This window comes from Eucyclogobius newberryi, unplaced genomic scaffold (genome assembly GCF_026437365.1).
Source record: "Eucyclogobius newberryi isolate DKJ021-1_F unplaced genomic scaffold, fEucNew1.0.hap1 SCAF_20, whole genome shotgun sequence".
Classification (NCBI taxonomy): domain Eukaryota; kingdom Metazoa; phylum Chordata; class Actinopteri; order Gobiiformes; family Gobiidae; genus Eucyclogobius; species Eucyclogobius newberryi.
Window position 1 is genome coordinate 5779303 of NW_027315835.1, and position 71276 is coordinate 5850578.

Sequence of the window (71276 nt, forward strand, 5' to 3'; positions counted from 1 at the left end):
ATACGTCATCCACACGTCATCCATATATCATCCATACATCATCCACACGTCATCCATACATCATCCATACATCATCCATACATCATCCACACGTCATCCATACGTCATCCACACGTCATCCATATATCATCCATACATCATCCACACGTCATCCATACATCATCCATACATCATCCACACGTCATCCATACATCATCCACACATCATCCATACATCATCCATACATTATCCACACATCATCCATACATCATCCATACATTATCCATACATCATCCATACATCATCCACACATCATCCATACATCATCCACACATCATCCATACATCATCCATACATCATCCACACATCATCCACACATCATCCACACATCATCCATACATCATCCACACATCATCCATACATCATCCACACATCATCCATACATCATCCATACATCATCCAAACATCATCCATACATCATCCACACATTATCCACACATCATCCATACATCATCTATACATCATCCACACATCATCCACACATCATCCATACATCATCCACACATCATCCACACATCATCCATACATCATCCACACATCATCCACACATCATCCATACATCATCCACACATCATCCATACATCATCCATACATCATCCATACATCATCCACACATCATCTACACATCATCCATACATCATCCATACATCATCCACACATCATCCACACATCATCCATACATCATCCAAACATCATCCATACATCATTCAAACATCATCCAAACATCATCCATACATCATCCATACATCATCCATACATCATTCAAACATCATCCAAACATCATCCATACATCATCCATACATCATCCACACATCATCCATACATCATCCAAACATCATCCAAACATCATCCATACATCATCCACACATCATCCATACATCATCCAAACATCATCCATACATCATCCATACATCATCCAAACATCATCCATACATCATCCACACATCATCCATACATCATCCATACATCATCCAAACATCAGCCATACATCATCCACACATCATCCACACATCATCCAAACATCATCCATACATCATCCAAACATCATCCATACATCATCCACACATCATCCAAACATCATCCATACATCATCCAAACATCATCCATACATCATCCATACATCATCCACACATCATCCAAACATCATCCATACATCATCCACATATCATCCAAACATCATCCACACATCATCCACACATGATCCACACATCATCCATACATCATCCAAACATCATCCATACATCATCCATACATCATCCATACATCATCCACACATCATCCGTACATCATCCAAACATCATCCATACATCATCCATACATCATCCATACATCATCCACACATCATCCATACATCATCCATACATCATCCATACATCATCCACACATCATCCACACATCATCCATACATCATCCACACATCATCCACACGTCATCCATACATCATCCATACATCATCCACACATCATCCATACATCATCCATACATCATCCATACATCATCCACACATCATCCATACATCATCCACACATCATCCATACATCATCCATACATCACCCATACATCATCCAAACATCATCCATACATCATCCACACATCATCCATACATCATCCACACATCATCCATACATCATCCATACATCATCCATACATCATCCATACATCATCCACACATCATCCATACATCATCCACACATCATCCATACATCATCCATACATCATCCAAACATCATCCATACATCAAATCAAATCAAATCAAATCAAATCAATTTATTTTTGTAAGGCCCAAAATCACAACAACAGTTGCCTCTGAGGGCCACAGGGAGAAATGAATCAACAATGTCTGTGGTGGCGATGAAGTCAGACAATGTCTGTGGTGGCGAGGGACGATGTCCCAGGGTCCTCTGTCCTTAGACTCTCCTTCTCGGCCAGGAAAAACTACAAAAAAAACCTCTTTGGGAAAAAAGCGTAGAAACCTGGAAGAGTTCCAGTGAAGGAGAGATCCGACTCTCACAGACGGACAGACGGACACGAGGAGACTGGAGCTGGACCCACTCTTCAGGCAGATGAGGCACCGTCTGAGTCGAGCTGGACCCACTCTTCAGGCAGATGAGGGACCGTCTGAGTCGAGCTGGACCCACTCTTCAGGCAGAAGAGGGACCGTCTGAGTCGAGCTGGACCCACTCTTCAGGCAGAAGAGGGACCGTCTGAGTCGAGCTGGACCCACTCTTCAGGCAGAAGAGGGACCGTCTGAGTCGAGCTGGACCCACTCTTCAGGCAGAAGAGGGACCGTCTGAGTCGAGCTGGACCCACTCTTCAGGCAGAAGAGGGACCGTCTGAGTCGAGCTGGACCCACTCTTCAGGCAGATGAGGGACCGTCGGAGGCGAGCTGGACCCACTCTTCAGGCAGAAGAGGGACCGACTGAGGCGAACTGGACCCACTCTTCAGGCAGATGAGGGACCGTCGGGGGCGAGCTGGACCCACTCTTCAGGCAGATGAGGGACCGTCCACACAGGGCAGGGACCACTTCACCAGGGGAGGGGCATCTGGGTCCACAGGTCCTCAGGAGTGAGAGAAAGAAAAGAAGGCGGTGAACAGTTTGCAAGTGGAATCAAAAAATAAATATTGTTTGATAGCATAAGTAGTCAGGAGAAGAAGAGGATAGTGCTCAAGCTGTCATACTTCCCCCAGCATAGTTACTCCTAGGGCAGCGTAGCTGAAGCTGTGGGTTTATGTTTCTGTTCCTAACTAGTCTGACCATAAGAGATTTCGAAGAGGAACGTTTTAAGCCTGGACTTAAATGAAGAGACTGTGTCAGCATATTTAACATGGGTCGGGAGCTGATTCCACAACACAGGAGCTTGGTAGCTAAACGCTCTACCTCCTACAGTACTTTTAGAGACTCTTGGCACCACCAGAAGGCCGGCATTCTGAGAGCGAAGAGCTCTGTTTGGATGATATGGTTCTATAGCATCTTTGAGGTAGGATGGGGCCATGTCATTTATGGCTTTGTAGGTCAAGAGTAGAATTTTGAATTTGATTCTGGACTCGACGGGGAGCCAGTGAAGAGACTTCATGGGATGAGCACCAACACCGGAGTAACATGACCGGGTTGTGCGTCTTTGGCCTGTCGCAGTTGGAATTTTCCCGTTTTGTGGTGGAACAGGTGGAATCTGCGCTTCACTGACCTCGTTAAACGCTGTATAATCCGCCTTCCACAGTTTAATCCCAAATTTCAGCACCTGGACAGAGAATATTATTTTCTCTCCGAAAAGAAGGCGCTGTCCAGGTGCTGAAACGGCGCGGGGCAGTGGGGTAAGTCATTGCACAGTTTATGGCTGTGGTCGACCTGAAAGTGGGAACCTGAAGCGTTTGTGTTTATAGGTAAAAATGTAGATTACATTAATTTTCGATTTTTTTTTATCATACAAATCCTTTTAATATGAATACAATAATTTGCTGTTAATTAGGCCCAGTTTAGTCCCAGTTTAGTCCCACTAGGTCCAGGTTTAATCCATGGTGTTTATGTCAGTGTGTGTAGTGTTTATGTCAGTGTGTGTAGTGTTTATGTCAGTGTGTGTAGTGTTTATGTCAGTGTGTGTAGTGTTTGTGTCAGTGTGTGTAGTGTTTATGTCAGTGTGTGTAGTGTTTATGTCAGCGTGTGTAGTGTTTATGTCAGTGTGTGTAGTGTTTATGTCAGTGTGTGTAGTGTTTATGTCAGTGTGTGTAGTGTTTATGTCAGCGTGTGTAGTGTTTATGTCAGCGTGTGTAGTGTTTATGTCAGTGTGTGTAGTGTTTGTGTCAGTGTGTGTAGTGTTTATGTCAGTGTGTGTAGTGTTTGTGTCAGTGTGTGTAGTGTTTATGTCAGTGTGTGTAGTGTTTGTGTCAGTGTGTGTAGTGTTTATGTCAGTGTGTGTAGTGTTTATGTCAGCGTGTGTAGTGTTTATGTCAGTGTGTGTAGTGTTTATGTCAGTGTGTGTAGTGTTTATGTCAGTGTGTGTAGTGTTTATGTCAGCGTGTGTAGTGTTTATGTCAGCGTGTGTAGTGTTTATGTCAGTGTGTGTAGTGTTTATGTCAGTGTGTGTAGTGTTTATGTCAGTGTGTGTAGTGTTTATGTCAGTGTGTGTAGTGTTTATGTCAGCGTGTGTAGTGTTTATGTCAGCGTGTGTAGTGTTTATGTCAGTGTGTGTAGTGTTTATGTCAGTGTGTGTAGTGTTTATGTCAGCGTGTGTAGTGTTTATGTCAGCGTGTGTAGTGTTTATGTCAGTGTGTGTAGTGTTTATGTCAGTGTGTGTAGTGTTCTTGTCAGTGTGTGTAGTGTTTATGTCAGTGTGTGTAGTGTTTGTGTCAGTGTGTGTAGTGTTTATGTCAGTGTGTGAAGTGTTTATGTCAGTGTGTGTAGTGTTTATGTCAGTGTGTGTAGTGTTTATGTCTGTGTGTGTAGTGTTTATGTCAGTGTGTGTAGTGTTTATGTCAGTGTGTGTAGTGTTTGTGTCAGTGTGTGTAGTGTTTATGTCAGTGTGTGTAGTGTTTATGTCAGTGTGTGTAGTGTTTGTGTCAGTGTGTGTAGTGTTTATGTCAGCGTGTGTAGTGTTTATGTCAGTGTGTGTAGTGTTTATGTCAGTGTGTGTAGTGTTTATGTCAGTGTGTGTAGTGTTTGTGTCAGTGTGTGTAGTGTTTATGTCAGCGTGTGTAGTGTTTATGTCAGTGTGTGTAGTGTTTATGTCAGTGTGTGTATTGTTTATGTCAGTGTGTGTAGTGTTTATGTCAGCGTGTGTAGTGTTTATGTCAGTGTGTGTAGTGTTTATGTCAGTGTGTGTAGTGTTCTTGTCAGTGTGTGTAGTGTTTATGTCAGTGTGTGTAGTGTTTGTGTCAGTGTGTGTAGTGTTTGTGTCAGTGTGTGAAGTGTTTATGTCAGTGTGTGTAGTGTTTATGTCAGTGTGTGTAGTGTTTATGTCTGTGTGTGTAGTGTTTATGTCAGTGTGTGTAGTGTTTATGTCAGTGTGTGTAGTGTTTATGTCAGTGTGTGTAGTGTTTGTGTCAGTGTGTGTAGTGTTTATGTCAGTGTGTGTAGTGTTTATGTCAGTGTGTGTAGTGTTTATGTCAGTGTGTGAAGTGTTTATGTCAGTGTGTGTAGTGTTTATGTCAGTGTGTGTAGTGTTTATGTCAGTGTGTGTAGTGTTTATGTCAGTGTGTGTAGTGTTTGTGTCAGTGTGTGTAGTGTTTATGTCAGTGTGTGTAGTGTTTATGTCAGTGTGTGTAGTGTTCTTGTCAGTGTGTGTAGTGTTTATGTCAGTGTGTGTAGTGTTTATGTCAGTGTGTGTAGTGTTTATGTCAGTGTGTGTAGTGTTTGTGTCAGTGTGTGTAGTGTTTATGTCAGTGTGTGTAGTGTTTATGTCAGTGTGTGTAGTGTTTATGTCAGTGTGTGTAGTGTTTGTGTCAGTGTGTGTAGTGTTTATGTCAGTGTGTGTAGTGTTTATGTCAGTGTGTGTAGTGTTTATGTCAGTGTGTGTAGTGTTTGTGTCAGTGTGTGTAGTGTTTATGTCAGTGTGTGTAGTGTTTATGTCAGTGTGTGTAGTGTTTATGTCAGTGTGTGTAGTGTTTATGTCAGTGTGTGTAGTGTTTGTGTCAGTGTGTGTGTGTAGTGTTTATGTCAGTGTGTGAAGTGTTTATGTCAGTGTGTGTAGCGTTTATGTCAATGTGTGTAGTGTTTATGTCAGTGTGTGTAGTGTTTATGTCAGCGTGTGTAGTGTTTATGTCAGTGTGTGTAGTGTTTATGTCAGTGTGTGTAGTGTTCTTGTCAGTGTGTGTAGTGTTTATGTCAGTGTGTGTAGTGTTTATGTCAGTGTGTGTAGTGTTTGTGTCAGTGTGTGTAGTGTTTATGTCAGTGTGTGTAGTGTTTGTGTCAGTGTGTGTAGTGTTTATGTCTGTGTGTGTAGTGTTTATGTCAGTGTGTGTAGTGTTTATGTCAGTGTGTGTAGTGTTTATGTCAATGTGTGTAGTGTTTATGTCAAGTGTGTGTCGTGTTTATGTCAATGTTTGTAGTGTTTGTGTAGTATTTATGTCAGTGTGTGTAGTGTTTATGTCAGTCTGTGTAGTGTTTATGTCAATGTGTGTAGTGTTTATGTCAGTGTGTGTAGTGTTTTTCTCAGTGTGTGTAGTGTTTATGTCAGTGTGTGTAGTGTTTATGTCAGTGTGTGTAGTGTTTATGTCAGTGTGTGTAGTGTTTGTGTCAGTGTGTAGTGTTTATGTCAGTGTGTGTAGTGTTTATGTCAGTGTGTGTAGTGTTTATGTCAATGTGTGTAGTGTTTATGTCAAGTGTGTGTCGTGTTTATGTCAATGTGTGTAGTGTTTGTGTAGTATTTATGTCAGTGTGTGTAGTGTTTATGTCAGTCTGTGTAGTGTTTATGTCAATGTGTGTAGTGTTTGTGTAGTATTTATGTCAGTGTGTGTAGTGTTTATGTCAGTGTGTGTAGTGTTTATGTCAGTGTGTGTAGTGTTTTTCTCAGTGTGTGTAGTGTTTATGTCAGTGTGTGTAGTGTTTATGTCAGTGTGTGTAGTGTTTTTGTCAGTGTGTAGTGTTTATGTCAGTGTGTGTAGTGTTTTTCTCAGTATGTGTAGTGTTTATGTCAGTGTGTGTAGTGTTTATGTCAGTGTGTATAGTGTTTTTCTCAGTATGTGTAGTGTTTATGTCAGTGTGTGTAGTGTTTATGTCAGTGTGTATAGTGTTTATGTCAGTGTGTGTAGTGTTTATGTCAATGTGTGTAGTGTTTGTTTGGTATTTATGTCAGTGTGTGTAGTGTTTATGTCAGTGTGTGTAGTGTTTTTCTCAGTGTGTGTAGTGTTTATGTCAGTGTGTGTAGTGTTTATGTCAGTGTGTGTAGTGTTTGTGTCAGTGTGTAGTGTTTATGTCAGTGTGTGTAGTGTTTATGTCAGTGTGTGTAGTGTTTGTGTCAGTGTGTGTAGTGTTTATGTCAGTGTGTGTAGTGTTTATGTCAGTGTGTGAAGTGTTTATGTCAGTGTGTGTAGTGTTTATGTCAGTGTGTGTAGTGTTTATGTCAGTGTGTGAAGTGTTTATGTCAGTGTGTGTAGCGTTTATGTCAATGTGTGTAGTGTTTATGTCAGTGTGTGTAGTGTTTATGTCAGCGTGTGTAGTGTTTATGTCAGTGTGTGTAGTGTTTATGTCAGTGTGTGTAGTGTTCTTGTCAGTGTGTGTAGTGTTTATGTCAGTGTGTGTAGTGTTTATGTCAGTGTGTGTAGTGTTTGTGTCAGTGTGTGTAGTGTTTATGTCAGTGTGTGTAGTGTTTGTGTCAGTGTGTGTAGTGTTTATGTCTGTGTGTGTAGTGTTTATGTCAGTGTGTGTAGTGTTTATGTCAGTGTGTGTAGTGTTTATGTCAATGTGTGTAGTGTTTATGTCAAGTGTGTGTCGTGTTTATGTCAATGATTGTAGTGTTTGTGTAGTATTTATGTCAGTGTGTGTAGTGTTTATGTCAATGTTTGTAGTGTTTGTGTAGTATTTATGTCAGTGTGTGTAGTGTTTATGTCAGTGTGTGTAGTGTTTATGTCAGTGTGTAGTGTTTATGTCAGTGTGTGTAGTGTTTATGTCAGTGTGTGTAGTGTTTATGTCAGTGTGTGTAGTGTTTATGTCAGCGTGTGTAGTGTTTATGTCAGTGTGTGTAGTGTTTATGTCAGTGTGTGTAGTGTTTATGTCAGTGTGTGTAGTGTTTATGTCAGTGTGTGTAGTGTTTTTCTCAGTGTGTGTAGTGTTTATGTCAGTGTGTGTAGTGTTTCTGTCAGTGTGTGTAGTGTTTATGTCAGTGTGTGTAGTGTTTATGTCAGTGTGTGTAGTGTTTATGTCAGTGTGTGTAGTGTTTATGTCAGTGTGTGTAGTGTTTTTCTCAGTGTGTGTAGTGTTTATGTCAGTGTGTGTAGTGTTTCTGTCAGTGTGTGTAGTGTTTATGTCAGTGTGTGTAGTGTTTATGTCAGTGTGTGTAGTGTTCTTGTCAGTGTGTGTAGTGTTTATGTCAGTGTGTGTAGTGTTTGTGTCAGTGTGTGTAGTGTTTATGTCAGTGTGTGTAGTATTTATGTCAGTGTGTGTAGTGTTTATGTCAGTGTGTGTAGTGTTTATGTCAGTGTGTGTAGTATTTATGTCAGTGTGTGTAGTATTTATGTCAGTGTGTGTAGTGTTTATGTCAGTGTGTGTAGTGTTTTGTGTGTCATCTATATCAAACGTCACAGATCATATTTTTAAAGGTGTGAGTTCATGAGCTGCACATGTCACGGGAAAATCTCACGAGCTCAAATATAGACCTGACCGTCAAGTACCACTGTTCTAACTGCTGCTTTTTAAACTACTACTACTACTACTACTACTACTACTACTTCTACTACTACTACTACTACTACTACTACTACTAATACTACTACTACTACTACTACTACTACTACTTCTACTACTACCACTACAACTAATACTACTATGACTACTACTACTACTACTACTACTACTATTACTACTACTACTACTACTACTGCTTCTTAGAGGTGTATAATGTATGATGTCACAGTTGTTGTTGTTGTTGTATCGTCTCTTATTATAAAATGTAAGAATGAGCTCAAATTGATACAGAAAACCATGTTATAAAGTTATTTTTCTGTCTTTCACGTTTTGTGCAACACTTAAACCTAAACTGAACCAGGACTAAACCAGGCCTAAACAGGACTAAACCAGGACAAAACCAGGTCTAAACTGGGACTAAACCAGAACTAAACCAGGCCTAAACCAGGACTAAACCAGGTCTAAACTGGGACTAACCCAGCGCTAATCCAGGACTAAACTTAATTGTGGTTGATATTTATTTATTGTATTTTATTTATTTAAATTTATTTCATTTATTATTTTTGCTCGATCTCTGGTTGTTTTTTCTTGTGTTCTGAAAGAAAACAAAGGTGTGATCTTCTCTCCTCCTCTCCCTCCTCCTCTTCCTCCTCTTCCTCCTCCCCCTCCCCCTCTTCCTCCCATCTCCCCCTCCTCCTCTTCCTCCTCCCCCTCACACTCTTCTCCACATCTCCTCCTCCTCTTCCTCCTCCCCCTAACACTCTTCCTCCCATCTCCTCCTGCTCCTCCTCTTCCTCCTCCCCCTCACACTCTTCCTCACATCTCCTCCTCCTCTTCCTCCTCCCCCTCACACTCTTCCTCACATCTCCTCCTCCTCTTCCTCCTCCCCCTAACACTCTTCCTCCCATCTCCTCCCCCTCCTCCTCTTCCTCCTCCCCCTCACACTCTTCTCCACATCTCCTCCTGCTCCTCCTCTTCCTCCTCCCCCTCACACTCTTCCTCACATCTCCTCCTCCTCTTCCTCCTCCCCCTCACACTCTTCCTCACATCTCCTCCTCCTCTTCCTGCTCCCCCTTACACTCTTCCTCACATCTCCTCCTCCTCTTCCTCCTCCCCCTCACACTCTTCCTCACATCTCCTCCTGCTCCTCCTCTTCCTCCTCCCCCTTACACTCTTCCTCACATCTCCTCCTCCTCTTCCTCCTCCCCCTCACACTCTTCCTCACATCTCCTCCTCCTCTTCCTCCTCCCCCTCACACTCTTCCTCACATCTCCTCCTCCTCTTCCTCCTCCCCCTCGCACTCTTCCTCACATCTCCTCCTCCTCTTCCTCCTCCCCCTCGCACTCTTCCTCACATCTCCTCCTCCTCTTCCTCCTCCCCCTCACACTCTTCCTCACATCTCCTCCTCCTCTTCCTCCTCCCCCTTACACTCTTCCTCACATCTCCTCCTCCTCTTCCTCCTCCCCCTCACACTCTTCCTCACATCTCCTCCTCCTCTTCCTCCTCCCCCTCGCACTCTTCCTCACATCTCCTCCTCCTCTTCCTCCTCCCCCTCGCACTCTTCCTCACATCTCCTCCTCCTCTTCCTCCTCCCCCTCGCACTCTTCCTCACATCTCCTCCTGCTCCTCCTCTTCCTCCTCCCCCTCACACTCTTCCTCACATCTCCTCCTCCTCTTCCTCCTCCCCCTTACACTCTTCCTCACATCTCCTCCTCCTCTTCCTCCTCCCCCTTACACTCTTCCTCACATCTCCTCCTCCTCTTCCTCCTCCCCCTCGCACTCTTCTCCACATCTCCTCCTGCTCCTCCTCTTCCTCCTCCCCCTCACACTCTTCCTCACATCTCCTCCTCCTCTTCCTCCTCCTCCCCCTCACACTCTTCCTCACATCTCCTCCTCCTCTTCCTCCTCCCCCTTACACTCTTCCTCACATCTCCTCCTCCTCTTCCTCCTCCCCCTCGCACTCTTCTCCACATCTCCTCCTGCTCCTCCTCTTCCTCCTCCCCCTCACACTCTTCCTCACATCTCCTCCTCCTCTTCCTCCTCCTCCCCCTCACACTCTTCCTCACATCTCCTCCTGCTCCTCCTCCTCCTCCTCCTCCTCTTCCTCCTCCCCCTCGCACTCTTCCTCACATCTCCTCCTCCTCTTCCTCCTCCCCCTCACACTCTTCCTCACATCTCCTCCTCCTCTTCCTCCTCCCCCTCACACTCTTCCTCACATCTCCTCCTCCTCTTCCTCCTCCCCCTCACACTCTTCCTCACATCTCCTCCTGCTCCTCCTCCTCCTCCTCCTCCTCCTCTTCCTCCTCCCCCTCGCACTCTTCCTCACATCTCCTCCTCCTCCTCCCCCTCGCACTCTTCCTCACATCTCCTCCTCCTCCTCCCCCTCGCACTCTTCCTCACATCTCCTCCTGCTCCTCCTTTTCCTCCTCCCCCTCACACTCTTCCTCACATCTCCTCCTCCTCTTCCTCCTCCCCCTCGCACTCTTCCTCACATCTCCTCCGCTCCTTGAACACGCCACACCCGTCGCTCTCTCCTCGGCGCCTGCGTCACGGGATTAGCCCCGAGGATCTCGACCTTCGTCCACGTCGTTATTCCCCCCGTTTTTTTTCTCCCTCCTCGCAGTTTTCCACAACTTTCTCGATGGTCCTCCTCGCCCTCCCGCCAGGATGAAGAAAGAGAGGAAAACGCGAGCTCTCCTCCTCATTTTGCTGCTGCACTTGGCTTCAGGTGAGACGGCTCCGGGTTTATTGTCGTGCGGGATTTAACGAGCTAATCCCCGGCGTGCCCGAGGGCGTCCAGCTCCTACGACGTGTCTCTTAAACCGTTTTTTCTCCCTCGTTCATGCCGCTCGTGATGTTTTGTACGATAGCACGTAAGTTTTCCCGGTCACTTCTGTCCCCGGTTCACGCAGAAAACACCTTCTAAGTTACAGACTCAAGCGGAACGTGATGTGATTTCACTGGACGAACCGGGATTAAGATCAGAATATGAGAAAATAAAGTTGGAAAACCTCTAAAACACACCATATTTAGCATATTTACGACCGTCTTTTGTGTTTGTTTATTCAAAACGAGATTGCGATTGACACTGTGCGATTTTTCGATTTGACTGGGCAAATACTTGTAGTTTTTCGATGTATCTCGGAACGATTTCAGGCGCTCGACAGATGATTCAAAGGGAAAAACTGGATATTGACAATAGACACTTCAAACACAGTGGTAAATGCAGATTATTGTTTGTTTGTTTGTTTGTTTAGCCAATCGAAGTCATTTATCTCGGTCTAAATCTTACATAAACACGAGGCTCCATTATCACTCCACGAACGCCAAGGGTTGTTTATTTCTGAAAAAGGTTGAGAATCGCCGATTAATCGATGAGAAAAAAATCGTGGTCGTCACATGTTGATGATCGTAATTGTCAGACTCCAAAACACACACGAAAAGACCGTTTTATAACAAAGACAGAGACATAATGAAATAAAAATGTTAAAAGACCTAACGATTTCAGATTTTCTCTTTTTTTTCTCTTCTTTTTAATTTTTTTCTCTTTTTCCTTTTTATATATACAATTTCAGATTATTCTTTTTTTCTTTTTTGTATAAACCATTTCAGATTTTCATGGATAAAACACTAATCGAAAATACTCTCCATCCAGAAGCCGTCTTTCGCCACGTTTCAATCATTATTTGGTTAATTATGTGTTTTTAAAGGCCAAACAATGGACATAATCGTCAAATGATCGAAAAAATTTTATCGCTGACAAGTCGATAACTTGAATAATCGTTAGTTGCAGCTTTAACAGATGCATCACATATTTTGCCAAGCTGGAAAAAGTAATTCTTTGTCATAGAGACGCAAACTGTACCATTCTTCAAACTCATAACAGTCTCTTTTTATGGATAAAGTCGTTATATTAGCTTTGAGATCAGATGTCGATTAATCTTTGAAAACGCGTGTTACGTTCGGACATTTTAACGGCTCAATAAACCACAATCAAAGCAACAGTCTTAATTTAAACTCAAAAGTGGTTCACAAACGTCGCCTGAGAGCTGTCCGTTCTTGCTAGCTAACATCTCACGGTTAGCGCAGATATCGGGGCTTTGGAGCGACTTTACGCCGACGTTTAACTGGCAAAGACCTTCATCAACGTCGGCACTAAAAGCTCAAAATCACACAAAAACGTCATTAATATTCAGATGCTGTAAATGAGAAAGAGTCCGTTACTGCACGTTTGACCTGTGTGATAATCGCCAATGCTAATCGCCAATGCTAATCGCGTGCTAACATTCTCTACATAACTTGCTACAACATCAAAGCCGACTGGGCAAAGATGATTGACATTTGAGCAGTTTCTGTTGTTGACATTAGCGACCGGAATCAAAGATGGCCGCCGGTGGCACAGCTCACGGCGAGTATCGATATCAATTCGATACCAGTTTGACCGTGAGCGTGATCATAATCTTTGCTCCGCTTCAGCGTAATATATATCCAAATAAACCAAAATGTAAATAATGAAATAGATATGATGAATAAAACAAAATAAATAAAATAAATAAAATAAATAAAATAAATAAAATAAATAAAATAAATAAAATAAATAAAATAAATAAAATAAATAAAATAGAATGAATTAAATGAATTAATTGAATGAATACATGAATACAATAAATACAATAAATACAATAAAATAAATATGTTTAAAAAGCATTTCCCCCCCACCTCTGTTGGCGTTAATACATGTTTGGTATCAAATCGTTCCGCTCATCATAGCTTTCCTGCTCGTCTCCATGGAGATGTCACTGCCTCGCCTGGAATGTTCCGCAGTGTGGCATGTATTCCGTCGCCACTGCTGAAAACACACCCTGACAGACGTGCGAGTCCAGGTAAACAAAGTCATCTCCGTGGAGACGAGCGGGCGGTGGCAGAAAGGTTACGCGGTGCACCTTGATTTGAACTGTGTCACGTTTTTCGATTGTAAGTCAAACCGTTCTGTTTTTCCCCGAAGGACAAACCGATTACGCTCCGTATTTTTACGACAACGGGCGAAGCAGCAACAACGGAAACATGGCCTGGTTCAGTATCTCCGAGGACACGCCCGTCGGTGAGCACAACATCCTGCGTATTTCATTACATTTAAAGTGTTTGTTCGTCATGTTTATGTGTCTGTGGTCACGAAGAGAAAATGCCGCTCGTGACTGTGTTCAGAAGCAAATTTGATGTTATTTTTAACTTTACGGGAAAGATAATGGAAGTAAATTGGACTTAATTGATGAGCTTGATTGAACAATGGCTAATGGCTTCACATTTAAAGTCTGGAGAAAGAGATTTGGTCCTTTCTTATCCTCGATGATCAGTTCTGGCACGTTTAAAGCAGAAGTCCACGATCAGTTTTCTGACCGTAAAAAGAAAATTTCAGACTTTAAAAGAAGAAATTTGACTTTTTTGTGTGAAATTGCAAAATTCTGTCTCGATTTTTTCAAGAAATTATCACAGAATTTTTTAGATTTTACTTGATTTTACACAAAAAACTCACAATTATTAGTTATTTTGAACTTTTTACTGCATAAACGCCCCTATTGTTATTATTATTTTATTTGTATTTATTTTTTACAGTGTAATAGCATAAAATAAATAAAAATGGATCAATTCGAGTAAAAAAACAAATCATATTGTGCCGACGTAACGTTCTGGTGAAAGGTGCGTTTGGTTTAATGTCATGCTGTGGAACGTTCCAGGAGCATTCACGTCTCCATGGTGACGAGCGGGCGGCGGCGTTTACTTGCGCCTGTCGTGATGTTTTTGTCTTTGTATTTATTTCACTTTATTTTGCTTTTAATCTGCACGTGAACAACATTATGAAGGAACGATAACACGTATAAGATATTAAAGTCACAATATGTTGAATTATGAGTGATTTATTGTTTTATTGCAGACAGAAAGAACTACATAGACCATGATGCTTTGCTCCGTTTCAGTGCTTTGCCAGGCCCCGTGTACAAAAATGATCTGATACTAGCCCTAACTCACAACATTTATAAAAAAATACTCGTTCTTACAATTACAGCGCGATTTCAGCAAATTTCAGCAAAATACACGATAAAATGTCACATTTTCAAAAATATCACAGTTTCCTAAAATAGCAGTTTTTGCACTTTCTGTCTTGATGTGTGAATGGAACCGACGGCCGAAGCATCTGACAATACTTTAAAATACTTCAAAATGTTACTGTAGTACTTCATAAAACCACCATTTTAATGTATGTTTCTATTTTTATATTGAAAAAAAGGTTTTATTTGACAAACATCATAATTGCTTTTTATGGACTAAAGGAGATCCAAATAAATAAAAATAAATAAATAAAAATAAATGAATAAGAATAAATGAATTGAAATAAATAGATCCAAATAAATACATTTAAATAAATAAATCTAAATAAATAAATCCAAATAAATACATCCAAATAAATAAATAAATCAAAATAAATACATCCAAATAAATAAATCAAAAATAAATAAACACGTTTCAGTCTCATGAACTCAGTGATGATATTTTTTGTTCCCATATTTGTCCAAACAATCAACATTTTCCCGCCACATCCATCGGCAACGACATTTGAAAGCCTAATATATGAAAAGTAAACATGATACTTAAAGCGCCACCTACAGGTCGGACGACTCAGTCAACTAAAATGCAGTTCAGATAAATATATTTAGAATTTTTCAATTTTTTTTTAAATATGTTATCCCAGAGTAGTACATTTTTAAGGTTTATAATTTTACTTCCCGTTTGTAATTGATGACATCACACTTACTAATTACCCAGCAAACACTGGGCCAAAACTCATCTAATGTCACTATTTATTTTATTTGACAAATTTGACAAAAAGCACGTTGTTGTTTTTTTGGTTGAATTCACATTTAGAGTCAAAATAGTTGTTTCTTTTGTGTAAAATCTGCATAAACTTTGACTGGAATGAGTGTCCCTGGTGTGATGTCACTTCCTGTCATTTTCCACAAATGTTTCAACGTTTTCAACACAAATACTGCTCGATTGATGTAAAACTATCATTTAGATCATTAGAACATCATAAAAACCCTTCATCGGTCACTTTAAACACATTTTGAAGCGTGATCTTTTACTCCCAGCACATTATCATAAAAAATATCGATATCGCGATCATGGTGACGGGATTATTGACCTTGTGCGATCGGCGTGTGTTGCTAGGCGCCCTGGTCTACGTGTTGAACGGCACGGACCCGGAGGACGACCCGGTCAGATACGGACTCTGGTTCGACAAAGGCGCCGTCGAGTTCTTCAGGGTTGAGCCCAAGTCGGGGAACGTGACGCTGATCGAGGAGCTGGACAGAGAGGTTCGTGTTTCGGGCGGAATGTACGACGTTTGGAACGGTCGGAGAGTGGGCGGCGACGAGTGGGCGGCGGCGAGTTACTTTTGCGCCTGGAGTCAAAATTGAACTTTACTTTATCTGAATTAGAGCTGCGTAGTGTTGGGCAGGTCCCGTTTTTGGGCAAAGGTGTTACGCTGTAACAGTTTATTGCTCTTATTGTGTTGTTTCTCAGAATGTACCGTATTTTCAGAACTATACATCGCACCTTTTTTCATAGTTCTGGCCGGGGTGCGACTTATACTCCAGAGCGACTTATATGTGATATTATTTGTTATTTTCACACTGGCAACCACAAGAGGGCGCTCTAGGCTCTAAGCGACGCAGAAGAAGAATCTGAACTTCCTCTTCCTCTGGAGTTTGTGGAGTTGTTTAGAAGTGACACAGAGGAAGAAGAATTCAGTGGATTTAGTGATTTGGGGTAAAACTGATGCTTTGCTAAACTTGTTAGCATGTTCTTTATGCTATAGTTATCTGAATAACTGTTCATATGTTACGTTAACATACCAGACACTTACCACAGTTCTGTCTGTGCCTCATGTAGCTGAAGGTGTTAGCGTTAGCATACGTCATGTAGCTGAAGGTGTTAGCATTAGCATACATCATGTAGCTGAAGGTGTTAGCGTTAGCATACGTCATGTAGCTGATGGTGTTAGCGTTAGCATACGTCATGTAGCTGAAGGTGTTAGCGTTAGCATACGTCACGTAGCTGAAGGTGTTAGCGTTAGCATACGTCATGTAGCTGAAGGTGTTAGCGTTAGCATATGTCATGTAGCTGAAGGTGTTAGCGTTAGCATACGTCATGTAGCTGAAGGTGTTAGCGTTAGCATACATACACCTATTCACCATGTTCTCTCATCTGTTATTATTTAAACTGCATTTACAGATGAAATGTCTGTTCTTGGTCTTGGATTTTATCAAATAAATTTCCCCCAAAAATGTGACTTATACTCCAGTGTGACTTATATATGTTTTTTTTCTTCTCTGTTATGCATTTTTTGGCTGGTGCGACTTATACTCCAGTGCGATTTATAGTCTGGAAAATACGGTATTTGATATTATTTTGAAGTGACACTGCTCAGGGTTAGGTCTGTGGGCGGAGTTACCTAAACACGCGCGAATCAATCAAAATACACTTTTTAAAACGTAGAAAGGCCAATAAGTATTGTACAATTGTGTCAAGCCAAATATTCACTGTGAAGCCAACAAAAGGCAAGAACGTTTATTAAGAAAGATACAAATCTAAACTGGTCTTTTTTGAAAACTCCTGATAGTTCTGGTGATTGAAGCTCGTGGATGTTTGTGTTTCAGAAGCTGGATGAGATCTCTGTGTCTGTGAGCATCACAGACGGACGCAACAAGGCGAGTCCTACAAACAGAAATACTCTTCATAACTGAAGCTAGTATTTATGCTTTTATCTCTGGTCTCATGAGTTCTTGTTGATGGTTTTACTTTTAGGTTGTGGAAACGGCAAGAATCTTTGTCACCGACGCCAACGACGGAGCGCCCGAGTTTCAAAACCTGCCGTTTATAATCAGCATCCCAGAGGTAAAACTAGACCTGGTTTAGTCCTGGTTTAGTCCTGGTTTAGACCTGGTTTCGACCTGGTTTAGTCCTGGTTTAGTCCTGGTTTAGACCTGGTTTAGTCCTGGTTTAGTCCTGGTTTTATTCTGTTATTCTGTGTTTTGTGAAGCACTTTGTGACCTCTGTCTGTGAAAGGTGCTATATAAATAAAATTTACTTACTTACTTACTTAGTCCCGGTTCAGTCCTGGTTTAGTCCTGGTTTAGTCCTGGTTTAGTCCTGGTTTAGTCCTGGTTTAGTCCTGGTTCAGTCCTGGTTTCGTCCTGGTTTAGTCCTGGTTTAGACCTGGTTTAGTCCTGGTTCAGTCCTGGTTTAGTCCTGGTTTAGTCCTGGTTTAGACCTGGTTTAGTCCTGGTTCAGTCCTGGTTTAGTCCTGGTTTATTCCCCGTTTGTTCCTGGTTTTGTCCTGGTTTAGACATGGTTTAGTCTCTGGTTTTGTCCTGGTTTAGTCCTGGTTTATGGTTTAGTCCTGGTTTAGTCCTGGTTTATGGTTTAGTCTCTGGTTTAGTCCTGGTTTAGTCCTGGTTTATGGTTTAGTCCTGGTTTAGTCCTGGTTTATGGTTTAGTCTCTGGTTTAGTCCTGGTTTAGTCCTGGTTTATGGTTTAGTCCTGGTTTAGTCCTGGTTTAGTCCTGGTTTATGGTTTAGTCCTGGTTTAGTCCTGGTTTATGGTTTAGTCCTGGTTTAGTCCTGGTTTAGTCCTGGTTTAGTCCTGGTTTATGGTTTAGTCCTGGTTTAGTCCTGGTTTATGGTTTAGTCCTGGTTTAGTCCTGGTTTATGGTTTAGTCCTGGTTTAGTCCTGGTTTAGTCCTGGTTTATGGTTTAGTCCTGGTTTAGTCCTGGTTTATGGTTTAGTCCTGGTTTAGTCCTGGTTTAGTCCTGGTTTATGGTTTAGTCCTGGTTTAGTCCTGGTTTATGGTTTAGTCCTGGTTTAGTCCTGGTTTAGTCCTGGTTTAGTCCTGGTTTATGGTTTAGTCCTGGTTTAGTCCTGGTTTATGGTTTAGTCCTGGTTTAGTCCTGGTTTAGTCCTGGTTTAGTCCTGGTTTATGGTTTAGTCCTGGTTTAGTCCTGGTTTATGGTTTAGTCCTGGTTTAGTCCTGGTTTAGTCCTGGTTTAGTCCTGGTTTATGGTTTAGTCCTGGTTTAGTCCTGGTTTAGTCCTGGTTTAGTCCTGGTTTATGGTTTAGTCCTGGTTTAGTCCTGGTTCTGTGGCTTCATTACAGTTCTTCTTTCAGGACACAGTTCCAGGCTCCAGCGTGTACAAAGTGGAGGCCACAGACAAAGACCTGGGCTCAGGAGGAAGTGTCTCTTATTCTCTGCAGGTGATATATTAACTTTATTTATTTATTTATCCATCGCTCGTGACAGAGGAAAACAGAAAAGTATAAACCAAAAGACAACATTTCAGCTCTTTTGGTCTTTTCATTCCATTTTTCTGTCTTAATTAAAAAATCTCAAATTAATCTGATTATTTATGATGATTTTAATGTCACTAAACACACAAATCTGCGTCTGCCCTTTGGCTGATCCCCCCAATAACTGCCGCCACTTCCAGCTTTATTTTATGATTTCTAACGCTGGAGGATTAATATTTGCTTCTGCACGTGCTCAGTCCGACCTCTGCGTTAGCCGTTAGCGGATTAGCCTCGACAGACAAACATGTGCCAAAGCTGATCCTACGAAAACACTCTGAGTTTGATGAAAATGTTGAAAGTCATTGGTGTTTCGAGGGTTTAACTGTTGTTTATTACGTTATTAAGTGTTAGCGCTGCGTTTAAATCAAACCTTGGACAATTTTACAGAGTTTCTTCTTAGAGACACGAAAAATTGTCGTTTTGACTTATTATCATGAAAGTAAATTATTTGACTTGTTTGACCCGATGGAAATGCCTCATATAATCATTCTTTTAGTCTTTTTTTTGTGTCTTTTTTCCCCTTTTTCTTCTTTTTTTCCAACTTTTTTTTCTCTCTTTGCTGTTATTGTTATAGTATTTTTTATCTATATTCATACATAAGTTTTGTGTTTTTCTTCAATTAAAAAAAAGTACATTTAAACGTAATCCTCATGTGTTGACGTAGTGCATTTGACAAAACCAATGCTATAAACGGAATTAGTTTTTTCAAGTGACAAAAAATCAACTAAATCTGAAAAACCGGCGCAAGAAACACAAATAATGTAATATTGTTGATTTAATCACAGTTGAAAGAAGAACCTAAACATTTACTCGATGTGATTAAAAAGTTACTCTGAATACAATATAATTTGAACCACTATAAAAGTTCATACGCAGTAAAAATGTTGTAGATATTGGAGCAAAGTGTAGTTTTCGATTATAGCGAACAACAATAACAGTTTGTTGTTGCGTGTTTGTTAAAAGTCCTTTGTGTCTTTTGCCAGGCCTCGTCCTCCGTCCCGTTCACCATCGACGCTCACAGTGGGATCCTCCGAGTCCGACCCGGCGAGACCCTGGACTACGAGACCACGCCCACTCACTTCGTCACCGTCGTCGCCAAGGTACGAGCCTAACGCTAACGTGACTGTAACATGACTGTAACGTGACAAAAATGTGACGGGAACGTGACAAGAGCATGATGGGAAGGTGGCGGTAACGTGACAGAAACGTGATGCAAATATGACGCTAACATGACGCTAACGTGACAGGAACGTGACGCTAACATGCCGCAAATGTGACGGGACCGTGATGCTAACGTGACGCTAACATGACACAAACATGACGGAAACGTGATGGAATTTGACGCTAACATGCCGCAAATGTGACGGTAACGTGACGCTAACATGACACAAACATGACGGAAACGTGACGTGACGCTAACATGCCGCAAATGTGACGGTAACGTGACGCTAACATGACACAAACATGACGGAAACGTGACGGGATGTGACGCTAACATGCCGCAAATGTGACAATAACGTGACGCTAACATGACATAAATATGACGGAAACGTGACGGGATGTGACGCTAACATGCCGCAAATGTGACGGTAACGTGACGCTAACATGACACAAACATGACGGAAACGTGACGGGATGTGACGCTAACATGCCGCAAATGTGACGCTAACGTGACGCTAACATGACACAAACATGACGGAACGTGACGGGATGTGACGCTAACATGCCGCAAATGTGACGCTAACGTGACGCTAACATGACACAAACATGACGGAAACGTGACGGGATGTGACGCTAACATGCCGCAAATGTGACGGTAACGTGACGCTAACATGACACAAACATGACGGAAACGTGACGGGATGTGACGCTAACATGCCGCAAATGTGACGGTAACGTGACGCTAACATGACACAAACATGACGGAAACGTGACGGGATGTGACGCTAACATGCCGCAAATGTGACGCTAACGTGACGCTAACATGACACAAACATGACGGAACGTGACGGGATGTGACGCTAACATGCCGCAAATGTGACGCTAACGTGATGCTAACATGACACAAACATGACGGAAACGTGACGAGATGTGACGCTAACATGCCGCAAATGTGACGGTAACGTGACGCTAACATGACACAAACATGACGGAAACGTGACGGGATGTGACGCTAACATGCCGCAAATGTGATGCTAACGTGACGCTAACATGACACAAACATGACGGAAACGTGACGGGATGTGACGCTAACATGCCGCAAATGTGATGCTAACGTGACGCTAACATGACACAAACATGACGGAAACGTGACAGGATGTGACGCTAACATGCCGCAAATGTGACGCTAACGTGACGCTAACATGACACAAACATGACGGAACGTGACGGGATGTGACGCTAACATGCCGCAAATGTGACGCTAACATGACACAAACATGACGGAAACGTGACGGGATGTGACGCTAACATGCCGCAAATGTGACGGTAACGTGACGCTAACATGACACAAACATGACGGAAACGTGACGGGATGTGACGCTAGCATGCCGCAAATGTGATGCTAACGTGACGCTAACATGACACAAACATGACGGAAACGTGACAGGATGTGACGCTAACATGCCGCAAATGTGACGGTAACGTGACGCTAACATGACACAAATATGACGGAAACGTGACGGAATGTGACGCTAACATGCCGCAAATGTGACGGGAACGTGACGCTAACATGACGGAACGTGACAGAAACATGGCGCAGACGTGGCGCTAACGTGACATAGACGTGATGCTAACGTGATGCAATCGCGCGTGAACTACACGTATTGTCGCTGTAGTTTCGGAGGTCCTTGTTATTCGTCTGCCTCGCCACAGCAGTCTCTCCGAACGCTTCTCAGCTGTTCAGCCGGCGGCCATTTTGAGCCCCGTTTCCATGGCAACAGTGTGTTAATTTCACAGAGGTGTAAAGTCGAGACGCGTTCACAGCACAAAGACAGACGTGAGAGTTTTTACAGTGGGATAAAAGAACGTCAAGAAGATTCAAGTGGGAAAGAACAGGCTTTGAGTCGATATTTTGTCCTTAAAGTGTCAATCAGAAGAGCTTTTTTTGTGTTGTCCCCCTGGAGGACGGAGGAGGGAAGTACAAGGGCCGACACCAGGTCCTGTCGTCCAGCGCCACCGTCACCGTGAACGTCCAGGACTCTCAGGACATGCCTCCGGTGTTCGTCGGGACGCCTTACTTTGGATACGTGTACGAAGTCTCTGTCCCGGTGAGGCCTTCTTTATGTGTGTGTGTGTGTGTGTGTATCCTGGAACTACACAACGCGTCACACAAGCGTTGATGTCGTGAAATTGGCTAACGCAAAGATCCAAGTGGCTTTCAATCTGTCAAAAATGTGCTGTTTTTTATTTATTTATTTCAAATTTAAACACACAAAACACAAAACAAAGAACAAGACAACAAGACAAACAAAAAAGTATATCACCTGTATCACAGCAAATAAGTCCCATCTTGTCTGTCTTTAAAAAAAACAATTTTTTTAACATTTTTTTGAATTATTATAATTTGGGTTCAGTCCCTGATTGTTGGTGCTGTTTGATTTGTGTGCTTCAAATGTATCGATTTATTGTGAAAATTGTCTGTTTTTTTATGACTTGTAAATGTAAAATCTAAAACAGGCTCATTTCAGTCATGATTTTACTTATTATTCCTTATTTTGGACTTTGTTTAGTTAATATGAAGTAATTTTTTTACGCACCTCTACCTGTGTCATATTTGTGTTCACGTCCAAACAGGAAATACAATCATAAACTTTATAAAAATAGTCAAACTTGGGACAAATAGGCAAAATCTGATAAAATCTGAAATATAATTGTGTTCATTGCGTTTTAGTGAAATGTGTCGTTTAAACTGACAAATGGACTTTAAATTACATATTAATTCTATTGATTAAGAAAATGTCCTCATGAACAGATCTGGTAAATTAAACCTTCATTTTATATTTCCGTGACTTTACAGGGCTCAGAAGTTTTCACCGTCTCGGCCCGAGATGGAGACCAAGGAAACCCCAACATCATGAGCTACCAGATCATCAACGGTCAGTTCGAATCATTCACATAACATTAGCTTAAGGCCAGACGCTGCAGATGAATGGGAAAAAAACTTCAACTTAAAGATATCAATTTGAAACTTCTCTTGTAGTTTTCTCACATAAATGAAAGACAAAAATGTATTACAAGTTTTTCATCATGTCATGTTTTCATCTTTAAATAAGACATTTTATGTGTAAAAATGGCCAAAATTGCACGTGTTTGGGACATATAAATCTGAAAAATAGACAGAGCCAAGTTTCAATTACTTGGTTCTTTTTGTTGACATATTAGATATTAAATAAAATAACCAGAGGGGATTTTGGACTTGTTTAGTTTTGTGTAAACTCAATCTTACTGAAAATTTGTGTAAAAATTCAAATTTCACCTCATTCTTTTTTTTATTTTTAGTAAAACTTGATTAAATCGGGCTTGGAATTAGATATGAACAAAGCCGTCAAAATGTTGTTTAGTCCAAGTTTGTACAGTTTGGTGTGCATCGGAGCTACTTTAAGGGCCAATATTTACATCTTTGAGGGAGAAAACGGCCTTTGAAGTCACAATGTCAATGAGAAATCTACAAATGAAGCGGATTTAATGAAACAACACAACGTTTTTTGGATCATATTTCACAATTTTGTTGCGGCCTATACTTCGAGAGTGCAAACTGACCAAAAAACAAACAAACAAACAAACACTATGAGTATTGCCTGCCGTGTTAAACATTTTGAACGCGTTTGGGTTGATTCCAGGCAGCGACGGCGTGTTCGACATAAACGGCACCAGCGGATGCATCACGCTGAACACTTTCCCCTCCAGTCTGAACAACGAGCTCTACGAGATTGTTGTCAAGGTACAATTATTACATTAGTACAACGATTTAGTCTCGTCCTGATCTAGTTCAGGTTCAGTTTCAGGTTTCGCCCAGATCAGTGTTTTTGAATTCACTGTTTTTGCAAGAAAGAGCCAGAAAAATAATCCTCAAATGTTGAATTTTGTCGTTGTTTGTTTGCGTTTGACGCGAATTGCTTTCTGAAGCTTTTGTGAACAAATAATGGCACGTTTGTTTGATTATGTTATGTTGAACTTTGTGCCAGTTTTTGTTTGATGTGATTAGGCCCAATAAGAACAGAGATATTAGATATAAACCAGGTCAACAAATCTGAAATCTACTGTAAAATAAACCCTATTCTGAGCTGGAAACAGGAGTCAGATTGTTTTACCTGGTTTACTGGGCTTTTTTACCTGGTTTATCTGGCCTTTTTACCTGGTTTACTGGGCTTTTTTACCTGGTTTACCGGGTCTTTTTTACCTGGTATCCTGGGCCTTTTTACCTGGTTTACTGGGCCTTTTTACCGGTTTACCGGGTCTTTTTTACTTGGTATCCTGGGCCTTTTTACCTGGTTTACTGGGCCTTTTAACCTAGTTTATCTGGCCTTTTTACCTGGTTTACTGGGCATTTTTACCTGGTTTATCTGGCCTTTTTACCTGGTTTACTGGGCCTTTTAACCTGGTTTATCTGGGCCTTTTAACCTAGTTTATCTGGCCTTTTTACCTGGTTTACTGGGCCTTTTTACCTGGTTTACTGGGCTTTTTTACCTGGTTTACTGAGCCTTTTCATCTGGTTTACTGGGCTTTTTTACCTGGTTTACTGAGCCTTTTCATCTGGTTTATCCGGCCTTTTTACCTGGTTTACTGGGCTTTTTTACCTGGTTTACCGGGCCTTTTTACCTGGTTTATCCGGCCTTTTTACCTGGTTTACTGGGCCTTTTACCCTGGTTTATCTGTCCGTTTTACCTGGTTTATCTGGCCTTTTTACCTGGTTTACTGGGCCTTTTAACCTAGTTTATCTGGCCTTTTTACCTGGTTTACTGGGCATTTTTACCTGGTTTATCTGGTCTTTTTTACCAGGTTTACTGGGCCTATTCACATTAAACAAAAACTGGCACTAACCATTATTCAACTCCGTAGTCGTGATCGTCGTCAGTTGAAAGGATTTTAAACCATGAGATTAACATGACGAGTTTGTGGAGCCAATCGCAAACAAATAATGAAAAAAAATCAACATTTGTGGATCATAACTGTGGATATTTCTTTTAAAAAACAGTGAATATGCTTACAATAGTTGTGCCCGTATGTGCCCACATGTTGGCCCGTTTCTCCCTGCGCAGGCGTCGGAGCTGGGCGCGGATGGCGAGCTGCTGGACTCCGACCTCACCACGGTCACGGTGCGAGTGGTGGACCTGAACAACCACCCGCCCACGTTCTACGGCGAGAACGGGCCGCAGAACCGCTTCGAGCTCACCATGACGGAGCACCCGCCCGCCGGCGAGATCCTCCGCGGCTTCAAGATCACCGTCAACGACTCGGACCAGGCGAGCCACATTCTGACCCTTTACTCTGTGGATTTAGGACAATATTATCAACTTTACTTTACTTACTTTAATGAAATATTACTCAAGAACAGAAGAGGTACTTTTTAGGAAATAGTAATATTGCAATTTAAAAAGTCCAACATATAAAATAATCCTCCACTGGCGTCATAGATCACAACTGCAGCAGAAAAACACAAATGGAGTGTAATAAGTAGAGCCGAGTTCTAAGACTGAATCCCTCTGTGATGTCATCAGTGTGCGACACAGAGACAGTTTACACCGACACACTTTTCTGACAGTTTAAACCATTTTTGGACTAAATAAAGGTGTTTTATGGTATTATTGTGTGTCAGATCAGAACTGTTGTATGTGGAGTTTGACTCTTGTTTACAGTCTGGTTGCTATGGTAACAGCTGTGGAATGACCTCTACCTGTGTCATATTGGTGCTCACGTCCAACCAGGAAGTACAATTATAAACTTGACAAAAATGGTCAAACACGGGTCAAACTGGCAAAATGTTTAGTCAAATCTGAAATATAATTGTGTTCACTGCGTTTTAGTCAAATATGTAGTTTAACCTTACGATGTCAGTATTAAACTTCGGGCGATCTCGTTTCTCGTTTTCGCCGCAGGGAGCCAACGCCAAGTTCAAGCTGCGTCTGGTCGGGCCGAGCCACATCCTCAGAGTGGTTCCTCAGACGGTGCTGAACGAGGCTCAGGTCACCATCATCGTGGAGGACACCACGGGCATCGACTACGAGCGAGGGCCCACGCTCTCCTTCAAGGTCGCCACATTTTCACCACACTTTTATTACACTTTTCCACACTTTTACCTCACTTTTACCACACATTTACCACACTTTTACCACACTTTTACTACACATTTACCACACTTTCACCACACTTTTACTACACGTTTCAACACTTTTACCACACTTTTACTACACATTTACCACACTTTCACCACACTTTTACGACACATTTACCACACTTTCACCACACTTTTACCACACTTTTACTACACGTTTCAACACTTTTACCACACTTTTGCTACACATTTACCACACTTTCACCACACTTTTACGACACATTTACCACACTTTTACCACACTTTTACCACACTATTACTACACATTTACTACACTTTTACCACACTTTTACCTCACTTTCACCACACTTTTACCACACATTTACCACACTTTTACCACACATTTACCACACTTTTTACCACACTTTTACCTCACTTTCACCACACTTTTACTACACATTTACCACACTTTACTACACATTTACCACACTTTCACCACACTTTCACAACACTTTTACCACACATTTATCACACTTTTACCACACGTTTACCACAGATTTACCACACTTTTTCCACACGTTTACCACATGTATATCACACTTTTACCACACTTTCACCACACTTTTACCACACTATTACTACACATTTACCACACTTTAACCACACTTTTACCTCACTTTCACCACACTTTTACGACACACTTTCACCACACTTTTACCACACTTTTACTACACATTTACCACACTTTTACCACACTTTTACCTCACTTTCACCACACTTTTACTACACATTTACCACACTTTACTACACATTTACCACACTTTCACAACACTTTTACCACACGTTTACCACAGATTTAGCACACTTTTTCCACACGTTTACCACATGTATATCACACTTTTACCACACTTTCACCACACTTTTACCATCAAGAATAGTGCAAACGTAAAATGAATCCACTGCAGCGATTCCTGTTTTGGATGCATTTCTTCCTGTAACATTTAGTTTATTAGTGTTTATTGTGTTGGATTTGGTACAAAGTGTAAAACTACAAACGGGTTCATTTATCACAAGCTTCAGTTAATAGTTATTACTATTGTCCCATTGTCCGCTCAAATATTTACATCATTTATTTGTCAAGAAGCGACTAAAAGGTTGGATTAAAGGACACATAAAACATGCACTTTCCTACCAAAGCAGACAAACAAAGTTAAATTTACCTCATTCAACATAAGAGACAAAGGACAAAGACAGGAAAAATAAATAAAATAAATCAAATCAAATCAATACAATCAATAAAATCAATAAAATCAATCAATCAATCAATTATTTATAAATTAATAAAATAAAATTATTAAAGTGCGTAATTCCCTCTGCGGCCAGTAGATCGCGCCGAAAGTCGGTTAGTGCCTCGGGAAACAGCAGAGATGCAGGTTTTAATTCAGTTTTTTGTTCTAAAACATGAGACGCCAAAGTTACTCAACGCATGTTTAAAGTCGGATAACAGTACAACTCATGCATAATATTTGTCCTTTAATGAGCTTGTATTCCAAAAGAAAACGACTGTGTGGATCGATTCACTCACTTGTGGCAAAGGGAACGATACTTATATTATTTCCCCAAAACATAATCTGAAATAAAACATCCGGGGGCATGTTTCTCTACCTTTTATTTATTTACCGTGTTCTTTTCAGCTGCTGGCGGTGGAGATCGACACTCCGGAGAGGTTCAGCTCCACGGCGGACATCGTGATAAACCTCCTGGACACCAACGACAACACGCCCAAGTTCACCTCGGAGTATTACCTGGCCCGAGTGCCCGAGAACTCTGCGGGAGGGTCCGCCGTGGTGTCGGTCAAGGTGGGGCAAAAACAAACGCTGACCACGAAAATACGTCTTTGTCCAGTTTATGGTGCGGAATTCAGTTTTGAGACATTTCAGATGCAGGAGGAGGGGCTGAAAACACAATCATTTACACGAAAATTAACAAATATAACAAATTTGACGTTATTGCTTTGAAACAAATATTCCTCAGTATGGCATTAAATTTATGTACTAGTTTATAAGGTGAGACACTGTCTGTGATTAGGGAAACATATTAAATGTATTATTATTATTAGTAGTAGTAGTATATAACATTTTAAACTTTATTTAACTCATATAAATGTAAGAAAAAACATGTATTTCATCAGATTTACATAAAAACATTTGTCATTTTATGTGTAAATATGGCAGAAAATTGCACATATTTGGGACATATAAATCTGAAAAATAGTTAGAGCCGGGGTTAAACTTCTTTGCTCTCTTTATTACACGGATTTGATACAATAGTTGATTTTGAATATGGGCATAAATATTCAAATTTTGCCGCATTTTTTGGAGTTAAAACTTGAATAAACCAGGCTTGGAATTCTTTCTTTATGTTTACCATAAATCTTGCAGTAAATAACTATAGATACAGTGTAGATATAGATATTATTCATTACAGAACCAGTGAATGTGAATTATTATTTTATTTTGTTTATTATTATTTTCTATTATTTTTTCAATTTATTTATTTTTAAATTCATTTATTTATTTATTTTAATTAGTATGAATTGTCCCCTGGTTTGAAATGTTTTGTGCATTCATCCCAAAATACACTGCTCTGTCGTGTCCGGTTCAACCTGCGAATGGCCCCGTCCCCTCATGTCCGTCCCGCTCTCTGTCCCGTAAAAGGCTTTGTTTGGCTGAAGGATAATCCTGTTGACCTCTGTGTAGTGAAGGCCTTTGTAATCCCACTCCCTCTGAAGGCTTAAGACCCTCTACACCGAGTCATCTGAACGGACTAAAGCCGCACTAGAGCCGCCGTCACAGAGATCTTAATCGTCAAACCATTATTTCTGTTGCACTCTGAGACTTTTAAACTCATTTTTAAACAAATAAAGTTTGACGTATATAACTGAAGGTTTCATAAAAGAGAATATTTACAGATAAACTTATATTTTTTGTATTTATTTTATTTATTTTATTTATTTTATTTATTTTATTTATTTTATTTATTTTATTTATTTTATTTATTTTATTTATTTTATTTATTTTATTTATTTTATTTATTTTTATATTTTTTATAATTAGTTTTCTTTTTTTGAGTGGGGGTTCTTCTGTTATTTGTTTTTACATTATTTTTAATTAATTTATTTTGTTTTATTTGTTTCATTTATGACTATTTTATTTATTTTTGTATTATTTTTTTTTTATTTGATTTATTTACTTATTCATTTTCCCCCCATTTTTTTCCCTTATTATTTTTTTGGACATTTTGATTTAATAATGTCCCTGAAGGTCTTTTGTCATGAGATGCGACCTTTTTACTGTGAATGATGTGCTGCTTCATTTCCTTTTAAACATTGATTATTAAAAATGGGAGGAGTCTGTGTAAACTCTCACTGAACACGGCGATGGCGTGAGCAGTCACTGTGTTTGTGTTCAGGCTGACGATCCGGACTCGGGGCCCTGGGGGGACGTCACCTACACCATCTACGGATCAGGAGCAGATCTGTGAGTCAAACTATCCTCCCTGAGTTTGCACGTTCTCTCTGTGTCTGGGTGGGATTTTTACAAACATTATTTATTTAGTATCAGATTTTCCGGAGTATAAGTCGCACCAGCCAATAAATGCATAATAGAGAAGAAAAAACATATATAAGTCGCACTGGAGTATAAGTCGCATTTTTTGGGGAAATGTATTTGCTAAAATCCAAGACCAAGAACAGACATTTCATCTGTAAATGCAGTTTAATATAATAACAGATGAGAGAACATGGTGAATAGGTGTACGTATGCTAACGCTAACACCTTCAGCTACATGACGTATGCTAACGCTAACACCTTCAGCTACATGACGTATGCTAACGCTAACACCTTCAGCTACATGACGTATGCTAACGCTAACACCTTCAGCTACATGACGTATGCTAACGCTAACACCTTCAGCTACATGACGTATGCTAACGCTAACACCTTCAGCTACATGACGTATGCTAATGCTAACACCTTCAGCTACATGACGTATGCTAACGCTAACACCTTCAGCTACATGACGTATGCTAACACCTTCAGCTACATGACGTATGCTAACGCTAACACCTTCAGCTACATGACGTATGCTAACGCTAACACCTTCAGCTACATGACGTATGCTAACGCTAACACCTTCAGCTACATGACGTATGCTAACACCTTCAGCTACATGACGTATGCTAACGCTAACACCTTCAGCTACATGACGTATGCTAACGCTAACACCTTCAGCTACATGACGTATGCTAACGCTAACACCTTCAGCTACATGACGTATGCTAATGCTAATACCTTCAGCTACATGACGTATGCTAACGCTAACACCTTCAGCTACATGACGTATGCTAACGCTAACACCTTCAGCTACATGACGTATGCTAACGCTAACACCTTCAGCTACATGACGTATGCTAACGCTAACACCTTCAGCTACATGACGTATGCTAACGCTAACACCTTCAGCTACATGACGTATGCTAACGCTAACACCTTCAGCTACATGACGTATGCTAATGCTAACACCTTCAGCTACATGACGTATGCTAACGCTAACACCTTCAGCTACATGACGTATGCTAACACCTTCAGCTACATGACGTATGCTAACGCTAACACCTTCAGCTACATGACGTATGCTAACGCTAACACCTTCAGCTACATGACGTATGCTAACGCTAACACCTTCAGCTACATGACGTATGCTAACACCTTCAGCTACATGACGTATGCTAACGCTAACACCTTCAGCTACATGACGTATGCTAACGCTAACACCTTCAGCTACATGACGTATGCTAACGCTAACACCTTCAGCTACATGACGTATGCTAATGCTAATACCTTCAGCTACATGACGTATGCTAACGCTAACACCTTCAGCTACATGACGTATGCTAACGCTAACACCTTCAGCTACATGACGTATGCTAACGCTAACACCTTCAGCTACATGACGTATGCTAACGCTAACACCTTCAGCTACATGACGTATGCTAACGCTAACACCTTCAGCTACATGACGTATGCTAACGCTAACACCTTCAGCTACATGAGGCACAGACAGAACTGTGGTAAGTGTCTGGTATGTTAACGCAACATATGAACAGTTCTTCAGATAACTATAGCATAAAGAACATGCTAACAAGTTTAGCAAAGCATCAGTTTTACCCCAAATCACTAAATCCATTGAATCCTTCTTCCTCTGTGTCACTTCTGAACAGCAGTAAAGCACATGCATCGACACAGAGTTCAGTTTACAGCTGAAGAGAAAGCTGTGATAATGCCTCATACGTCGTCCTCGTTGAAGACATTGGTTCGGTCCTGTTCTTGTCCTGGTTTGGTCCTGCTCCAGTCCAGGTTTAGTTCCTGGATTAGCCTCGGTTTAGTCCCATTTTTGATGCAGTGTTTGCGTAAGTGTGAAGGCAGCCTCAACAATGTTTTGAGTAGTTTTGACTAGTTCCGATATTACTTGTACATACATTACTGCACTTGTTACCCTGCGCAATTAATCACAACCTTTGTGTCACTTTTAAACAACTTCACAAACTCCGGCGGTAGAGGAACTGCAGATTCTTCTTCTGCATCGCTTAGAGCCTAGAGCGCCCTCTGGCGGTTGTCAGTGTGAAAATAACGAGTAATATCACAAATAATCCGCTCTGCAGTATAAGTCGCACGGCCAAAACGATGTCATTTTACTTATAGTCCACAAAATACGGTATTTGTTTTAATGTCCTTGAAACCTGCTCTTGTAACTTTGCTTTGTCGTGTTTTAGAACTTAAAATCATGTATTGAACTCTCTCTCTCAGTCAGGATTTGTGTTAGCGCTCCATCTACTGGCAGCAGAGGGAATTACCACAGGGATGCTGAGCTTGTCCTGGTTTTGGCACTTCATCTGTTTGTTAAAATGTGCCGACGATGTCTCGTGTCACACTTTGTATCACAGCACAGGACCTTTAGATTGAAGGTTGAGGTAAATGCTAGCTTGACTCCATGCTAGCTCGTGCAGCGCTAACATTATGCAGTCACTTCCTCTTCACTCGTAGTTGTTGCGAGGCAGATTTCACCCCGTCACATCTTCGTCACGCTCGCTCCACCATCTCGCTCTGACTCACGCTTTCTCGGGGGCGTGACCGTCGCCGCTTTCGATTGGCCCGCCGGCTTCCGTGACGACAGCCCTCCAAAATGGCCGCCGCTCCCAGACGCCGCTGCCTAATCCCCTAATTGGATGAAGCGCGTTCAGAAATAACCCTGTGCCCGCGGCGGCGAGGGGGAGGGGCCCAATTAGCATCTCTGCGGCGAGGAAAAAGTGCAAATTTGAACGCGTCGCCGACAACCTGAACTCGCGGTGGCAAAGTTCTCAGCTGCAAAGTTGTGAATTTTCGCGGCGAGAGGCAGACAGGGCTGTGGAGGCGCAGGAAGGAGCGGGAAATGTAATTAACGGTGTGAAGGACATTTACTGTCTTCTACTTGTGTGAGGATTTTATTCCCTTTACGTGATTTTAGGCTCAGTTTGTGAACGTTCTACCGCCAAAAGATTAAGAAGGATCAATCCCTCTTCCAAATAATGGACTTTTTTTTTTTTTTTGGTATATTTATAGCTGTTTTTATTTGTGATTTGCAAGTATGCGCCGTTCAGATAAGATAAAGTCAACAAACAAACAAAAGACAGACAAATGACAAGAGACAAGAACAAGAGAAATAAAACTAGGCAAGAAGACAATTGATAATAATAAATATTTATATAAGATTATTATTATTATTGAATTGAAATTAAAAAATTCAATATGTATAAAAATAATAAAAATGCATCAATCACACACTGGCTTGTTTTTGGATGGTTTGAACCAGCGACTCTGGGAAAAGAAGAGGAAAATCTGTCAAAGCAACACAATTACATTTTTTTATTTTATTTTGTATATTATTTTTTATTTTATTATTATGTATTTATTTTTTATTTTTTTTTATCTATATTTTCATTTTATTCTTTGTCTGTTTGTCAGGACCAGAGAGCAAAAAATAAATCAAATAGAAATAGACATCAACAAAAAAACAAAGTAAACACAATGTCGAGAGAGTCCCATTGAGTCCAGAGTCGGTCCAATCTGAAAAAAGGCCATTTTCAAACCAATGCCAAACTTTCAATTTCCACGAGTAACATCAACATTGTTATTTCACAAAATACTTCTCTCTATTTAAAACAACTTGTCACTTTTAAAAAAAATTGACGAATACAAATATATGAGAGCGACTTTATTTTGTTGCACTCATTTTTAACTTTCTTTTGTGTAAATTCTGCATAAACTTTGACTGGAACGACTGTCCCTGCTGTGATGTCACTTCCTGTATGACTGTCCCTGCTGTGATGTCACTTCCTGTATGAGTGTCCCTGCTGTGATGTCACTTCCTGTATGACTGTCCCTGCTGTGATGTCACTTTCTGTCATTTCCCACAGATTTTTCAACATATTCTCCACAAATACCTGCTCGATCGGTGTAAAACTATAATTTATACGTACAGCAGATACAAACACACCAAATAAAGTCAAAATTAGAACATCGTAAAAACCCGTCGCACGTCACTTTAAGACGCACCGTTGCCTCGCTTTAACGGGAGAACCGACAATCACGGTTGTATGATTTGCGTGGTGTAAAAAAAACGTGGCTGAGAGATGTGAACATGTCCTTGTAGTGGATATTGTTCCGTTTATTAGAAGGTGTCGGTTCTTAAGGTGTGAGAGTGGGGGGAGGGGCAGGCGGAGTATATTTGGATCCGGGCTGCTCCAGGGTTGACACCAGATGGTTCAGTGGAGCTGGAGTGCGTCAGTGTCTGCAGATGAGAACCAACGGGAGAAAGTGCCAGAAAGAGATGACGATAAAGAAAAAACAGAGGCGCCGAGGTGGAGAGGAGGAGCTTGTGATACACGAACGATCGCGCGGAAGTAAGAAGAAGGTGCCGGCGGCGGATAGTGTTCGCGATGAAGTGACTGGTTTGTTGTTTGAAGTTGATTAAATGTCGCACAAAAGCGGTAAAAGGAACCGCAAACGGTCAAATCCAGAGGTGACTTTTATGGACTTGGGGTGGTCGATATTTAAGGGGATAAGACAAAAGTGAAACGATAATAATAATAATCATCTAATATGACCAATTCTTTACTCAAACTAGCGCTTTATGTTGCCAAATGATTGTTTCTAACTAAGGTCTGATCATTGTAAACGTGAACAGAAAAGGGGGATGAGAGAGGAGAGAGGAGGAAGAGGAGTGAACAGAATGTGACGTAACATGTGTCAAACTGTCTGTTGTGTTTTAGTGAAGTGTGATGTCGTGTTGTTATTTGGCGTTATCTTTTTATACCGTGTAACAAAGGCAGAAAAGGCAGAAAACAAAAATGTAAATATGGACTTATCGTTCAACAAAATTATTGATGGGACAGTATTTTTGGTGCCTTTCTATTTATTGTGTGTACTTTTTAGTTGTACTAGTGGGAAAAAGTGTTATTTATCAGTTTTTTTGTTTCCGTTCTAGTTTTTTTTAATCAATTTTCCGGATGTAGAAAATACTTTACTTGTTTACTATTTTAAAGTGACGCATGAAAGGTTTTTACGATTTTCAAATTTTTACTTTATTTGGTGTGTTTGTACCTGTAAATGATAGTTTTACACCAATCGAGCAGGTATTTGTGGAGAAAACGTTGAAAAATCTGTAGAAAATGACAGGAAGTGACATCACACCAGGGACACTCACTCCAGCCAAAGTTTATGCAGAATTTACACAAAATAAACCACTTTTTTGACTCTTTAAACATTAATTCCACAAAATAAAGTCGCTCTCATATATTCATATTTGTCAAATTAAATAAATTGTAACATTAGTTGAGTAATTTACTAGTGTGATGTCATCGATTACAAACAGGAAGTGAAATTATAAACCTAAAAAATGTGCTATTCTGTAATAACATTTTTATAATTTTTCGCAAAATTCAAAATATATTTTTCTTAACTGCATTTTAGTTCAATGAGTCGTCCGACCTGTAGGGGGCGCTGTAACATATGACCGTTTATTGGGATATTTATATAATATATTGCTACACGACTATTAAGGAAACCCCGACACGGAGAGAACATGCAAACTCAACACCCACACGATGCTATCAAACCTTGAACCTGAACTTAGAATGCGACGTAATTAACCACACCCACCATGCCTTGCGTTTGTATTTCGAGGCTCCTCCCTTTCTCTTTTACTTCCTGGTTTCTTTGGGAAAGGAAAAGAACAGAACAGCTTAAAATTGCAGAACCAATTGCTGTTCCGTGTCTTTGACTTGTTCTGCGGTTAGACTCTTGAACATTTTCTGAGTTTTTCTTATGCGTTTACGTTGCGTTTACTTGTGTACATGTTATTTTTGTGTGTTTAATGAATCGACGTTCAAGGGACTAACACAGTTTTCTGATTCCGATCCAGAAATAGCTTTCAACCACAACACACGCAACCGTTAAGCGATTTTGAGTGTCCCAGAACGTGCACAACAACCGTCGTCGTCATTCGCGACTTAAAAACGTTCGACTGTCTCGTGTTTCTCGCCGGTTCCCGTAGGTTCGCGATCCACTCGTCCTCGGGCCTCATCAGCACTCAGCCCTGGACCAGCCTCGACGCAGAGGTCCGCTCCAAGTACAACTTCTACGTGAAGGCGGAGGACTCGGAGGGAAAGTACAGCCTGGCCGAGGTGTTCGTGACGGTGCTGGACATGAACGACCATCCGCCGGAGTTCAACGACAAGCTGCTGGAGAAGACCATGATCATAGGCTCCCCCGTCAGAGTGGAGGTCAGGTGTTTGAGGGAAACTAAGGCTGCGCTCACACTTTGTCCTGATGTAGATTTGGATGTTCTAGCCCTGGATTTGTCTTGATCTCGTCCTGGTTTAGTCCCATTTTAGTTCCAATTTCGTGAAAGGGCAAACTAGCGCTGCCGCTAATGAATATTTTGCTAATAGCTTAATCTAGCTTCTATTTTTGCAATAGCTGATTTGTTTTTTAGAAAGCAAAATGCCCCGAAATAGCATATTTTCAGTCAACTTGAATTAAATTAAATAATTTTTGATCAAAAAACCCAAATTTACATGTTTCCTATGTCTGTTTTGAACTAATTCTTGCTTTTTCCATGTTATTAACCTCTTATTTCAACACACGGCAGGTTTCACAGTCTATGTATAATAAAAATGTATCCAGATAATGATTATTATATGATCTAAATAATCTATTAACTGCGATTAATCAATTCATTTGTTTCAGTTTTAGTGTGAGTGCAGCGTTAAACCTTGAGGTGCACTCTTTGGCATCTGTGGTGGAGGGTTTGCTACCTGCTGGTCTTTGTGCTTATTGCTTTGCCTCGAATGTTCCCTAGCATTTCATCAAAATTATACATCTCCATGGAGACCAGTAGGAGAAATCTGTGGAGGCAAAATAAGAATTCATGGTTTTGAGCGATAAAAGCACCTGCAACCGACCTAAACATGGTCCGAATCAAGACTTTATTAGCTAATGTTAGACAACCGTTAACCACAACAACAACACCCAGACCACGCCCAAACCAAATCTCCGCTCAAACCGATTTCATCCCCAGGCGGTGGACGAAGATGCGGAATCTCCCAACAACCTCATCGAATACTCCATAATGAAGGCGGACCCCGACAACGCGTTCGACATCGACGCGGAGACGGGCGAGATCTACCTGAAGCCGTACATAAAGTCCATGGAGATCGTCCAGAACATCACCAGACAGAAGGACTGCACCTGGTCCGTCGTGGTCCAGGCCAAAGACTTGGGATCGCCCTCCTTCAGTACGACGACCGTGGTCAACATAGACATCACAGAGGCGGTGAGTAACGGGCTAATGGAGGCCCAAAGAGGCTAATAGAGCTAAAGTAGGGATACTAAGCTGTAGATGATAGTAGGACGATAGTAGAACGTTCAAAATTTGCTTTGCTGGTGCTAAATGCTGTAACATATTCACTGATTTGTGTTGTTTAAAGGCTAGCATTGGAAACCTTTTGATGACTTTTACACATTTCAATGGATAAAAGTGGATACAAAAGGGGAAAACCATTAACATTTATTCTCAATTACTCAAGGAAAGCCAATTACTCAAAGGTTAAAAACTGAAATTTTCACCTTTGCATTAATTGAAATATGAATTTAAGCGGGCCTAAAACTGACCCTTGAGGAATCCCCAACAGAAAAATGTAAATTATTCCATAATTGTGATTATTTTTTTTTCTTTCTTCTTACTAATGAACTACAACGAAATGCAATATCCTCTTCTCATTGTTTGGCTAATAATGTGCTCAAAGTCAGCGAAAGTACAAATTTCAAATGCTATCCTTTCAGCAATTTGCCTCCATTTTCATACATATATATTACAACTATCACGTTTTTATCATTTTCTGTTCTTTTATTTCCCGTTTTGCCATAACTCGCCTTGTCTCTCGCTCTTGTCTTTGTCTCGTGAACTGTGGTGTCTCTAGATCAAGGGCAGAGTTGTCACGTACTTTCGCGGCCTGAGCAAACGCCCGCTCACCGTTTTCGGCATCTTTTTCGGCGTTGTCACGTCGCTCATTTCGCTCACCGTCTGCATCTCCACCATTTTGTATTGTAACTCCGTGAAAAAGTCCAGAATCAACCCCGAGAGTAACTATATCAAGGTGATCCGGAGAGTCAAGTGAGCTTTGCGTGCACCGTGCGTAAAACAAAGGGATTTCATACGCCGCAGAAAGACATTCTTTTTTATAAGCTGTTGATGCAAAATGTCATGTCAAATAATGTTTATAACTCTGTAATGACAGGAAATTTTAAGAACATTAGTCTATCGGTGGGGAAAAAATCTTGTAGAAGGACGTTAGGTACATTTTCGGTGTTTTATTTTTCTAAATTAGCTAAATCTCTTGGAATCAGCCTTTTTAATTCACTGTCCATTGATTGATTCTTGGTGTACGATTTGTAATCAACGAAGCAGAAGGTATCATTTTTGTACGTATTCTAGACTAGGGAAATAATTAATGTAAAGATTATTAAGTAGGCTTTCAGTATTCTTCAAACAGTTCCCAGAAGCGAGCTAAAAAGTGGACTATTTTGATGATGTGCTTTCCAGGCAGCTATAACCCTTTGCACAAAGTATTCTTAATTCATATTGTCTGTTTTGATCATTTTGTGGTGAAACAGACAATTGAATTTTTTGTGCACGTCTTAAATGATCGACTCTTATACATACGAGGTGGAAGATTATGAACTCATTCCCAACAGAAACTGCCAAAAATAGATGTAAGCTGTTGAAAACTATTACAAATCTTTGTTTTATCAGCCCATTTCTAACAAACTTTGATCCACTCTTTTTATTACCAAGTTGAGGAAAATATGATGTGTTTATTTCAGAGTTATTGTCTATGTTCTTCTGTTTGACGAGATATAGTTCAATCAGTTGGAAATTAGCTATTTAAAGTTTAGTGCTGGTCCTTCTTAGTAAAAAGGTTTGGGATCGCTATGCTAGTTTACTAAACCTCATCAGATTACGACTGACCCACTGAGAGATCCTGGGTGAATCCACAAGTCTTAATGCTGTTGAATTGTTCATTTGTCACCCATAAACAAACATTGAATTGCTGTTTTCTGTTCAGTTTTGTTCTTTTTCTTTTTGTCTTCATAATATTGCTACATTGCTACATCGCTACATTGCTACATGCTACACACAACAACAATTGGCTCTGCTCTTGCTTTGCTGCTTTTTCATCAAATGACATCTAATTTTACACTATCCAATGCTAAAATGTTATTTTCTAGAGTTAGCCATGAGCGATAAATCCTGCGCTCTTTTATCCGCATGCTTCAAAATCACGCTACTTTGCTAATTTAGCTACCAGCGTTTAATTCAAAGCTAAATAATCTATCTTCTCTTGCAGGCTCACCTCAAAGGGCCTATGGCTGCCTTTTTAATGCGCAGTAGGGACAATCCAATGAAGGCTATCGCTATGGTAATCGGTATTATCAGTGTTTTGGTAGGTGTGACAGCCATGTTGTCCGCGGCTATGTTTTTACGCAACTCCAAGTCCAATAAAATCACGCCAGTTCGCCGCATCATCAAAAGGCCACCGAGAGACCGGCGGCAACAAACTCCGGTGTTTTCCGCGTGGAAGCTCAGAATGCCGCTGTTCAGGATGTCGAGCGCGGGCGAAAAGTTTCTCGCCGAAGATGCCGACGCCAGCGGGGATTGCGAAGCTAGCGCGATGAGTCCGAGGGCTAAGCCGCCGCCGCCGAGCGCGCCGTTGCCTCCTCCGCCCCCTTGCATCAGCAGGGCGTTCGATAGGCCCAGAGCGGTGCCCACCATCTCCGGAGCGCTAGCGACGAAGGGCGCCAGTAAGGCTAAAGCTAACAGGCATAAGGAAGGAAACTTGAGCTCGGCTTTGGTCTCGGAGTTGAAAATGAAACTGGAGCAGAAGATCATAGAGAGTAATAAAGGGTACTACTGTTGAAATGGTTTGGTGGGATTAAAGGGACCGTGTAAGTATATTCAGCTAGTAGCTTTGGGTTAACGGTAAGCGCTTTATGATCCCTCACCCGTCCAACAACTGTCCGATGGCTCGAAAGACGCCAAGTTTCGACCGTAGAGCTCGGGATTGTGTATTCAAACCGAGGCTAACCGCTAAATGCAACAGTTTTCCGACACTATTGAGTGATACATCTTGCCGTCGCCGATCCAGCAGCTTAATGTGCGCTTTCGTTTACCTTTTAACGTTGATTTGGCTGATGTATCTCTGTGGACGTTTTGCCCTGTCTGCCAAAAAAACATGGCCAATTTAGTCAACAACCGTCGCTTTTTGGCGTTCAATCACAAGTTCCACAAGTCTGTATTTTTAGATATTGCTCATAGTCATGCTAAACATAAATCTCTCTAAAACTCTTTGAATTAAATGCAGTTTAATGTATGTTTCAACCTGGATTTCAACCTATTCTACTTTTATTCAGTCTGGTTTTATTTTAGTCTCTGTCTTATCACATGAAGTGGCTCTAGAAAAAGTTGGAGTCCACTCGACTAGACCAGTTTCTGCTCGTTCCGTGATCGCTGAAGTCTCCACACGGGTCCTACACGGCCATCTTCAGACGGAGGATCTCACCATCTCAAACGCTCAGAAAGGATTACCCACGACTTACTGTCTATTCAGTCTCTCCCCACAGACATGACTTTCTGCAAATCCTCAAACTTTCCCGTCACCTGAGCCAAAACATGGACATTTTCGGCCGATCCGAAGTGAAGACGTCGTGCGGTAACTTCTGTAAAGCTGCTGATGATGCGAGACGATCATGAAAATCACGAAATTGCTATTTTAATGTATTTTATTAATATTTAAATGCAAAGCCAACAGGATGGGACACCGGGTGGATGATAGTGTGTGTGAATAAGAAGAAACTATCGTCAAAACCTGTTTGATTCACAATGAAGTAGACAAGGAAAAAAGGAAATTGTGAAATGTTGACTTAAAATGTCTGCAATGTGTGAATTTATTTCCCTCAAAATATTTATGTTTCTAGAATTTATTAATTTTAAGTAGGCATAAAATAAAACTAAACAAAAAGTATTTAGATCAACATGTAATAATCGCGTGGGGCCCGGCCGGGCACAGCCCGAAAGAGCGACGTGGGGCCGCCCTCCCGTGGGCCCACCACCCGCAGGAGGATCCATAAGGGGCCGGTGCAGAGAGATCTGGGCGGCAGTCGACGGCAGGGGCCTCGGCGACCAGATCTCCGGACACAGAGACTAACTCTGGGGACATGGAATGTCACCTCGCTGGGGGGGAAAGAGCCTGAGCTTGTGCGGGAGGTTGAGCGATACCGACTAGATATAGTCGGCCTCACCTCCACGCACAGTTTGGGCTCTGGAACCCATCTCCTCGAGAGGGGCTGGACGCTCCACTTCTCTGGTGTTGCCCGCGGGGAGAGGCGGCGGGCTGGTGTGGGCTTGCTTATAGCCCCTCAGCTCAGCCGCCACGTGTTGGAGTTTACCCCGGTGAACGAGAGGGTCGCGTCCCTCCGCCTTCGGGTGGGGGACAGGTCTCTCACTGTTGTGGCGGCCTACGGGCCGAACAGCAGTGCAGAGTACCCGGCCTTCTTGGAGTCCTTGGGAGGGGTACTGGACAGTGCACCGACCGGGGACTCCGTTGTTCTACTGGGGGACTTCAACGCCCACGTGGGCAATGACAGTGACACCTGGAGAGGGGTGATCGGGAAGAACGGCTTCCCCGATCTGAACCCGAGTGGTGTTCAGTTATTGGACTTCTGTGCTAGCCACGGATTGTCCATAACGAACACCATGTTCAAGCACAAGGGTGTCCATCAGTGCACATGGCACCAGGACACCCTAGGCCGGAGGTCAATGATCGACTTTGTTGTCGTGTCATCAGACCTCCGGCCGCGTGTCTTGGACACTCGGGTGAAGAGAGGGGCAGAGTTGTCAACCGATCACCACCTGGTGGTGAGTTGGATCCGCTGGCGGAGGAGGAAGCCGGACAGACTTGGCAGACCCAAGCGCATTGTGAGGGTCTGTTGGGAACGTCTAGTGGAGCCCTCTGTCAGTAGGGTATTCAACTCGTACCTCCGGGAGAGCTTCTCCCATGTCCCGGGGGAGGCTGGGGACATTGAGTCCGAGTGGACCATGTTCTCCGCCTCCATTGTTGATGCGGCTGCTCGGAGCTGTGGTCGCAAGGTCTCCGGTGCCTGTCGTGGCGGCAACCCCCGAACCCGGTGGTGGACACCGGAAGTAAGGGATGCCGTCAGACTGAAGAAGGAGGCCTATCAGGCCACTCTGGCTTGTAGGTCTCCGGAGGTCATCGACGGGTATCGGCAGGCCAAGCGAGCCGCGGCTCGTGCTGTCGCAGAGGCAAAAACCCGGGCCTGGGAGGAGTTCGGGGAGGCCATGGAGGAGGACTATCGGTCGGCACCAAAGAAATTCTGGCAAACCGTCCGGCACCTCAGGAGGGGGAAGCAGTGTCTCACCAACACCGTTTACGGTGCGGGTGGAGGCCTGCTGACCTCGACTGGGGATGTCGTCGGACGGTGGAAGGAATACTTTGAGGATCTCCTTAATCCCTCAGTCACGTCTTCCGAAGAGGAAGTAGAGACCGGGGACTCGGAGGCTGGCTCATCCATCACCCAAGCTGAAGTCACTGAGGTTGTTCGCAAACTCCTTGGTGGCAGGGCTCCGGGGGTGGATGAGATCCGCCCTGAGTACCTAAAGTATCTGGATGTTGTAGGACTGTCTTGGTTGACACGTCTCTGCAACATCGCGTGGCGTTCGGGGACCGTGCCTCTGGACTGGCAGACCGGGGTGGTGGTCCCTCTGTTCAAGAAGGGGGACCGGAGGGTGTGTTCCAACTACAGAGCGATCACACTCCTCAGCCTCCCAGGTAAGGTCTATTCCAAGGTACTGGAGAGGAGAATCCGACCGATAGTCGAACCTCGGATTCAGGAGGAGCAGAGTGGTTTTCGTCCCGGTCGTGGAACACTGGACCAGCTCTATACCCTCCATCGGGTGCTCGAGGGTTCATGGGAGTTTGCCCAACCGGTCCACATGTGCTTTGTGGATCTGGAGAAGGCTTTCGACCGTGTCCCTCGGGGTGTCCTTTGGGGGGTGCTCCGGGAGTACGGGGTCCGGGGCCCTTTGCTCAGGGCTGTCCGGTCCCTGTATGACCGGAGCAGGAGCTGTGTTCGCATTGCCGGCAGTAAGTCAGACCTGTTCCCAGTGCATGTTGGACTCCGCCAGGGCTGCCCTTTGTCACCGGTTCTGTTCATAATTTTTATGGACAGAATTTCTAGGCGCAGTCGGGGGTCGGAGGGTGTCCGGTTTGGGGACCACAGGATCTCATCTCTGCTGTTTGCAGACGATGTTGTCCTGATGGCTCCATCAAACCCGGACCTGCAACATGCACTGGGACGGTTTGCAGCTGAGTGTGAAGCGGCTGGGATGAGAATCAGCACCTCCAAATCCGAGGCCATGGTTCTCGACCGGAAAAAGGTGGCTTGCCCTCTCCAGGTGGGTGGGGTGTCCTTGCCCCAAGTGGAGGAGTTCAAGTATCTCGGGGTCTTGTTCACGAGTGAGGGAAGGATGGAGCGTGAGATCGACAGGCGGATTGGTGCAGCGGCTGCAGTGATGCAGTCGCTGCATCGGACCGTTGTGGTAAAGAGGGAGCTGAGCCGAAAGGCAAAGCTCTCTATTTACCGGTCGGTCTACGTTCCTACCCTTACCTATGGTCATGAGCTTTGGGTAGTGACCGAAAGAACAAGATCGCGGATACAAGCGGTCGAAATGAGTTTCCTCCGCCGTGTGGCTGGGCGCTCCCTTAGAGATAGGGTGAGGAGCTCGGCCACACGGGGGGAGCTCGGAGTAGAGCCGCTGCTCCTCCACGTCGAGAGGAGCCAGCTGAGGTGGCTCGGGCATCTGTTCCGGATGCCTCCTGGGCGCCTCCCTCGGGAGGTGTTTCAGGCATGTCCCACCGGGAAGAGGCCCCGGGGAAGACCCAGGACACGCTGGAGAGACTATGTCTCTCGGCTGGCCTGGGAACGCCTCGGGATCCCCCCGGAGGAGTTAGAGGAAGTGTCTGGGGAGAAGGAAGTCTGGGAGTCCCTGCTCAGACTGCTGCCCCCGCGACCCGGCCCCGGATAAAGCGGCAGAAGATGGATGGATGGATGGATGGATGTAATAATCGCATGGGGGAAATGACCTAATACATTAATTTTAAGATTATTGTTTTTTAGAGCATTTATTTATTTAATTCATTTAATTTATTACATTTAATCTTATCTATTTTTATTATCATTTATTTTATTTATTTTATTTATTTTATTTATTTTATTTATTTTATTTATTTTATTTATTTTATTTATTTTATTTATTTTATTTATTTTATTTTACTTTTTTCATCTATTTTTTTTTTATTTTGCATACAAAATTAGTATGAAATCTTTAATTCTTCAAAAAACTTGTATACGTCCCAACTTTTTCCAATTTTGTTGAACTAATGGACAAATACTGATTGTAATGTACAGCACTGTATAATACAAAAGCTTAATATTGTTTAGTCTGGACAATGGGACAATTGTCGTGCACTGAACATAAATAAACCCATTTTGTACGTTATATTTTGTAGATCTAGTGTCACGCTGGGTCTGGATCTGCTCACACGGCCTTCACATATCGGCACTACTCATAATAACCTCTGTATTATTCAAGTTATGTAGCAGAATTAGCTCAAAGTGAAATGATTTAAATGTATATCACTTATGTGCTTCTTCAATATGTCTTTGTACTGTCTTGATTTTGAATTAAAAATAAAAACACTGGATAAGTGTATTTTTTTGTTTGTTTCGTTCTTGTTTTTATGATATTATTTGTTTCCTCTTTGTGCAACTGAAGCGACACAGATAATACCATGAAACTATTGAGGGTAAAATAAAACTGTCGAATTAGAAAAAGTATAAACTACTTGAGTATACGGCTGTCAGTCATGATTATTTTAACAGTCATTATTTTTTCTTTAAGTCGAATAGTCAAACGATTATTTCTATTGTACATTGAGACTTCTTAATAATTATAATCACCAAAGTTAAAGTTGAAATGTGACGAGTGGAGGCTTCTAGATACAGAATAATTACAAAGAAAATGTATTAATGAAAATCTGAAATTGTTTATTATTTGTAGTTATAATGCAACTATCTTTATGTATTTTTTGGTGGCAGTTGGTGGCCCTAAACAAGATTTTGCTTGTGGCCCACGATTCAATGAACACTAAAAAATCAGAGGCAAACTGAGAAATAAAAGTGACGGAGGATCTTTAGAGTATGTGACCACACGACATATTATTCACGCGTTTGAGGTGACGTCACTCGCTCGTTTCTGCTGCCATCTTTAGGACAAAAGCTGCATGTTCACTGTGGGCTTGGCGACAAAAAGTCTGAAAACAAAGGATTCTTTCTCTTCTGCCACGCCCCCAAAGACCCCGTATGTCCAGAAATGTGTGACTCATGTGTGAGATCACTCCAGACTGAGCGGTTTATTTCAGGTCGTTTGCAGCTAATGCTAGAGGCTATGCTAATAAACGTTAGCCTCCTTGCAGACAGTTTTAACAAGCCTAATTTTCCAACTGTCCGGGTGTTATATTTTAGGATCAGACACAAAATCCTGAACAATGATCAGTTTTGTATGTGTTTTTCTTAATGTATCTAGTATGTTAGTTCAGAAAACAAGTCGAATTTTCAAAATACCATTAGTTGATGAATCGTAGCAGCCAGAATACTCTCATGTGCAGCAATAGTGACCTGTCGCTGAATATTAACATATCATGTGAAAGTGCAGATGGTCGCTGTTTAATCCTCTTAGTGGATGTATAAATGTAACAGAAACACACTTATGTAACACGAGTCTTCTTTAATCCCATTTATTACAGCCTGATGCCACTGAAATCAACCCAATAGAAAACATGTATTTGATCATGTTACACTGGACTGAGTATGGGACGTTCTGCGGAGCGTTTTACAAAATAAATATGGTAAATATGAACAAGAATATTATGTACAAGGCCTTTTACAAGAACATTTACAATTATATACAACGTGTCTGTTACTGGAGTCTTTGAATGAAACAAAATGTGTAAAAAAAAGATATAACAGTTAGTAAATAGAGCTATAAATTATGGTGTTGATTTGATTGGCGATGAAAATGAAATATTTGAGGCGGAAAAAACAAACAATATCAATAGATATTTGATAATTCTTTCAAATGAGTAAAACTACTCTGAGTTTATTACTTGTGTTATAGTAAAATAGTCATGATTGAGTCGTATGACAAAAAATAAATCAGATTTCTCGTTAAATGATCAGATCTGAAGCAACGTTCTAAAGTGATGTTGAAAACGAAAAAGGCATCTCCAATTCAACTGTTGCATCCCAGTGTGTTCTGCTGCCGTGTCCTTGAGCAAGACACTTTGACAAAGTGGTGAGTGAGGGATTATACTCTTTAAAATCCAAGTGCAGTTAAAGGTGAACTTTGTAACTTTGCTGAGGGTCCACCACCTGCTTCTTTCTATTGTTTGTTTCAGGTCGTTAGCCGCAAATGCTAGTTCACACGTTGTCGCGTGGCTATGCTAATAAACTACTCACAGACAGTTTTAACGAGCCTCATTTCCGACTGTCCGGGTGTTATATTTTAGGATCAGACACAAAGCTTTGAGGGCGTGTGGACGAGGACGAGCAGATGCAAATGTCCACAGACGTTTTTCCCTTTCTATGATATTCCATTGGGCATTTCAAAGGGTCATTTTTGCCGTCACGGTGGCAGCGGGGCCGCCAGAGTCAGTACAAGTGCGCGGCGCTGCCTCCTCGGCCTTTGGGCTTGTCGGCGGCGCAGAGCGTCTCGCTGCTGGCCGCCTGCAGACTGTCGAACGTGCCCTGCCTCTCCATCTCCTGCATGTCGCCGCGCCTCCTCCGCCTCTTCCACAAGCCCTTGCACCGCTCGGCGCACCCGGGCCTCGCCTCCGCGGTGCAGGCGTACATCCCGGCCGGGACCGCCAAGATCATCACGCACACCAGCACGACGATGTGGATCAGCCGTTCCCGCTGCTCCAGCTCGCTGACGTCGCTCCCGGTCACGAACACGACGCACTGACCCTCTCGCGGCGGGCGGTTCTTCAACGTGACGCAGACCTCGTACTTCGTCACCGGGAGCAGGTTTTCCACGGCGTACGAGCGGATCCCGGGTCCGATGTACGTCATCTCCTTCTTTGGCGAGTCGTACTTCCCGAAATGGATGGTGTACCACGTTTCGGACGGGTTCTCGGTGACGGCGAACCACTCCAGCGTGATCCCGTAGACGGTTTGCTTGGCGATCCGGATGTCAATGTGGGGGTTCTCGTCGGGCGAGAGCATGGGGACGGGCGGGGCAATCGGCGCCGTGGAGTCGGGTTCGCCGACACTGACCAGGACGCCGGCGGAGGAGTTGCCGATGGAGTTGTTGGCGGTGCAGGTGTAGGGTCCGCGGTCGGTCGAGTGCAGCGACGGGATGAGCAGGACGGAGCTGAACGTGTCCTCGTCGATTTGGGCCTCGGTTGCTAAAGGAAACAGAAGTGTAGATTTGAGCGACGTGTAGACTCTTTTTGCTTTAGAGCGAGCGAAACCGACTACTCAAACGTGCTTGAATGAAACCCAACTCCACGAAGAAACAACATCGTGACATTAAGTGAGTAGAGTCGCCAGAAACGTACTCGAGTAAGATCAACGTTACTTCAAATGAAGGTAAAAGTTCAGCAGTATTGTAGTAGTTCTAAGTGGTGGGTCAAGAAATGAATCGAGTAAGAGTAAACAGCGTTGAATAATCAATTGTAAGAGTGGCTGTCTGGACGCAACATCTGATTTAATTTGATTGGAAGGACAAGAATTAAATAAAGGCCAAAATATGGTGGACGCAACTAAATCTGATCTGAAGCAGCGATGTAATCTTCAGATCAGTTCGACACAGAAGCTTTTGTAGATTTAAAAACCGTCTGGGTCGTTTTTAGACCTCATACTTTTCCCGTTTCCCGAGTAACATATTTGATTCTGAAACCGTCTCTTACTTCAGTAAAAATAATACACCTGGCACTTTATTTTATGTGTATATTATTCATTGTTTTAAGTTAAGTTTACACAGTTTGAGATTTTTGTTTGACGAGGACAGCAAAACGTGTCCGATGTTGAGTCTCTTTCCTCCGCGAGTGACAAAACTTTACGTTGACAGATTTAGATCCTTCAGAATATTTTTTTTTTTTTCTTTTTTCGGGCGTTTCAATGTTTCTCAAACTACGGTGCACGCAAGGCCCTCTGCAGTTTGAACGTTTCTCCTCCTTTGGGTTAATTTTTTACCTTTTTTCATGGTTTAGTCCTAATTTAGACTTCACATAGTCCGGGTTTAGATCTGGTGCAACTCAAAAAGCCCAAAAATGATCTTAGGTGGTACTTTGTATGAATTTATCCTTTTGAAAATACCGGATTTTGAGCAATTTCAGTGTTTTTTCCTTCCAATTACATAAACATTGAATATAAATCAATTGTTACGTCCAGACAAAATCGTAGTTTCCCAAAATACTTTTAACACTTTACTAGTAATTTCTGCTTTGTACTTCCACTTGATGATTTTGAAGTAACAGTATAAGTAACAGCAGTAACGAATCCTCTACGTTTTAATGGACAGCATCAAGTAAAATATTCTTTACCGTTAAACCCTCTTATCGCCTTCAGGCCGTACGTCCACTCAATGGTCGGCTCCGGTCGGGCTTTGACGAAACACGCTAGCGTCGCGTTCGATCCCGGCGGCGCGGTGACATTAGCGTCCGGAGAGCTGGCGTTCGGTTTCAGGCACGTTTTCAGCTGGACCTCGTGGAAGAACTTGCCGTCCTTGGAGGCGGGCGTCCTGCACGTCAGATACGAGTTCATCAGAATGATCGGGGGGTTGACGGCGCGGATGAACTCGAGAAATCCTTTCAGTCGGCAATCGCACGTCCACGGATTGTCGTGCAACGCCAGCAAGACGTTCAAAACCATTCCCTCTTTGGTCCACGTTCTTTCGGTTCTCTGGTACAACTGCCAATTGAGGAACACGTCTTTTGAGATGACGGTGAGATGGTTGAACGATAAATCCAGGTAAGTAAGTCCCGGGAGGTATCGCAAGGCGTGTTCGGGCAAAACGTTGAGTCGGTTGTGCTTCAAATCCAGGATCTTGAGCCTTGGCGTGTCTTGGAAGGCCGTCCACGGTATGGAGGTGAGTTTGTTGCCTTGTAGGCGTAGCTCGGTGAGGTTTGCCAGGCCGTCCAGACTTTTAATGTTCATCAGAGTTATGTCGTTGAAGTTTAACCATAAAGACTCCAACGCGCTGATGGTGGAGAAGGAGCCGAAGGGGAGTTCGGTCAAATGGCAGTTTTCGATGCGGATTTTGGTGAAGTCGTGACTGATGTTGTCCGGGATTTGGGCCATCGGAGCTTCCATACATTGTAACGACCTGCAAAAAAAGACCAAACGAGACAAAGAAACAGTTATTCGGTGCTTTATGGGTCAATCAACAGTCAACAGTGTCTCCGATCTCCTCCACACAATCGCCCAATGTTGTTTAGTGTTGATATTTTAAAAATGTAACTGGGGAAATGTTTTTCAGTTTCTATGTTTTATTTTAAACAAGTGACAAATCTCTGATGAATTAAAACAGTTTTAAAGACTGCTGGTTAAAATCCTCTTTTGTGAAGTTGTCAGTCAAACTCTCATTTATTTCTTATTCCACACTCACAGTCCATTTTGAAATAGACAAAACACAAGCACATATTTTAAAAAGACAGCGATCAGTGTTTCCACCTCTTGGACTGGTAAAGTACTGCACTCAATCTTGTATTATTTGCCAACTTTGGCTCCTCAAAGTCCCCAGGTGTTTTTAGAAGATGTCCAAACTAGAGTGTGTAAATGTTAATGAAAAGAAGGCGTGTTTATTGCTTCTGTAACATGTTTTATAATCTATACTATTCATATAAGGCCGTGGCTTCTCCAGTAGAAGAAGGATGTTTGGGTCGCCAATGTATCCTTGGGTATAATAGGGGTTTCTGGGACCCCTTTGGGGCCCCTGCACTCGACCATCGGCCTCATCAATAGCAAACATGAAGCATGATTTTAGGCCTTTGCAGACTGGCATTTTTGTAATTGGTCCAACAAATGTTGTACAATATAATTGAAGCAAAGTAAACTTCATCAGTGTGAAACAAACTAAAGAGTATTTCCCTGATACAAGAGTAAAGGTCGTTAGCTCCAGGAGCTTATTTGGAGAACACTCAGTCTAATTAACCCTGTGACACATATTAGCCGAAGGCTAATGTTTATGTTTCTAGACTTGTGGGCGTGGTCTGACTGTGGAACTAAATTGTATTATCAATTATGCTACATTTACAAGTACTTTTATTGATGTCAGAAATATTTTCATTCAAATATAGACTTAAATATAGTCTATTTACTAGACTATTTACACATACGATAAAAAAATGTTTTCTATTTCTCGCTAAGAAATCAGTCAAATCAGTCACTTTGGCTTTCAGGTTCATATGTTTGCACTTATTGCTATTCCAATCCTCTCTCTCTCTCTCTCTCTCTCTCTCTCTCTCTCTCTCTCTCTCTCTCTCTCTCTCTCTCTCTCTCTCTGTTTTATGAATGATTAAATATCATTCAGTGTTATTGTAGTTATTATCTATGAGCTTAAAGTCCAATTTCTTCAAACTTTAAAATAATGTTCAAATTAGAGGCAGGTCAATAGTGACAAAAATACATGCTCAACATCCCAATAACAATATTTGTCTGATATTATGTCAATCAAACAGAAATGTGTTAAAAACATTCTTTTAAATGTATTAGCTGAGGTCTAAATAAATCAGACAAACGTGAAATATCTGTAAAATAAATCACAAAAGTGCAGGAATATCACCTTATTTCAAAGTTTATAGCATCACTTTTTCTATTTTTTTGTTTTAATCAACTCTTTTTGTAACATTTATTTAGCTCTTTTTGTAACAACTATAAAAATACTCAAATTTGGCAAACAACATTCACAAAATCTCAATATAATGCCCAATTCTAGTTAAAATACAGAACAACTATTTTATACAAGTAGGTCTATTGAGTAAAGTGAAATATATGTAAATTAATAGTATTAGTTAAATGATAGAAACAAACTTTTATCTCTCTAACTCTTTCTGTCTGGCTGGCACCGACCCAAAGCAGGTTAGCGTTTAATCGACAGCACGGATGCTAACCACGCTACGCTACACGGCTAACGCTTACCTCCCCGAGCTATCGTCCGTGCACGTGCAGCCGCTCAAACACGTCGAATTCGCCGGCGAGACCAGACAAATCAGCCAAATAACCCCCAAAACGCCGCGAAACTCGTCCATTTTGTCGGGAGGAGTGGAGACCGCCGCGGGACCTGTCCACCGGCTAAACCCATTAAGCTAATCTCCGTGACGCGCCACTTAAGAACACAACAAACAACATCGTGGAAGAAGAAGAACAGCAAAGGTGTAATTCTAGCCGGTAAGCTGTCTGCACGTTGTAACAGCTCAATCGTGTTCGTCGGAGATAATTATAGACGCGCAAATTGTCTGCGAACGATATAAACTGCGGGGGAGTTAGCGCTGAGATGTTTCAATGGGAGAATTAGCATTAGCACGAAAAATTTTGTGAAATTACGTCAAATAGAGACAAAATGGCTGTTTATTCATTTATTTGTCTTGAACCTAATTGGTAAAGGTCTCTATTAGTAAGTTGCATCCCAAAGGTTAATGTTTGTATAATTTTTTTCTTTACATGTAAATTAAAATGATCAAAATAAATGTATAAAAAAATAAAGGTTTTTGTCGTTTCCCTTCTCAATTTTTTTTTTTTTTTTTTTTAACAAACATGATAAATGCCTATGATAAAATCTGCATTTATTTTACATTTTACAGAGTATTTTTTAAACATACAATAATAATTGTATTGCTGGTGTCTTCGTAAATGGTTTAAATATGTTTTGATTACTTGGGATCGACAGTTTTCAGGCACAATAAAACAACACATACCTCTACAGGCCTTTTAAATTGTATTATTTGTTTTAAAAGCGGAGGGAGGGAAAATCCTTCTCTCAAAGATTATTATTAGTCTGAAATACACTAAAATGTCTGTTTTAAGAATAAGATCTTTTTTGTTGAAATTCCAATGAAACATTCTAAAACACTTTTGAGAGGAAAAACAATTATTAATAAAAAAATATTATTGAAAATAATTTAAAGTGGTAGTAGTAGTAGTAACAATAGCAGTAGTAGTAGTAGTAGTAGTAGTAGTAGTAGTAGTAGTAGTAGTAGTAGTAGTAGTAGTAGTAGTAGTCTGGCTCGGCGTAACATTATAGCTTGAGGCTCTGTGAAGTTTAATTTTCAGACTTTTATGACACGATGCAGTGTTTTCTGCTCAAACCATCTTTGTCTGACCTGTCGCTGACCTCTGACCTCTGACCGCTGACCTCTGACCTCAGATGCTCTCCTTTCACCTCCGAGCGCTTTTGGGCTCCAAATCCTCCCGAATCCGTCCCAGGTGACCCCGCTCATCAGCCCAAAAGATTAATTCACTTAAACGTGATGAAACGCAGACGGAGGCCCAGAACACAGCGGCCCATCTGTGTTAACTGGGCCACACCACCGGGATTATACACAGAGGGGGAGAACAAGGGGGAGAGAGAGGGGGAGAGAGGGGGAACAAGGGGAAGAGAGCGTGGGAGAGAGGGAGGAGAGAGAGGGAGAGAAGGGGAACAAGGGGGAGAGAGAGGGGGAGAGAGGGAGGAGAGAGAGGGGGGAGAGAGAGGGAGGAGAGAGGGAGGAGAGAGAGGGAGGAGAGAGGGGGAGAGAGGGGGAGAGAGGGGGAACAAGGGGAAGAGAGCGTGGGAGAGAGGGAGGAGAGAGAGGGGGGAGAGAGAGGGAGGAGAGAGGGAGGAGAGAGGGGGAGAACAAGGGGGAGAGAGAGGGGGAGAGAGGGGGAACAAGGGGAAGAGAGTGTGGGAGAGAGGGAGGAGAGAGAGGGAGGAGAGAGGGGGAGAGAAGGGGAACAAGGGGAAGAGAGCGTGGGAGAGAGGGAGGAGAGAGAGGGAGGAGAGAGGGGGAGAGAGGGGGAACAAGGGGGAGAGAGAGGGGGAGAGAGGGAGGAGAGAGAGGGAGGAGAGAGGGGGAGAGAGGGGGAACAAGGGGGAGAGAGAGGGGGAGAGAGGGAGGAGAGAGGGGGAGAGAGAGGGGGAGAACAAGGGGGAGAGAGAGGGGGAGAGAGGGAGGAGAGAGAGGGAGGAGAGAGGGGGAGAGAGGGGGAGAGAGGGGGAACAAGGGGAAGAGAGCGTGGGAGAGAGGGAGGAGAGAGAGGGAGGAGAGAGGGGGAGAGAGAGGGGGAGAGAGGGGGAGAACAAGGGGGAGAGAGGGAGGGAGAGTACGACAGAAAAGGTGAGAAAAAGGAAGCGAGGGATGAGGGACAGAAAGACGGTAAACGGAAAAGGAGGGAGAGAGGAGAGAAAGGAAGAGAGAGAGAGAGTTAGGAGAGAAGACGCGAAGAGGAAAAAAGAGAGGAAGAAGAGGAAAGTGAGGGAGAAAGAGAAGAAAGAGGAAGAGGAGAAACCCAGAGACAGATGGCTTTAATCTGACCTCCGTAATCCCAGTCTCTGAGGACGAAGACGGCGTGTTTACACTACACAGAGGCCTCCGGGTCCTGTGTCAGGTCAACGAGAGCGCCACCTACAGACTCATGTGTTACATGTCAGGTCAACGAGAGCGCCACCTACAGACTCATGTGTTACATGTCAGGTCAACGAGAGCGCCACCTACAGACTCATGTGTTACATGTCAGGTCAACGAGAGCGCCACCTGCAGACTCATGTGTTACATGTCAGGTCAACGAGAGCGCCGCCTACAGACTCATGTGTTACATGTCAGGTCAACGAGAGCGCCACCTGCAGACTCATGTGTTACATGTCAGGTCAACGAGAGCGCCACCTGCAGACTCATGTGTTACATGTCAGGTCAACGAGAGCGCCACCTGCAGACTCATGTGTTACATGTCAGGTCAACGAGAGCGCCACCTGCAGACTCATGTGTTACATGTCAGGTCAACGAGAGCGCCACCTACAGACTCATGTGTTACATGTCAGGTCAACGAGAGCGCCACCTGCAGACTCATGTGTTACATGTCAGGTCAACGAGAGCGCCACCTACAGACTCATGTGTTACATGTCAGGTCAACGAGAGCGCCACTTGCAGACTCATGTGTTACATGTCAGGTCAACGAGAGCGCCACCTACAGACTCATGTGTTACATGTCAGGTCAACGAGAGCGCCACCTACAGACTCATGTGTTACATGTCAGGTCAACGAGAGCGCCGCCTACAGACTCATGTGTTACATGTCAGGTCAACGAGAGCGCCACCTGCAGACTCATGTGTTACATGTCAGGTCAACGAGAGCGCCACCTACAGACTCATGTGTTACATGTCAGGTCAACGAGAGCGCCACCTGCAGACTCATGTGTTACATGTCAGGTCAACGAGAGCGCCACCTGCAGACTCATGCATGTGTTACATGTCAGGTCAACGAGAGCGCCACCTACAGACTCATGTGTTACATGTCAGGTCAACGAGAGCGCCACCTGCAGACTCATGCATGTGTTACATGTCAGGTCAACGAGAGCGCCACCTACAGACTCATGTGTTACATGTCAGGTCAACGAGAGCGCCGCCTACAGACTCATGTGTTACATGTCAGGTCAACGAGAGCGCCACCTGCAGACTCATGTGTTACATGTCAGGTCAACGAGAGCGCCACCTGCAGACTCATGCATGTGTTACATGTCAGGTCAACGAGAGCGCCACCTACAGACTCATGTGTTACATGTCAGGTCAACGAGAGCGCCACCTGCAGACTCATGTGTTACATGTCAGGTCAACGAGAGCGCCACCTACAGACTCATGTGTTACATGTCAGGTCAACGAGAGCGCCACCTACAGACTCATGTGTTACATGTCAGGTCAACGAGAGCGCCACCTGCAGACTCATGTGTTACATGTCAGGTCAACGAGAGCGCCACCTGCAGACTCATGCATGTGTTACATGTCAGGTCAACGAGAGCGCCACCTACAGACTCATGTGTTACATGTCAGGTCAACGAGAGCGCCACCTGCAGACTCATGTGTTACATGTCAGGTCAACGAGAGCGCCACCTGCAGACTCATGTGTTACATGTCAGGTCAACGAGAGCGCCACCTACAGACTCATGTGTTACATGTCAGGTCAACGAGAGCGCCACCTGCAGACTCATGTGTTACATGTCAGGTCAACGAGAGCGCCACCTGCAGACTCATGCATGTGTTACATGTCAGGTCAACGAGAGCGCCACCTGCAGACTCATGCATGTGTTACATGTCAGGTCAACGAGAGCGCCACCTACGGACTCATGTGTGAAGGTTCCACAGTGTGGCTTTAACTGCCGCTCATTGAGGCTGTAATTACAGGTGTTCATTAATATGGCGTTAACTGTGGGTGTGGTCAGCAGCATCACAGAAAGGGAGCGGAAGAAGCTGGACAAAGCTCCGTCCTGGGCTGTCCTCTGGACTCAGTGCAGGAGGTGGGGGACAGAAGGGTCCTGGCTAGATTCACATCTATGCTGGACCATGAGTCTCACCCCCTGCAGGACACTCTGTCCCCTGCAGGACACTCTGTCCGCTCTGGAGAGCAGCTTCAGTGAGAGACTGATCCACCCTCGATGTATGAAGGAAAGGTTTCTCAGGTCTTTCCTTCTGCTGCGGTCAGACTTTATAACAAACACTGTTAGTCCTGAACACTCGCAATACTGACATAATCATGTGCAATAATGAGATAATCATGTGCAATAATGACATAATCATGTGCAATACTCTGACATTATGTCAATCATGTTGGTGCAATATTAAACTGCTGTAAATAAGAGTGTTACTTTTGTTACTATTATTTCTTTACTTTTTTTAAAGAGTTTTTATAAGAGCTTTTCTATTAAAAGTGTTTTTAAAAAAAGGTTTTCTAAAGTTATCTGTTCTTTTACTTCTCTACCTACTTGTGCGTTGCAACAACGACATTTCCCCATTGTGTGGACTAATAAAGGCTTATCTTATTTAATATAAACTGTCCCTTTAGTAGATAAAATAAATACATAAATTAAATAGATTAAATCAATAAAATCAATAAATAAAATAGATCAAATAAAATAAACATGTCCCCCCTTTAAACTGAGAGACCTTCTGGATTTTTCTTCATTTGTTCATATTTTTGTCCACCATCTGATAAACTGTATGTGATCTAATCTTCCAGTCAAATCCACCATTCCTGTGAAGTACCAGGATCAGTTTGTTCTCCAAAGCCACAAACAAACACAAAACAAGACATTTATTCCAGCTGGACTTTATCACAAGTCCCTTAATATCATCTTCTGTCTAGAATCAGTCCAGCTTTAGATTGACCACAGAACGACTTTCCACTGCTCTGGTTTGTCGTGGTTCATGTAAAAAGCAAAAAACGTATATTTGTTTTTGTATAAAAATATTTATTTCTGTCCATAAATAACAAGTATATGCTCCATAAGTAATAACAAAATAACAAAATCCAGTGTGTTTTAGTTTTGACACAGAATCAAACCTGGCACGTCACACTCATGATAAAGAACTACTTGTATCCGCCCGTACAGTACATACACAGTATATAGTGTTTTCTGCACACAAACTTATCGGGATATTTTTCCTCTGCAAAACATGTAAAAGTGCAAGAAGACAAAAGTTTAAAATATTTGTACAGATTTACAAACTGGTGGTGAAGCAGGTTTCCCTTTTGGACAAATGTGGTTTAAAAGGCTGAAAAAGAGTCTGTTAGTCCTTAGTATCCTGAAGTATTTGTATTACTGCGTTTGTTTGTGTGTTTGTTTGTGTGTCCGAGTGACCGGCCGCTGAGTGGACACAACGGGCTTCACTGAGGCTGACTTTGGTTTGACAGTAAAGAGGTTTTTAAAAGACACGTCCAAAACTGGAATCGCTCTGAGCCTCAGAAATCACTCCGTTTAAATGTTCCCCGGATGAACCCAAACGTCTTTAACCCATTCGTTTATCGCTCCATGAACCGTCATCCAACTCTTTCTGAGCTTTTCTGTCACAAGTGTTTATCTTTTCATTGTTCCTGTTAATGGCAGCAGAGGGCGCCGCAAACCACACTCAAGTGTAGCTCTTAAACGTTGTTTTCCAGATGAAGACATTTTACATTGGAAAACATGAAATGCTAAAGTCAAAGCGACGCACGTTTACAAAGGATTAAAGCCAGAAAGCAGGATATGTCCACTTTAAGTCTAACTTCGCTCTCACAAACCTTTTGACACTGATATTCCACAAACTCATCTCAGAACGTAACACTCATCAGGCTCGTTCTTCTGTGTCTGTTTTTACAAAATATCATAAGGGAAAAAACTATATTCACTCTTTTCCAAGAGTAAACAACACGATACAAAAGAATCTGAATGTTCACACGTCCCTGTGATTGGTCAAATCGACCTGTCACTCACAGGGGGGCTGACCCAGAGGAGAAGTGGCCAGGGAAAAGTACTGGGACAGTGTGTGTGGGGAAAATGTGCGCTGTGCATTTGACCCGCCCGTCACCGCTGCAGCGTCAATCATTTCAAACAATAACACACATTTTTTCATCATTTGCATTGTTTTTGCCGCTGTCGAGACGTAACTAGGCAACGTCCTCGTCCCCTGTTCACGGTCCTCAGCAGAAGTATTCGCTGAGCGGTCCCTCCGTTCTGGCCGTCGCCTCTGAGTCCACGCTGGACCTCGCCGACAGCAGCCGATTCGACTCATCTAAACGTGTCAGAAAGTCGGTCTCCGCCCCCGTTTTCCCCTTTCCCGCCGGCCCAAAAGTCTCAAACGTCACGTACGAGTCCTGGCTGTCTTTGGACTCTCTCCCCAACAACTTCTGACACCTCTTCTTCAGCGCGCCGCAGCAAACGATCAGCGTCAGCGGCACGGCGATCACGCACGCCACCGTGATCACGACCACGTTGATGAGCTTCTGCGTGCCGCTGGCGCTGGCGGCTTCGTCCGTCGAAAAGATGACGCACTGCTCCTTCTTCGGTATCAGCCCCTTGACGCAGATGCACGCGATGTATTTCGTTTTGGGCACGAGTTCGTCGATCGTGATGCGATTCTTCCCGGCGCCAACGTTGATCCGCCGCATGTCCCGCTCGCCGAAAACCGCGTACAGGACGCTGAATTCGGTCGTGTTCGTGGCAGTGGGCGCGCGCCAATTCAAGGAGACGGTATGATCCGTGTCGCCGATGACTTTGACGGAGCGAACGATGCGTTTTTCCGGTGCTTGCAGCGAAGAAGCGTTGGCGGCGATGTTGCTCAAAACCTCTTTGTCGGACGGAGCGTTCTTGGCGTCTCCGGAGACGCTGTAACTCTCGATCTCGTACTTTCCCGTGACCGCTTTGCCGCCGTTGAGCGGTTTGATGAGCGGCCGGTTGGGCGCGGTCGGCAGCAGCGGCGGGACGTATCTGGCGACGAGCTTCTCTTGATAGGCGGCGCGTCCGATGCCACTCTTGCGTCCTCCGATGCCGCGGTTGCGCTTGGAGGCCCCTCCCGTCTCGTCGGAGCGGAGCGAGTCGGTGATGACGAGGGATATTATGGCGTCCGCGGTTCCGACGAAGTTGGCGGCTTCGCAGACGTATTTCCCCGAATCTTTGTAGGACACGGCCGGCACGCTCAGGATGGACCAGATGATGCCCTCTTTGGAGATCTCTTGCTGAACTGGGAAAAGAAAGAAACAAACGCGTGAAGAACGTGTTTGGATCTGTAGAGGGTGAAGTACTTACTGCAGTACAACGGTAATTGCGCGTGCATCTGATAAAGTTTAAAAAGAATATGATACTTTGTCGTGTTTTGGTGTCAAAGTTACGCTTATTGTGAGAAGTAACGTCACGATTTTACGAAGACAATAATATGAATTCAGTTTTGTTCATAATATCACAGTTTTATGAAGGGGAAAAAAAGACATATTTCAAAGATCGGCCAATTTACATTTAGTTTAGAAAATATATAGCTTAAATATAAATCACTTTTTAAAACATTTTCCTTGTAAAATGTTCACGATTATAATTTTTTCGTCACGATTATTATTATTAGCAACGTACTTGGAAATACTGCACATTTTTCCATTAATTTTCTCCGTAGGGATTCTGAAAGTCCTTAATTTCACATCATACTAGTCAGCTCTGTGGAAAGTCATGAGCATAAGACCGTGATTTTATTTGAAATCTCTCTCTGAAACTTCAAAAACCGCCATGTTTTTTTGTGCTGAAAACAACTGTGTTACAGACTCGGTACCCCCACAGTAAAAAGAAAGACTAAATAAAATAATACATTAATAAAAAAAATTAAAAAATTCTAATAAGTTGTAAATCTTTATAAAAAAAAAAATGTGTATTGATTTTTGTAGTTTTTTGTGTTTTCTTGCCCAATTTCACTCAGACACTGTTTCAAAATTTTTTTTAAAAAAGTGTTAATCTTTTTTTTTATATGTTTTAAATTGTCGGTTTATTTTTGTCGTCATTTCTTTAGGTAATCTTTCAACTAATCTGTAAACAAACAAAATTGACTTCCTGTTTACTGTATTTTGTTGTTTATTTTTTCCTTTGAAGTTCATTTATTGACAAAAACCCGTTAACGTTAAGACAGGGACATTTCTTTCCTCGTTAAAGTCTTAAAAACACACAGTCAGCGGTTAATTATCTGTAAATGATCAGATTTTTTTTAAATTTTATTTTTTATTGCATTATCAGCTTTTTCCATCTTTTAAAAAAAAATACTTTACAGATGATAAACACAATATTCAATCTTCAAAAGAACAATTACAATATTTTAATTTTTTCATCCTATATCTTTCTAAATCTTTATTTTAGATTTATTATTAGGGACGGGTGATGTATCGGTTCCAGTATCGGTATCGGTCAGTATCGGAAAACACAGATGATGATTTTTTTTATTTGATTTAATTTAATTTGTTTTATTTAATGAGAATTATGAGTAAAAATGGAAATAAAGCAAAAATTTTGCTAAAAAATATGTCCGTATTTTGACACAATCGTGCAACAAATTATTTTATCATTTATATTTATGATACATTTTATTATGTCTTATTATTTATGTATAAGTGGAAAGTTAATTTGTAAATTTGAAAATAGATGTGTTGCTCTCACTATGAATTTAAAAATCTAAATATCGGTATCGGCCCCAAAAATATTGAAAAAATATAAAAGTCCATATTGGCCCATCCCTTTTTACTATCACGCATATTGCTCCAGATGTCCCAATTATGGCCCAGGGGCTAAATATGGCCCGCAAACCATATTATTTTGGCCCTCAGACCATTTGTCGTTGGTGAATTGGCCAAAATTATCATATTTTTGACTGCGATTTTATAAAACCTTCAGCGTCATAACCTCAGTATTATCCTGTTTTTGTGTGAGACGGACTTTTGGCTTGGGCTCTACGTAGAGATCGATCGATATGTGTCTTTTCAGAATCCAGAGAAACCTGCGGCCAGTTTTTTGCAGTTCCTTCGTCTTCCTTAAAAAGCGTTAAAATTAAGCTTTTCGTGTTCTTTAGGCTGCTCGTTCAAACATAATGATTTAAGGCACAAAATACAAACCAATTGATCTACCGTATTTTCTGGACTATAAGTCGCACTGGAGTATAAGTCGCACCAGCCCAAAAATGCATAATAGAGAAGAAAAAAACATACATAAGTCGCACTGGAGTATAAGTCGCACTAGCCCAAAAATGCATAATAGAGAAGAAAAAAACATATATAAGTCGCACTGGAGTATGAAATGTAGTTGTAAGTGTGAAAATAACAAATAATATCACATATAAGTCGCTCTGGAGTATAAGTATATAAGTATAAATATAACTATAAGTCGCACCCCGGCCAAAAGTATGAAAAAAGGTGCAACTTATAGACCAAAAAATACAGTATCTGTCTTTCTCTGGTTGCAAGTCTGAATAAAGGTTTAGTGCAGAGATTTTCTACACAAGGATTAGTTTCGTTCTCTAAATATATTTTTTTCCTTGTTCACTGGTTTAACTATGGGTTAGTACTAGTTTATTCCTGGCTTAGTCTTGGTTTAGTCCTTTTTTTCATTCTGCTTTATACTTGGTTTGATTCTGGGTTAGTCCTGGTTCATATCTCGTTGGTGTCTAGTCTCATTGTTTAAGTTGAGTTAATTTTGTATTTAATTTTCCCACAAAAATATAATATAGCAATAATTTATTTATATTTTTTGAGAGAATATTTTGTGCACCTCTGTCCCAGAAGCCTTGACCCACCAAAAAAGTCTGCCCGCTTCGCCCGTCCGTATCGCCCACCCACATCGCCCGCCCGCATTGCCCGCCCGATTCGCTCACATCGTCCGCTTCGCCCACCCGCTCCACCCGCCCGCCTCGCCCGCACACTCACTCGTCCCGTTGACCTTCCGCCCGTCGGCCCGGCTCCAGGACAGCTCCGGGATCGGCACCCCGACGGTCCCGCAGCGCAGCAGCACGTTGTTCCCCAGGGAGCTCCGGACCCTGGCCACGGCCGTGTGGACCTTGGGCCCCTGGCAGCGCCGCAGCTCCGCCTCCGAGAACAGCACCCCCGCCAGGCTGTCGGGGGCGCCGCACTTGAGCCGCGTGTCGATGAGCGCCACCGCGGACGACGACGGCGCCTTCTGGAACTGCACCAAGTCGAACAGGCGGCAGTCGCACGTCCATGGGTTGTCGTGGAGACCTGAAGGGGGAGGAGAAAACAGGGTCACGCGTTAGGTAGACAGTTTAACAATGTCGATGGCCAATTTAAGTTTGACTAACGAGCCGAGTTGTTTTGCTCCAAGACAAATCGCAATTGAACCAAAATCGCAGTTTAAATTTTGCCAATATATCCGTCTTATTCTGCGTAAGAAACTTTCACTCTAGTTCAAATCCGTACAAACATGCTCTGAAAAACATGGACGTCTTTGTGTAGTTTGGCCTGTTTCTGTCTTTTGCATGTGAATGTGAACTTTTAACAAATGTAATCACAATTCCAGTTCGAAAAATCGCGTTTACCGGTAGGTATTTTTTCCTAAATCGTGCGGCCGTTATAACCTTGACCACCGCAGCTCTCTATTTTTAATTCCCTGTTGAAGAGCTGTTTGTTTTCACGGGCTTTTAACACAAGCAGAGCAGAACATTTTTATAGTGTTATTTTGTGCCGTGTATGTTTTATGGAATTCTGCCGTTGTACTGCAATTTGGGCCATTTTGGTTGTTTTAAATGTGCTTTATAAATAAACTTTACTTAGCTTTTAAATATAGTAAAGGCCACTTCTTTCTATTTTAAAAAGGTCTAGTATTTGTATTATTTTTAAATGTATTTTTATAATATATATTTAATTAATTTATTTATTCATTTTTATTTTATTTCTGTATTTATTTTGTTTTTTTATGTATTTATTATTATTATTATTCTTTATTAAAATATATTAGTATTATTATTATTAGTTTTTATTTATGATTATTATGATTCTTTTTTTATATTTTTTTATTTTTTTAACACGAGCCGGACTAGAGAGAACACACGTTAAGTAAAGGAATAAAATTAGATTTTTTTTTTTTTTTAATTAAGTGCTTACAATAAAGTGTGCCTCGATTACCGTAAATAACCTTAAAAAGGAGAAATCCGACTGATACGTCGAGGCGTTTCTTTGGTACCGTTGCGGGACAGGTCCGTTCGTCCCATTGGAAGCTCGCTCGAAAACAACGCGTCACGGTTTAATCTGAACTTTCCTTTTCGGGGAAGCTCTGACGCCGCCGCCGCCGCTTCTTCGTTGACACACAATATATTTAGACTGATCCTTGTTCTACCTTTCACTTCAACCTGTCGCCGCGGGAGACGGCTTAAGCCACGAATGACTCCGTTTAACGTGGATTTACAGCTGACGCGCTCGATTTTCACATAACGGTCTAAATCTGCCCAAGAACATCGTTAATATTCACACGGCACAACAATGAGCCACGAGAGAATATTTAAAGGTCAAAACGATACAAATGATGCAGAATATGTGTCCTTTAAGAAACAACGTTTTCCCCGATCATTTCTGTTTGTGTCGCTGCGTTTACCTAGCAATATGGCATTAAACTGTTCTTTCTCTGTGGAAACAAGCAGGTGACATAGGTGGTCTGGTTTTAAACAAAATTGTGAACCTTTCGAGCCTTTTTAAAGATTGATTTTACCGTTTTTTGTCCAAATGTATTGTGCGCTTTCTCAACGCGAGGACTTTCTAAGCACTTTTCACACATTTCAGAGCGGCGTTTTGTCGTAACGTAACGCTAACAACAACTAGCTAGCAGGCTAAGTTGCTAACAGAGCACTTCCCGGTTCTCTGACGATTAAACGCGTCAAAATTCGATGCGGACAGCCCACAGCGGTTTCATTTTGACACTAAGAGCTGCTTTTACAGTAAATCTGTACTGGGGCAAAACAGATTGGACTTAATTTGAGTACAGCCACTTTTCTTTTCTTGAGCGTGTGGATTCTTTATGTTTTGAGAGCGTTTTCCTCCACTTTGAGTCGTGTAATTGCTGCACAAACACATATCTAGTCGACCAAGCGTTTCTTTAGTCAACTACTGCTTTAAACAACACAATCCCGATCTTTTATAGCAAAAAAAAAATTATGCGACTTCATCTTTCTTACCTAGAATCACTTTGGACTCCGTGTCTTGCGTGGGTTTGACGTTCAGCCACATCGCCAGCACATTCCCGGGCACCGTCCCCAGATTGTTACTCGACAGATCCAGGTACGTGATGTTCTTCATGAAGGCCGCCGCCTCGGACGGTATCGACTCCATCTTGTTGTTGTGCAAGTCCAGCAGCCTCAGGTTGGGCGTGTTGCCGAGCGATTCCCACGGGAAGTCGGCGAGCGCGTTTCCGTCCAGCCTCAGCTCGTTCAGGCTGCTCAGGCCCCGGAAGCTGTCGGCGTTCAGCGAGGAGATGGAGTTGAAGGACATCCAGAGGAACACCAGGCCGTTCAGGTAGTGGAAGTTGTCGGCGGAGATCCGCGATATGGCCGTCTTTTCGATCCGCAGTTTGGAGGTGTCGGCGGGGAAGTTGGACGGGACGGCGGTGATTTCGGGATTGTTGCAAAGGACGCTCCTGTGGAAAGGGAAAACGCACGTGAAAGTGTTAAAATGTGGAAATGAATCGATTGTATAAATTTTGTCCAGTCAGATGCAAAAAAAAAAGACGGGCGTCATTTGGCTTTTGTGACTTCTTGAATTTCCTGTTTTGACCTTTTTAAACGTTGGACGCAATAACTTGCATTGTTAACTATTCTAAAAATATTCTAAATGATCGTGATTATTTAGGACACAATATAATGGAACAGACTAAAACATCATAATCCTCACATTTAGAAAAATAAAATCAATTAATAGAGAAGTGACAGTTTTCGAACAAAATTAGGTCTTTTTTTTAGTTCTACTAAAAGAAATTTGATTATTTTAGAAGCAGTTTCCTTTTTATTTTTTGTAATGCTTTATAATCCTGCTACCAAAACGCAAAGTCTAAAGTCTAAAAGGACTAGTATTTTTATTACTATTATTATTATTATTATTATTATTATTATTACTATTTATGTTTTAATTTATTTTATTTGAGAACATAAAACAAGAGCAAAAACTGAACCGAGCAGGACTAGAGAGAACACAAGTTGATCAAAGGAATAAAATTAGAAAACAAAGAGGGTGGAATCAAACAAAAAATAAGTTATAGTATTATTATTCATATTTTTTTCAATTAAGTAAATATTTTTGAATAAGGTTAATTGTTTTTTTCTTTTTTGAAGGATTTTATTAATTGTTGTTTTTGGTAACATGCATCGTCACTGTGACTATAGGTGTAAGTAATGGAACATTATGGGCAAAAAAATAACATCTCCATGGAGACAGACTGGAGGCAGAAAAGTCACTGCTGCTTTAAAACCATAGCGTTTTACTCTCTCTAAAAACACAATCATCGCAACAGAAAGTTGGACGACATTAACTAAAATCCTCTGAGAAACTGTCGCGCTCTTGGTCAGAATTTTCTCAAGCGATTATTCAAAAAGACCAAAAAGCATTTTAGTCCATTTTAGTCCATTCCATTTAAAAGACGTAGTTTGATAGAAAAAGCACCGCGCCGCACCTGCAAAGAAGATTACCGCAAGTTAATCCCGCGCTATCTGCGGCGGTGGCTAAGCACGCTCTACTCGGAATCGCTATTTTCAGTTCAAACAATTCCACATTTCAAAGCAGATTAAAAAAAATTAAAAGATATTTTTCGTGAACCCTTACCTCGCCTTGGACCCATCGCTCAGTTTGTGGAAGAAGCAGCTGCACTGGATCGGGCAAGAGTCCACGACGGAAACTGCAGCGTTCGAAGCTAACATCAAGCAGAAGGCGAAAGTCAGACGCATTTTTCCTACTTCGCGAGCCTCTAAAAGCTCTAAAACTAAAGCTAAAGCGCGAGTGTGTGAGGATTCTCTAGCGGGACGTCCTGTTCATGATGAGCGCCGCTTCATCCTCCGCTCCATATGTCAAGAGAGAGAGAGAGAGAGGAAGGAGGGATTAGAGGAGCAAACCCATTCACGCGATTAGAGCGAGGAATGCGGGGCTCTGATTGGACGAGGCTCGGCTTGTGTCATCACCGAGGAGCTTCTTTTTCACACGTTTGTTTTAACTTGTCTTGTCATGTGGGGCGGGGCTGGTGGTGATGGGGGAGTCTGTGATGGTGAGGGGCGGGGCTGGTGGTGATGGGGGGCGGGGCTGGTGGTGATGCGGGAGTCTGTGATGGTGAAGGGGGCGTGGCTGGTGGTGATTGAGGAGTTTGTGATGGTGAGGGGGGCGTGGCTGGTGGTGATTGGGGAGTCTGTGATGGTGAGGGGCGGGGCTGGTGGTGAAGGGAGAGTTTGTGATGGTGAGGGGCGGGGCTGGTGGTGATTGGGGAGTCTGTGATTGTGATGGAGGGCGGGGCTGGTGGTGATGGGGGAGTCTGTGATGGTGATGGAGGGCGGGGCTGGTGGTGATGGGGGAGTCTGTGATGGTGAGGGGGGTGGGGCTGGTGGTGATTGGGGAGTCTGTAATGGTGAGGGGCGGGGCTGGTGGTGATTGGGGAGTTTGTGATGGTGAGGGGCGGGGCTGGTGGTGATTGGGGAGTTTATGATGGTGAGGGGCGGGGCTGGTGGTGAAGGGGGAGTTTGTCATGGTGAGGGGCGGGGCTGGTGGTGATTGGGGAGTCTGTGATAGTGATGGAGGGCGGGGCTGGTGGTGATGGGGGAGTCTGTGATGGTGAGGGGGGTGGGGCTGGTGGTGATTGGGGAGTCTGTAATGGTGAGGGGCGGGGCTGGTGGTGATGGGGGAGTCTGTGATGGTGAGGGGGCGGGGCTGGTGGTGATTGGGGAGTCTGTAATGGTGAGGGGCGGGGCTGGTGGTGATTGGGGAGTCTGTAATGGTGAGGGGCGGGGCTGGTGGTGATTGGGGAGCTGTGATGGTGAGGGGCGGGCCTGGTGGTGATGGGGGAGTCCAGGAAGTTCAGAACTTTTATTTTTGTTCTTAGTCACTTTGACCTCTGAAAGTCTAAACTGCAGTGAGGACCAGAGGAGCAGAGTTTGAACCTCCAAAATTTGAACCGGGACTGAAATATGGAAACAGTTTCTCCCCGAAGCAGCAGCTGCTGAAGGAGAAGAGAAGATCTGCAGAATCTGCATCATAAAAGGAGACCAGACCCTCACCATAGTCCACAAACACCCCGACCTTCTGAGGAGCTCGCTGCACAGACAGAGGGACAGGAGGACTTGCAATAGCTTTGTACTCATCTTTGTTTCTCAATGCAATGCACCAGAATCCATTTTTAGGACACAGATAGATCAATCTCTTCCTGTTGATGGACTCTTGGGCCACTCCTAAATCCCACTCTGTTTTCCCTGTGACCTGAACCTCAAAGTAAAACCTGCCTGAGGAGAAACTCTGCTTTCCCAGAACACAAAGATCCAAATCAAACCTCAGAGGAGAATATGGGAACTCCTTCCTCACATCAGTATCATGAACCTGTTTGAGATCTTCAGACAGAACGAGCCGAGGATGAGCAGTGTCTGGATCCAGAGTGACGTCCACCACAAACTGCTTCACTCTCAGTAGTTCTAATCTTGAAGACAGTTGTTTAAAGTCTTCACAGAGATGTTTCTCCAGCTCAGACAGAGCCCGGGCTGCACTGCCCTCACACGTCTCCGGTTCAAAGCTCACGCTGCTCCATTCCTTCAGCCCAGCAGGGGGCGTGAGTGCAGGGCAGCTCTGTAGAAAGTGGAGGGGGTCTTGAGAGCGTGAGAGCCGCTCCGCCTCAGTGCTGTTCTTCTCCAGCTCACAGATCTCCTGTTCCAGCTGCTGCACCAGCTCCTGGGCTCGTTTGTGGCTCCGGCTCTGCTTCTCCTGCAGCTCCTCTAAGAACCGGTCCTGACGCCTCTGAACAGACTGCATGAGATCAGTGAAGGCCTGCAGCCCCACAGCCCTCTCTCTGTGGACCTCTGTGTCACTGAGCTCCACACAGCGCTGGATCTCCTGGACCTTCAGCCTCCTCTGCTCCACCATGTGCGGCACAGAGGACCTCCTAAACCGAGAGACCATCTCCAAGACAAAATAGTTTACGCTGATCTCAGGTCTTCTGTCATATCTCCTGTTACACAGAGGACATTTGCAGGGCCCCTCAGGGGCCCAGGCCTCACATATGCAGCGTTTGCAGAAGTTGTGTCCACATGGAGTGGACACTGGCTCAGAGAACACCTCCAGACAGATGGAGCACAAGAACATCTCCTCAAAGCTCCTTTCACTTGTTGAGGACATTTCTTCCTCTTCCTTTTACTCTTCTTCTTCTTTGGTGTTTTATGGCAGTCGGTATCCAAGTGTTACAACATTACCGCCACCTACTATAGTTGTTGTTGTTGTTGTTGTTGTTGTTTTATGGCGGTTGGCATCCAAGTGTTGCATTACCGCCAGACTTTATTCCTCAGACTCTGTCGTCGTATACCATCTTACTCTTTAGACTTTAGTCTTTAGATTTTAATCTTTAGACTTTGTTCTTTAGACTTTATCCTTTAAAATGTATTCTTTAGACTTTATTCTTTAGAATGTATACTTCAGACTTCATTCTTTAGAATTTATTCTTTACATTTTAATCTTTAAACCCATTTCCTCTCACTAAACACACTCACAATTGGATGCCAACCGCCATAAAACAACAACAACAACAACAACACTCACGTTCTCCTCAGAGCTCTGTTCCCGGCTCCAGCAGCAGTTCTGAACTGACAGATGCTCAGTCTAAAGATGACGGTGTGTTCAAGGCTCCGCCTCCTAAAGTCTCCAAATGTGTGAACGTGTCAGCAGATCTGTAACCATAACGACCCGAGGTCGAAGGACATTCTCTTCTAAACCAAAATGGAGGAGTAGAAAAAGTCTCTCACCTCAAAGAGCGGGACGTTCACTTGTAGAGCACAGTTTGTAATTCAAAGAGCTTTACAGGACAGAAGAAGATGCAGATGAGTTAATGTTCTTCATACTTGTGTCGGCTCTAGTGAAGGAGCGTGTGGAGCACCTGAAGCAGGAGGACGAGGAGCAGCTGGTGTCGTCTCTGTGGGGAGCAGAGCGCTGTCTGTGAGTGCTCCAGAGCGTGTCGAGTGTCTCGAACGCTTCTGAAGAGCCTGGCCACAGAAAGCTTCAGCTGTGTCATCGTTTGTGGGTTTTACAGGCGACGGTCCACAACCAGGGAGAAGAGCAGGGGGGAAAGGACACAGCCCTGTGGAGCCCCTGTGCCGATAGTCCCAGTGTGGGAGACGTTCTGCAGGTGGAGTCAGGAATTCAGTGCAGGTGGAGTCAGGAAGTCAGCGCTACCCCTGCAGGTGAAGTCAGGAAGTCCTCCCTCTGCAGGTGGAGTCAGGAAGTCAGTGCAGGTGGAGTCAGGAAGTCAGTGCTCCCTCTGCAGGTGGAGTCAGGAAGTCAGTGCAGGTGGAGTCAGGAAGTCAGTGCTCCCTCTGCAGGTGGAGTCAGGAAGTCAGTGCTCCCTCTGCAGGTGAAGTCAGGAAGTCAGTGCTCCCCCTGCAGGTGGAGTCAGGAAGTCAGTGTAGGTGGAGTCAGGAAGTCAGTGCTCCCTCTGCAGGTGGAGTCAGGAAGTCAGTGCAGGTGGAGTCAGGAAGTCAGTGCTCCCTCTGCAGGTGGAGTCAGGAAGTCAGTGCTCCCTCTGCAGGTGGAGTCAGGAAGTCAGTGCCTGTTTTAAATAAGGCCGTGGCTGGAGAGCAGTTTCAGGGACCGCGGCATCCTCATGGCTAACCCTAACCCTAACCTTAACCCTAACCCTAACCTTAACCCTAACCCTAACCCTAACCCTAACCTTAACCCTAACCTTAACCCGGCGGCACAAAAATAACATGGCTTTTTCGGCCGCGCGCCGCGGCACTGCAGACACTCCCTTCAAATAATCATCAACTCATTTTTTTTATCATTAACATTTTATTTTGATTTCTATATTTGTTTTATGTGTGTTTGGTGAACACGTGGACTTCTCTCATTGAGCTTTTCCCCTGTTTAAATTTTTAAGAAAAAATAACTTAGTCATAAAATCATCGTTATCTGGTGTTTCCACAGGTTCCAAAACGTGAGCTGAGAAACAAGGTTTTATGACTCAAAATGAGCCGCAATTTCATGAGAATTATGAAGAAAAAAACAAGGAAAAAAAAATATCACACACGAAGCAAAATCTGACCATCATCTGATTTCCGGGGTTATCCGATTACTGAAATGACACGACGTTGGATGCGAGCGGTCAGATGTATCTCCGGCCATTCGCTCGAGGGCGGGTCAAAGACAACGTGGCAAAGACAAAGACGGAAGAGAAAAGGTTCAAAAGAATCCCATCTGATGAGTTATCTGATTACCGGGGCGATCTGATTGGTCCGTCTCAGTGCGCGTAAACTGGCGCGCCGTCGGTCAGAGTAATCCCGTTTCAGGCCCCCACACTGGCACCTTTGTCCGGTTACAACAGCAGCAGATTACCATGGAGTAATTCAGTGTGTGGCAAACCCGCCGTCGCCCTGGAAACGTTATGTAAAGATGATCATTAACGATTCCGCCGCGTAAATCCTTTCATTCCCGTACGAAAACCAAGCTCGCCTTTCTCGTGTCCGTTCGAAGGCGATTGTCCCGACCAAAGGTTTGTCTTCTTAGTTTGAGAGATTTTTCCGGTGTCGCTGGTCGTTCGGGACGATTTTTCCCTAAAGCTGAAACTGAAGCTGTTCCTGAACCGTTAAAGCACAAACACCTGACTCTTTGTGAAGCTGAGACTCTTTTTGGACTTTTTTTTGTCTGATTTACTTTAAAAAAAAGACAATAATTTGATTTACGTCGAGGTGGGATTCAATAGGTTTTTGTCTTTCCACTCCTTATTTATTAACTTGCTCGAAATGAACAAATAAATGGGATGAAAATGAAATGAATGCTAGATTCTCTTTGTTGATTAAAAGTTGGAGTAAACCTGGGATGGTCTGATTGACACTCGTTTGGGCTTTTGTTTCGGGTTCGACAATTCCTCTTCATTTAACGACGAGGACAAATTCAGCAGGTCGTCACGTTATCCCGGCGGACATCCTAATTTTTCCCCTCCATCCCTTGTTGGGAAATGGGAGGTTTTGTCTATAGGAGTTTTTGTTTATAAGAGTTCTTCTATTGAGAGTGTTTTTTAAACTTCCTATATTCTGTTATCTGTCCTTTTCCTTTGTATCTACCTGCGTTGTATCAATGAAATTTCCCCATGTGTGGACAATAAAGGATTATCTTATCTTATCAAATTCAGCAGGTATTCAGGGTCTAAACCTCAAACGTGTTCGTCCACCTCCAAAACCTTGTCTTATGTTGTTGTTTTTGATCTGGAGGTCAAAACCTGAATTCTGGCCGTTGGTCCGTTTTGGGGTTGGTCAATGCCCCGGGCCCGTTGCCTCATCCACCTGAGCTCCGTGGATTATCAGATTGTCGTCATTAATACTTTTTGGCATTGTGAAAGGCCTCAGATTTGGAGGGAGCGGGTCACCGCGGCCCCCGAACACGCATGCGACTGTAAACGGTGCAACCAAACCTACTGAAGGGGGAAGTTTCATTCAAGTCACTACTGGACATATCACAATAACCCGGAGTCGTGCTAAAATAATCAATATTTAAAGATTACAGACAACAGACGCATGTTTATTCAGTCAAAGTATTTGGATTACTTTATTTCTATCTTGTTTGATTAACAAAATGTTTTATTCATGCCTAATTATTATTATAATAATAATAATAATAATAATAATATTTTATTTTTTTCATTATATATTTTTCTATTTGTTTGAGGGGTCCAGGTCCATGTCCAGATCCGGGTTCGGGTCCATGTCCAGGTCAGGGCTCCTGGTCCAGGTTCTGGTTCAGG

General features: G+C 42.9%; 4 protein-coding genes across 5 annotated transcripts; 1 reads left to right on the forward strand and 3 right to left on the reverse strand.

Annotated features, from left to right (window-relative positions):
- The first annotated feature begins 10986 nt into the window (after positions 1–10986).
- Positions 10987–39670, forward strand: LOC140369192 (cadherin-related family member 1a). The gene is made up of 17 exons (XM_072456462.1): positions 10987–11103; positions 13381–13476; positions 15600–15745; positions 17090–17140; positions 17238–17327; positions 18597–18683; positions 19760–19876; positions 21902–22045; positions 22795–22873; positions 23618–23718; positions 25037–25240; positions 25874–26026; positions 27744–27908; positions 29521–29588; positions 35701–35929; positions 36727–36981; positions 39056–39670. The coding sequence occupies exons 1-17, from the start codon at positions 11043–11045 to the stop codon at positions 39623–39625; spliced, it is 2616 nt and encodes an 871-aa protein (XP_072312563.1). The 5' UTR covers positions 10987–11042; the 3' UTR covers positions 39626–39670.
- Positions 39671–46493: 6823 nt separating this feature from the next.
- On the reverse strand, positions 46494–51149 carry lrit2 (leucine-rich repeat, immunoglobulin-like and transmembrane domains 2). Its single transcript, XM_072456809.1, has 3 exons — positions 50985–51149; positions 48389–49170; positions 46494–47248 (listed from the first exon to the last, which is right to left on the reverse strand). Exons 1-3 carry the CDS (start codon positions 51092–51094, stop codon positions 46494–46496), a joined length of 1647 nt encoding a protein of 548 aa, XP_072312910.1. The 5' UTR covers positions 51095–51149.
- A 6334-nt stretch (positions 51150–57483) lies between these two features.
- On the reverse strand, positions 57484–65369 carry LOC140368723 (leucine-rich repeat, immunoglobulin-like domain and transmembrane domain-containing protein 1). Of its 2 annotated transcripts, XM_072455768.1 has the most exons (5): positions 65126–65369; positions 63490–63947; positions 61500–61543; positions 61235–61299; positions 57484–58527 (listed from the first exon to the last, which is right to left on the reverse strand). In XM_072455768.1, exons 1-5 carry the CDS (start codon positions 65245–65247, stop codon positions 57642–57644), a joined length of 1575 nt encoding a protein of 524 aa, XP_072311869.1. In that variant the 5' UTR covers positions 65248–65369; the 3' UTR covers positions 57484–57641. The 2 variants fall into 2 exon arrangements, with proteins under 2 accessions (XP_072311869.1, XP_072311868.1); XM_072455767.1 differs by having other exon boundaries at positions 61235–61543.
- A 1037-nt stretch (positions 65370–66406) lies between these two features.
- LOC140369464 (E3 ubiquitin-protein ligase TRIM21-like) lies at positions 66407–67666 on the reverse strand. The gene has a single exon (XM_072456810.1). It carries the CDS (start codon positions 67664–67666, stop codon positions 66407–66409), a length of 1260 nt encoding a protein of 419 aa, XP_072312911.1.
- Positions 67667–71276: the final 3610 nt, after the last annotated feature.

Bases quoted from the DNA above. Each gene is read 5' to 3' on its own strand.
- LOC140369192 (XM_072456462.1), top strand. From the start codon at position 11,043: ATGAAGAAAGAGAGGAAAACGCGAGCTCTCCTCCTCATTTTGCTGCTG. The intron at 22,046-22,794 runs GTGAGGCCTTCT...GTGACTTTACAG, and splicing joins TGTACGAAGTCTCTGTCCCG to GGCTCAGAAGTTTTCACCGT. The intron at 23,719-25,036 runs GTACAATTATTA...CTCCCTGCGCAG, and splicing joins TCTACGAGATTGTTGTCAAG to GCGTCGGAGCTGGGCGCGGA.
- lrit2 (XM_072456809.1), bottom strand. From the start codon at position 51,094: ATGGACGAGTTTCGCGGCGTTTTGGGGGTTATTTGGCTGATTTGTCTG. The intron at 49,171-50,984 runs GTAAGCGTTAGC...CTTTTTTTGCAG, and splicing joins ACGGACGATAGCTCGGGGAG to GTCGTTACAATGTATGGAAG. The intron at 47,249-48,388 runs GTAAAGAATATT...TGTTTCCTTTAG, and splicing joins GGCGATAAGAGGGTTTAACG to CAACCGAGGCCCAAATCGAC.
- LOC140368723 (XM_072455767.1), bottom strand. From the start codon at position 65,247: ATGCGTCTGACTTTCGCCTTCTGCTTGATGTTAGCTTCGAACGCTGCA. The intron at 61,544-63,489 runs GTAAGAAAGATG...CTCCCCCTTCAG, and splicing joins GGAGTCCAAAGTGATTCTAG to GTCTCCACGACAACCCATGG. The intron at 58,528-61,234 runs GTGAGTGTGCGG...TTCTTTTCCCAG, and splicing joins GCGGAAGGTCAACGGGACGA to TTCAGCAAGAGATCTCCAAA.
- LOC140369464 (XM_072456810.1), bottom strand. From the start codon at position 67,666: ATGTCCTCAACAAGTGAAAGGAGCTTTGAGGAGATGTTCTTGTGCTCC.